This window comes from Enhydra lutris, unplaced genomic scaffold (genome assembly GCF_002288905.1).
Source record: "Enhydra lutris kenyoni isolate GAN:26980312 unplaced genomic scaffold, ASM228890v2 scaffoldscaffold25, whole genome shotgun sequence".
Lineage (NCBI taxonomy): Eukaryota > Metazoa > Chordata > Mammalia > Carnivora > Mustelidae > Enhydra > Enhydra lutris.
The window spans coordinates 24,262,172-24,328,044 of record NW_019154109.1 but is presented as its reverse complement, the minus strand read 5'-3'; the positions used below and the strand labels follow the sequence as shown (position 1 = coordinate 24,328,044).

The window sequence follows — 65,873 nt, the reverse complement described above, 5'->3', positions numbered from 1 at the left end:
CTAACGAACACTTTTTTTTTTCCAGCCTGGCTCCCTCTGGTTTCTTCGGGAACACTTTCCAAAAACATACAAGGCATTTGCTCTGTTTGCTTCTATCTAGTCCGTGGGTTGGGAGCCTTACCCAGAGGTCTTTTCCAGACAGAGTCCGTAACCTGCTTCGTGACTGGCTTCCTTGCCCCTAAGCTCCTCTTCCTCAGTTTACCAGCACCTGCCGTGGAACCGCCTGAAACAACTGGGCAAGACTGGGATGAGATCTTTGTTGGCCTGAGATGTCTTCATGAGAGGCCCCGGAGACAAGGTGGACAATTCTTGTCTCTTGCTATTTATGCTCTTGAAGCAGTTGGCTCTTCAATATCTCCAGGGTCCCCAGTTCTGGACTCTTCGTTCTCTTTTTCTGCTTCAAAACCAGCAGCCTGACCTGAGCTCCTTTCTTGCTAGTAATACCTAGCTAAAAACAGCAAGAGGCAGCCACCTCATACCTTCTGGCTCATTCCAAACACCTACTGTAGATGTACTGCCCACAGTAGGAACTGGATCTGCCTATCAAGTCCCCACAAAAATGGGTCTACCAACGTTTTACCTAAGCAACTGCGGATACTCCAGCTTTTCAGCTGGTGATATCACTTCCTAACCTTTTGCTAGGCATCTACTAAACCAATGCCTGTGTTTTCCATGTGTATCTTATTTTTTAAAGATTTATTTATTTTAGGGGAACCTGGGTGGCTCAGTAGATTAAGCATCTGCCTTCAGCTCAGGTCGTAATCCCAGGGTCCTGGGATCGAGTCCCACATTGGGCTCCTTGCTCAGCAGGGAGTCTGCTTCTCCCTCTGCCTGCCGCTCCCTCTGCTTATACTCCTTCTCTCTCTGATAAATAAATAAGTAAATCTTTTTAAAATAAATTTATTATTTTAGAGAGAGAGAGTGCATGAGAGCCTGGGCAGGTGGAAAGGAAAAAGGGAGAGGGAGAATCCTTGAGCAGACTCCCCGCTGAGCACCCCAAAGCAGGGCTTGATCCCAGTGATGTGGGAAACAAAGACAGATGAAAAATTACTAAATTTCCTTACTACCTATAGCCCATTGACAAGTCCTTGAAACGGACAATGTGACATTCCTCTAGGGACTCAACTGCCTTGATGTTGACACTTTGCTAAGGGCAAAAGGCCGTCTTAGCTCTGACCACCCCCCCACTCCAGGATCCCGGAAGTCTACTTTAACACACAAAAATTCCTTTGGAAATTTCCTTTATCTCTAGATAAGTGTTGGCAATCATCCCCCAAGCATGTGGTCCACCGATATACATCTGAAGGGTCTCATGATGAAGGTTTTATTAGATGGTAATAAATGACCTTTTCCCAACAATAGCTAGCCCCCTCGAGGTCTTGGAAACCTTGCTTCCAAAATTCTTTAGAGACTTACATTATCCCTAACCCCTTCCCAACTTGAAAGTATATAATGAGCCACTTCTCATTACCCCATTGCTGCTCTTTCTGCCCACGGGTCCTGTCCCTGTGCTTTAATAAAGTCACCTCTTTGTACCAAAGATGTCTCAAGAGTTCTTTCTTGCCATCCACTTCAAACCTTAACATTCTTTCCTACATCACCAGGACCCTGAGATCATGACCTGAGCTGAAACCAAGAGCTGACTGCTTAAACGACTGAGCCAGCCAGGCAACCTTTAGGTGTTTTTTTTTTTTTTTAAGACCTTATTTATTTATTTGAGAGAGAGAGAGAGAGAGAGCTGAGAGAGAGATCACAAGCAGGTGGTAGAAGTAGAGGAAGAAGCAGACTTCCCACCAAGCAGAGAGCCCAGTGTGATGCGAGGCTCGATCCCAGGACCCTGGGATCACGACCTGAGCTGAAGGCAGATACTCAACCAACTGAGCCCCCCAGGCACCCTAGGTGTTCATTTTAAATAGCATTCCACTTCAAGGTACCAATTTCTGTATTAGGGTATGTTAAACTAGTTTATTAAACAAATCCAAAATGCAATAACTTGAAAACAGTAGAAATTTATTTACAACCTGCCTAATAGTCCAGGGACATCTAGTTTAGAATGTTCAAGAGCTGTGTGGCCAGGATGGGGAGGAGGGAGCTCTGCTGCACAGAATTACTGAAGGACCCAGGATGCCATCACCAACACATGGCTTCCAAGGATGTTCCCTGTTTCACCCTGCCAGTCATCCAGAAAAGAAAAAGAGCAAGAAGGTGTAATGGGTCGGGCATCAAAGTGGCTCATATCACTTCTCTTCCCACCCCAGTGGGGAGAAATTAGTTGCATGGCCATACCCAAGTGCAACTCATAGTTCGTTAACTAGTTAGTTAGCAGAGTATGCATTTGGGGAGACAGCTGGCCATCTCCACCACAGAGGTTCTGTTAGGCAGGGTTTCCTGGAGAAACAGAACCAATAGGATACATTATAGAGACAGAGTGAGAGGGAGAGATGGAGAGAGAGGTTAAGGAATTGGCTTACACGGTTCTGGGGCCTGGCAAGTCTCAAGTCCGTAGGTAAGTAAGAATTGACGTGCAGTCCTGAGTCCAAATTCTGCAGGGCAGCAAGCTGGAAACTCAGACAGAGTTTCGATGTTGCGCTCTTGAGGAAAATTCCTCCTGATTTGGGAAACTTCAGTCCACTTTTAAGGCCTTCACCTGCTTGGATGAAGTTCCATTCCCATATCAGGGAAGATCTTCGGCTTTACTCAAAGTCTACTAATCATAAACGTTTATCACATCTAAAAAGTACCTGCACGGCAACTTCTAGAATGGTGTTTGGCCCAACACCTGGGCATCGCAGCCTAGCCAAGCTGACACATGATTTACCCCATTGCAGGGCGCCTGGGTGGCTCAGTCGTTTAAGCATCTGCCTTTGGCTCAGGTCATGATCCCAGAGTCCTGGGGTGGAGTCTGGCGTAGGGCTCCCTGCTTGGCCAGGAGTCTGCTTCTCCCTCCACCCCCTCCCCACTTCTTGCAATCTTTCTCTCTCTCTCTCTCAAACAAAAAACAAACAAACAAATAAATAATCAAATAAACAAATAAATAAATAATCTTTTAAAAAAATACACAATCACAGATACCCACGTGTGAGCAGTGGTTATTTTGGAACATGTATTATCAGACATATTTATGTAATTATATTACATAATTGTGTAATTTATATTTCTGTCATGAAGAAGTCAGGCATTTAGTTAAAGTGGCTTTCTGTGGTAAAACTGAGGATGTAGCAAGGTCTCAAGGAAGAACAGGGGCAGCCGAGGACCCAGCAGAGAGAATTGCGCAGGAGAGGGAAGGTGACAGGGAGGAGGAAGGGCGAGCTGGATGGAGACATGCAACAAGAGGAAAGACACTGAGGTGACCAGCAAGGTGAGGGGGACCCTCCTGGGTCCACTGCTCTATTTTTCCTTAAAGATTTATTTATTTGAGAGAAAGAGAAAGAGCGAGCGTGTGCATGCACGCACAAGTGGGGGAGGGGCAGAGAGCGGGAGAAGGAGAGAGAGCATCTCAAGCAGATTCCCCACTGAATGCAGAGCCCGATTTTGGGGTGAGGGGGGGCTCTACCCTGGGCTTGACACTGAGATCACGATCTGAGCCTAAATCAAAAGTTGGATGTTTAACTGACTGAGTCACCCAGGTGCCCCTTTCTCTCCTATTTTTAAGGTTGGTTGCCATGTTGAGGGAGGAACAAACCTTTTTTTATTCTTTTCATTGTGGGTTTTTTTGTTTTGTTTTGTTTTGTTTTGTTTTATGGAAAAGTCTTAGAAGCCGGCGTAACAGGAGGAGGGCCTAGGAATGGAAAATGTTAACACACCTGCCACGCATCTATGAGGTCTGTATCTTAGGATTAACCATAGGGAGCCTCCCATTGGCCCCATCACACCCATTCTAGAATCCTCTCAGGGTGTGTGGTCCATTCTCCCTGCCGGCCTTGCCAAGCACAGCGGACAGGTGGCTCCAAGAACAAAGCCCGTCGTGCGCCACCGAGCAGGCAGAGCCAGTTACGGTCACTAGGTGGCGCACGCACACAAGCGGCAGGTTGAGCGGGCCCCGCGGGAAAGTTGGAAAACTCTTAGCAAACCCACGCAACAAAGAAGGAATTCAAGACTGTGAGTCACAGATTCAAGCAGCTATGGCATTTTTGAAATTGTGACCACCAATGTGCTTTATCCCGTACCCCCCGAAACTTGAGGCTGGGTGGATACTGGGCGTGATAGAAATCTCCCTGCACCAGGTGGCAGCAGAGAGCGAGAACCAGAATAAGGGAGGGGGCCGGTCCGAGCAGGGACCTACCTTGAGCGGCCTCTCTAAATCGTCGTACCGCTTTAGTGACCTGGGCCAAAGCCGTTTTTCCCTTTTCCCAGGGTAGCAGAGCCCTGACTTTATTGCAGCGTCTAACTCCCCTCATATAATTAGGACAAATCATGAGTAGACTGAGCCCACCAGGGTTCTTACTCCCCTTGGCCTGGATGGGTTTGCGGTTGGACATGTGACACGGACCCAGCCAGTGAGCACTGGAGAGGCCGGGCATCTCCTAGGGGAGAAACCGAGGGACAGGGACAAGCACACTCCACGCTGAGCGCAGAGCCCGATGCGGGGCTTGATCCCATCACCCTCAGACCATAAAAAATAATAATAATAATAATTTCTGTTCTTTAAGCCACTCAGTTTGTGGTACTTTGTTACAGCAGCTGGAGCAAACTAATCCAGGGAGGGAGCCAATGGAGAGTTTGGAGCGGAAGAGTTAACACACTCTGGCTTTTTACAGGAATCACACATTGTTGTTACTCACAAAAAGAGTGGAAGCAAATGGGCCAGTCAGGTTGCTAATGCAATAAGCCAGCTGGGAGGGGACTGTAGACCGCCGTGGGCGGAATGAGAAAGGCAAAGCTGAGCGGATACCCTGATGGGTCGGGTGTGGGGAGTGTGCGTGGGAAAAACCAAGGCTGCCCACAGGTTAACGTTTTTTATTTCGTTGTCAGCTCGAGGAGCCTCCCTTTCTCCTGGGTATTCTTGTTATTTTGTGTTGACATCTCTATTTTCCCTTTCAATGATAATGTCCTCAGGATTCGGTCTTCTTCCTCCACGATCTCTAGATTCTCTCATAGAATCACAGCCAAAACTGTGACTTCAACGTTCACTGGTGTTTGATGACTCCCAAATACAGAAGTCCATCTTTGATTTCCCTTCTGAGTGCTGGATGCTGGAAACATGTAGCCAGACTCCGTGAGGCATTCCCACCTCGTTATCCCACAAGCTTCTTTCATTCATTTTTGTCTAAATGGACTCATAATGGGGCGCTGTCATTTAAGCGTCTGCCTTCAGCTCTGGTCATGATCCCGGGGTCCGGGGATCCATCCCCGTGTCGGGCTCCCTGTTCAGCCGGGAGTCTGCTTCTCCCTCTTCCTCTGCCCCTTCCCCCTTCCCTGTTCATGCTTTCTCTTTCAAATAATTTTTAAAAATCTTTAAAATAAAAAATAAATGGACTCATTATGTACCCCAGAGCGTGTCCCTCCTCCTCTATTCCCTTCAGTGTACCCAAGAAGTTCAAATGTGGCTTCAGCTTTAGGCAGTTAGATCTAGAGGCTCAAATAATGTTGTCAATGTCCCCTCTGCCCCAACCACACACACACACACCTCTGCTCTACTACTTCATGTTTATGGGATTCATTCTCTGGTTCTCTACCTTCATCAGAAAGAATGCTGAATGGTTCAAACCTAAGTACTTACAGCTTGTGATCCAAAAGGATGAGAGGACTTCTCTTTCCTTTGACCCACACATTTATTATTATTATTTTTTTAGGATTTTATTTATGTGTCGCAGAGAGAGAGCACAAGTAGGGGAGGCAGCAGCCAAAGGGAGAAGCAGGGTCCCCAGTGAGCAGAAGCCTGACACAGGACTCAATCCCAGGACCCTAGGATCATGACCTGAGCTGAAGGCAGACACTTAACCGACTGAGCCACCCCGGCGTCCTCTCTTTGATCCACATATCAAACATTAGAGTAGTTCTCAATTGCTTTCGTTTGGCCCGTACGTCCAGTCTGGAGCCCGGTCACTGGGGCCAGGAGGGTAGAGTGCTCTAACTGGTTAGCCTTGGTTCTGTGCCCATCTTCAAGGGACAGTAGGGACAGTGTGACTGACACGACGTACCACATGGAGTAGGGAGGCACGGCTCCCTAGAGGAAACCATGATCAGAAGAAGGAACACTAGACAGTTCCTCATATACTCCAGTCACACTGTTATACTCAGTGATTCACGGGGATTTCTTAAAACAATTTTTGTGACTGTATGTCCACTTGTCTGACAATTTGACATCCACTTCCCTCACCAGACTGGAACTCACTGGAACTCTGTTTTTGGTGACCACAGTATCCCGGGCACACAGTAGTGCTTAGTAAGTATGTGACGAATGGTTGGCTTCCTAGCCGGTCCGAAGGCTTGCCTTCTCTAATCTGTGTCCACCCTGCCACCAGAGTGATCTTAAAATGTGCATCTGATTACGCCGGTTCTCTGCTTGTGAAGACTGGCTTCTTGGGCATGTCAAACTGTATCCCTTACCTGATCATGGAGAGGCCACACGGCTTGTCATTTCTCCCTAATGATAAAGTCATCCTCAACGACCTCCTGTTTCCTGCCTGCTTCCTTTTTTGAACATTATTCCACGTGATTCTTTCTGTCTCCGATGCTTTTCTTGCAGCTTCTTCTCTGCTAACTTCAGAATTCCACGCTTGGACCCCCAGAAAGCCATTCTTGGATCCGTTAGACATCCTCCTCTCTGCTCCTAGAGCACAGGGTTCCTCTCTACTTAGCAAACTCTGTTGATTTACTCAAATACTGCCCCATCTACACTCTATGCTCCTTAAAGGCAAGGGTTTTTGCTAATTTTTGCTGACCAGTACCCAAAATCCTCGCCAGAGACAATCAATGGTTCCTTTCTCTCTGTGCAGCTACTTCCATCGCGATATGCATTACAATCATGAGTGCTGCTCATCCTTCTAGAGGATTCTCCGTGTGTTAATCTCTGCACGTGACTGGGTGCTGCTGAGCTGCTCTGACCTAAAAGGTCAATTACAGAGTAGAATCACATGCACAAAAATATTTTATATACTTTAGACACGTAACTTAAAACATACAAATATATACCCTATAACTTTTGATGTAGGGCCAAGGCCTTCTCCTTGAGTATGGGCCTATTGTTTGGAGTCCCACTAGTTTAGTTTGGGGTGTTTTGTGGGGTTTTGGTTTTGTTTTGATCATGCATGACTGGCTCATTTACTCCAAAGAATTATCTTTATTTTGAAAGAAAATTATCTTTATTTTGTTTTCCATGCATACTTTTTAGCAGTAATACAAAAGAACCAAACATTTGCAACTCAGGGTTTTTAAAAATTTTAAGAACTCAGAACTTGAAATGACAAAAATCCAACGTTTTATGGTGGATGCTTTCCAAAGATAAAATGTTTTAAAATCAAACGTATCGCCTCTGATGTCCAGTTTTGGTTTCCTTAATGTGGGATATGAACTGAAACCCTAAGAAAGGATAGAAGGGCTGAATCTTCCTAAATTGTTATTACTTTTTCAGTCTCTGTTATTTCACCCACAAATAAGTCAGAGCAATTATGTTTAGCAACTTGCTTTTATTGAGTCATTCCAAACCATTTTCATAGATGCAATTCTTTTTGCATTCCTGTTTAATGAATTTGCAGATCTCGTCAATTTGTGTGACTAAAATTAACAAAACAAATAACGTTCCACAGTTCCCAGGTGGGGGCTCAAGTGCATAAGCATGGCTAAGAGCATCTGACATGCTGTGTGCACCAGTCAGCATTCGCAGAACAGAGAGGATGCGGGGAAGACTTGCATAAGAGGAGGTTGGATAAGGGAGCTTTGACTAGAGTATAGTAACCCCATTTTCCAGATGAGGCAGTTGAGGCTTAGAAAGTTAAGACACTTGCCCATTTTTAATAAGTGATTCATATATGAAAAACACAAACAGAGACACAGAGAGGGGAAAGAACCGGCCGTCTAACGGTCAAAGCAAACTTATGAGAGGATGCTTGAGCAGCGTCTAGAAGGGAATAGGAGAACATTCTAGGCAGAGAAAACAAGGGTAATGATGTCCAAAAAGACTGTGAAAATATATTCTCAAGATAAATTCTGCTTGACTAGAGCCTAGGTTTATCGGGGTGAGAGCGGGGACCAGAGATCCAGACTGGAATGGACTAGAGATCCGGACTGGGATGGACTAGAGATCCGGACCGGGATGGACTAGAGATCCAGACTGGTGCCAAACAGCTTACTCAGACGCTCCTGGGAGCCACTGGACCACTTTCCTTGGCGAAGCAACACAGCTGGACTTACAGTTGAGAAAGAATTCTCATGACAGGATGGGCGACGGGCCAGAGTAAGGGAGACAGCCTGGGAGGCTGCTGCAGGGGAACTCAGGGGACAGTGACAAGGACCTGAGCCCAGTGACGTCCACACATGGTGTTCTCTCCCCATCGACAAGTGCAGGCAAGAATAAACAGGATACGATCAGCAAAACCCAAACTGAGGGAACCTGGGTAAACAGCTCAGTTTCTTCAATAAATAAATTGCAAGGGGGAAAATGAGAGAGTGGGGAGCTAAAATGTGAGTGGGCTCCAAACCCGACAGCATTAGCATCACCTTGCATTCGTCAGAAGTGCAAATTACTAAGCTTTACTAAGCTCTACCCCAGACTTAGAATCAGAAACTCTGTTTTAATAAGCCTTGTGGGGAATTCCGACATGCTCTAGTTTGAAAACTGCTACAGCGGACTGAAGACATTTACAATGCTTATCAGCCTATCGTAATATAGTTATCTTATTTGAGTCTTCACTCAAAAAAGATTGCAACAAATTTTGACATCTTTAGACAATTATCCATTTTTTAGGTATATAAGTAAGGTTAGATTATACACACACATATTTAAAAGCACTGTAATATTTATGCATAAAAGATGGGATGCCTAGGATTTGCTTCAAAATACTATAGGAAGCAGGCAGGGGCAGACATGAGATTGGTCATGAGTTAATAATCATTGAATAATGGGTATCTCAGTGTTCTTTGTACTTTTTAAGACTTTTTGAGATTTTTTTCCATTCTAAAAAGTTTAAAACCTCCAGGGTAAAAGTAAATTAGAAGACTGTAACTTAAGCAGAATTAATGCAAAAAAAGAAAGTATACTGGAAAAAAAACCTACTACATAATAGTATGTGGCAAAATGATTTTGATTTGGATGTAGGGGAATTCTGTATGCTCGCCAACCTAATGGTGTCGCTTAAGTTCCTGACCCCCCAGAGGATGACTTAACGTGGGAGACGAGGGACCCCAGTCTGCTCAGGCATATGGGTACTTACAGCCATTTGCTTTCCAATTTCCAAACTGACTTGGATTTTGGAATGCTGTCTGTGAATAAATCCAGGCTTACCTGCATTTTTTGGGAAAGTTTTCTGCTTTAGCGTGTTATGAGTGCAACCTGAGTAGGCTAATACATGGCATTGAAAATGCTTGATTTTGTTTCCCTCAAACTAGAAAAGGGACAATTATCCTCTGCATTGGCCCAGTAGCCATTTCATACATTTTGAGAGACGTTCAGAGGCTCTTCTGGCCTGAAAGGTCATCTCCAATGATTCCGTGATGGTCTGGATCTAGTCATCCAAATGACTAGTCTTGAAAATTTTTTAGGGCAAGTAATTAAAAAAAACTAATTGTGAGGTTGCATAGCCCTTAATATATCCTTTGATTTACATTCTTAGGATCTGGTAGCTTTATTCTTTTGTAATACATCTACTTGTGTTCTTTTAGAAATAGGGTGAAGAGATGTTACTCTCCTTCCTTTTTACTCTCCGTCTATGGAAATACACTTTATGAAAACCTGGTCCATAAGAAATTTAATTAGAAAGCCCTATAATCAAAACCTAAGGGGGTAAGTGGTAGGATGGACCAGACAGTCTCACTTTACAAAGGCATTGGCAGAATTCTTTTCAGTGTGGTTCCTTCTCTTTTTATGCTTTATAGAGATTCCATCATTTTTGTCATCGTTATCATGACCATCATTTTGCCTGGAATAGTCAATGACGTGGGGAAAACACAATTAGAAATCATCGCCGTCTATTATCACACAACCTTTCTGACCAAACTGACCTAGAGACGAAGATTCCTGTTCCGTTTCGTCTGCTTTTGTTGAGCGTTTGCTGTGTCCACTGGTGTGACGGCTTGAAGGACACAAGAACAACTAACCCCCACCCCCCACCTTCAGGGCTCCTGCACTCTCTAGCCGAAGGGATAAGAGCCAAGGGAAGGGAAATCACCGCCTGCCTATGGCGAGGCACTGGAGCCCAGGACACGTAACTCTAGATGGCTTCGCTCCAAATCCTGACTCTGCCCCTCACTAGCTAAGTGATGGTGAACAAGTTACTTAACCTCTCTTACCTCAGTTTCTTCATCTGTCAGATGGAGGTAAGAACCTTATGGGGTTTTCTTGAAATAACTCTTAGCTAGATAATCCATAAAACACTTAAATGTACCCATATATTTTATTAATTTCTATGTTGGCCATGTTTCTTATGTCCCACACCTTCCTCCTGGTAGTCTTTTCTGTCCTCCTGAAAGAAATACATACATACATATGTATTTCTTTTTTCAGTATGAGCTCTATGCCCAACATGGGGCTTGAACTCATGACCTCAAGATCGAGAGCTGCATGCTCTACTGATTGAACAAGTCAGGTGCCCCGGAAATACATCCTTTAATAATTCAATTATCTTTGATTTTGTAGCTCTGAAAATACTGCCTCCCAGTTTTGCCCCCCATGTTATGGCTTAGCCGTACATAAAATTCTAGGCTGGTAATTATCTTCCTCAGCTTTGAAGGTATTATCCCACGGTCTTCTGGATTTTATGCCATCGACAAGTTTGCTAGCAGCCTAACAGTTGTTACTTCACAAATAACATGTCTTCTCTCACGGGGGAATACATGCATCTAAGCAGACTATGATAAATGAATGTGTTTGTGCTAGAGTCATCGCTGCACACGAGATTTCCAATTTCAGGGATTAGGCAGGGGAAGATCATGATAGAAGCATCCTCTCATCCTTTACAAAGGAGCATGGCAGGAGCATGGCCACTGGGACCAAAAGGAAGCCCTTCGAGACGGTCTACCTCCAGCTACACCCTTGCCTCCGGGGGGATGAAGAATGCCTTGCCCAGAAACCCGTAGGTCACACGAGGGTAAAAAGGGATGCCAAGGACCCTCAGTTTTATACTCCCATGAGTTACTTTTCTTTCCTCTTGTGCTTCCCACTTCCTATAATAGGACAACTCTATATTTTGAGCTTATAAGATAAGTATGATAAAATAGTACATTTAAAACTTTTAGTTTAGCCCTTCCTGGCCAATGTTTATGTTCAGATTACTAAAAACACGTATCTAGGAATGTGGTACAGAACAGATCTCACCTTGCAGATGAAATAGCTAAAATTTTGGCCTCTTTATTGATCTTGAGTACTATATTTGGCTTGGAAACGATGTACAACAAATAGTTCCAATTAAGATACCACAAACTAAGTTTTTCTTCCAGATCTCTAAATGCTCATGGAGGGCCAACTTCCATAGCACATAGCACACAGCACAGACTTGAGAGTAGGTCCCACAGAAAATATTCATGTAAGCCAAACAGAGAAAGATGCTATTTGTTTCTCATTACATAAATATTGCCTGAACTTATCTAACCAACAAACTTATTTTTCTAAAAGTTAATCTGTGACAGAAAGTACTATCGTACTTGCTGGGTGCCATTCTCATTTGAATCATATCCAAAAAGTCTAGAAATAACTCAGAACTAGAAAGTGGCCCAAGTGCTAAGGCTGTCTATGGCTCTTGCTACAAAATAGTTGCCAATCTAATCTGAATGTTTAAAAAGAATGACAGGAATTACAGGGTTCTTCATTTCAAGAGAACTTCCCAGAAGGAGGGGGTGGACCAAGAAATCCACCTGCCTGCTTGGTGGCAGCTCGTGAAGGGGCAAGGCCAAGAATCTTCTGGATGTTCTGTGAAGAAAACAGAATTAAAACTGGGTTTTAATATGAGATAGAGAGAAGACTGTTTCACATAGATCCCATAGGAACAGAAGGCATATAAGTTAAAAGTACCACTATGACCTAAAAAAGGACAATTACTACTACCATGTTATTTTTTAACAGTTTTTTAAAAAAGACTTTTATTTATTTGTCGGATGGAGAGAGAAAGCTTAGGGAGCAGCAGGCAGAGGGCGATGCGGGCTCCCTGCTGAGCAGAGAGCCCGATGTGGGACTCGATCCCAAGACCCTGGGATCATGACCTGAGCAGAAGGCAAATGCTTAACCAAATGAGCCACCCAGGCTTTATGGTGTCACTTTTTAAAAAGACCTACAACATGATGGAGATCACAGGGCAGTAAGAGCCCTCTCACCTAACGGGACCTTGGTCCACAACCAAAGACACTGATTTTTTCAAGTGGAGAATCATTAAAAGAGGTAATCTTTTATTTAAACACGAAGCATATATTCATTAGCTGTTTCTTACAGCAAGTCCTTTTCTTTCAGTACGGATCATCAGCTGGATTTGGTCATTACTGCACCACCTAAAGCTGAAACTGAAATGCTCACTTTCAGTTTTTTCTGAGTGCTAAGGGCTTAGGTTCCTGCACAGCAATCTGAGTCCAGAATCCTCCTAGATTTCTAGCACCTCCCCTCATCTTTTCACTTGTCTCATTATATCCAATTCAGCAGTTTTTTTTTAATTCACTTCATTAAAGTAGTTCTCATAAAAATCACTTTATATTTTTATTTTATTATTTTTATTTTATTACTTACTGTAACATTAAATTAAATGACATAAATATAACAACATGTAAAACCAGCATAAACAGTTTTAGGATAAACAGAGGCTCTTGAAAAGCAAAGACTCACTCACCTGGTAGGAACAGACAGGTGTGGGCGTACAAGAGAGCAAACCACAAGTGGAGAGTGTGATGCAGGCACTGAACCCTATGCCTTTTTAAAGGAGGAAGTGAGAGGGTTTGTGAATGTGGAGAGCTTCAGTTAAAGGTCAGGTGTTAAGATTTTTTTTTTTGAAGATTTTATTTATTTGTTTGACAGAGAGAGAGAGGGTGGAAAGAGATCACACGTTGGCAGAGAGGCAGGCAGACAGAGAGAGGAGAAGCAGGCTCGCCGCCGAGCAGAGAGCCCGATATGGGGCTCGATCCCAGGACCCTGGGATCATGACCCGAGCCAAAGGCAGAGGCCTAATCCACTGAGCCACCCAGGTGCCCCAGGTGTTAAGATTTTGTACAGCGTTCATTAGAGGGAAAAACCTTAAGGATCATCTACTTCCTCTTGCTCGATTCTTTCATTTTGTTTTGAGGAATTCCAATGAGAACTTGGAAGAGTGTGATGGTCTGTCCAAAATTACAAAGTTTAAATGAAGAGCAAAGTTAGAATTAAAACCCATGTGTCTGGCTTCAGGATCAGATGGATTCTCTTACACAGCAGGAGCTGAAGCTCTGGTCTTCAGAACACACTGCATCCCCATGGAGAGCAGGTGGGCGCGCGCACATTCATGCCGTAGTCACCGAGTACCGAGTACCCGCGGCACGTAATGCGCCATGACAATACCCACATCCAGCCCTTTCTGAAGTGCATACAATCCCCCGATCCTTCATCCTCAGAAATGAGGAGTGCTACTGACTTGAGTGTTTCCATTTCTGACACAGCACACCGTCAGAATACGACAGAATATGGAAATACGCAGACACAACTTTAAGAACTCATTCAAATTATATTTGTCACAAAATACTTCATTCATTCGTTTACGCATCAGTCCACACACTCACAAGACTGCAGCTTGTGCTCTGCTTTTTTTTTTATAATTGACATATAATGTATTATTTGTTTCAGGGGCACAAGTCTGTGATTCAACAGTCTTATATAATACCCAGTGCTCATTATAACACATACTCCCCAATGTCCATCACCCAGCTACCCCATCCCCCAAACCCCTTGTGGTTTACTTTAAAAAGAAATCTGGGAAGAAGCTAAGGAAAAAAAAAATCATTAGATCAGGCTGCTTCTCCTTAGCAAAGCTGGAGAATGTACTACTTTTGTAATAAAAATAACTCCTTCATCCCTACTTCTAAAAAGGTGCACAAAACAATAAGAACAAATGATATACTGTCACTAATTTCCAATTTATTTTATTTAATCAGTAAGTGTTTACTGACCACTTACAATATATGCAGCATTAAGCAAGGCATTACAGGAAATTACTTTAAAGATAAAATTGGAAAAAATAAGACATTACAGAATCAGCTGCTGATAAACACATCCGTCTAGTTAACAAACAATAATACAGTCTAGACAAAACATACTAGACATTCTTGATCAGTTATTCCGTAGAGACAGGGGCTAATTAAGTGAGTCCTTACCATTTTAGAGATAAAAACTAGGATGAAGCCCCTGGTGCCCTTTAAATTACATGTTTACTATAATTTAAAGACCACAACTCAAAGGAAAATAGGAAATACATTGGAGGGTAGTCTGCTGACAGTCTCATTTATGAAATAAAAACATCTAAATGACTACTGGACGCAAGTCCACTGCTGCAGATGGGAAGAACTCGAACAACAAAAATGTTAAACGGACGCACTTCCATGGAAAGGCTGCGGCTCCCAGCAATCCAGGCAGCTCCGTATTTTTTTTTCTTTTTTTATATTCTTTTTTAATAAATCTACTGTCCGTATTTTGTTCTCCTGCGGCTCTTAGCACAGGCTTCCCTTGGGAACACTAAGTCTGTCAATGTTCATTACTCAAGTATCTGTATTTTAATGTAAATGCTTTCTATTCACCGCATGCAATCTTATCCTTGTGAAATTCTAAACAATGTTTAAATTCCTATAGTTTCACATATGAACCCAGGTCTTTTGATGGTTTTTCTTAGATAAAATTTTCTCTGCTTCCCTGTCTGTGAAGTCTTTTTGGTGTAGGAGAGAACTGATGCTCTCAAGATGCAAAAAAGATGGGTAAAAGAAAAGAGATCACCATTCTCTCCACAGTAATAATACCATCCAACATTCCATGCACCTTAAAGTTTCCAAATAGTTCTAAGGACTGGATGCCAGGCCTCAGTTATCCTTGCTTCAGAGATGAGAAAGTTGAGACAGAGAGGTTACAAGTCAGGATGTGAACAGACATACAATTCAAAGTATAGTTTTCCTCTATTAAACCACTCTTTAAGAGATGGTTATCTTAGTAATAAAAAATAATCTTGTAGCACGCCTGGCCTATAAAAACACTGTTGTAAAGACTATATAGAAGCACAAGAATATGTTACATTGTTAGGTAATTAACGCAGGGGCGCCTGAGTGGCTCAGTCAGTGAAGCTTCTGCCTTTAGCTCAGGTCATGATCCCAGGGTCCTGGGATTGAGCCCCCACGTTGGGCTCCCTGCTCGGTGGGGAGCCTGCTCCTCCCTCTGTCCCCCACCCCGCCGTGCTCTCTGTCTCTCAAATAAATAAACGAAGTCTTTTAAAAAGTAAATGCATATAAATCAAACCCAGAGAACGTCCAGCACCCAGAGTGAACCCTAATGTAAATTGGGGACTCTGGATGACAATGAAGCGTCGCGGTAAACTCGAGGACTAGAACACGTGCAGCACCCCGGCGCTGGGGGACATCGTGGGTAAGGGGGAGACTACACACATGCCGGGGCAGCGACAAGATGGGACAGGTCCGTACCTTCTGCTCAATTTTGCGGGGAACCTAAAACTGCTCTAAAAAATAGTCTATAAAAAATGCATATAAAAACTGTAAAGATATATAAAAAATAGCAGTTCATATACCCTTTTCTCATTCCTTGCCTCCAACTTTTTGAAATATTGCTAAGTGGGATAATTTTTTTTTAATCTTTAAAAAATATTTTATTTCTTTATTTGAGAGAGAGCAAGCGAGCAAGCATGAGCAGGGCGGGTAGCAGGAGAAGAAGGAGACTCCCCACTCAGCACAGAGTCCAACTTGGAGCCCGATCCCACAACTGTGGGATCATAACCTGAGCAGATGCTTAACCAACTGAGCCACCCAGGCACCCCTAAACAGGATAATTTAAAATGAAGGCGAGGGCGCCTGGGTGGCTCAGTGGGTTAAGCCGCTGCCTTCGGCTCAGGTCATGATCTCAGGGTCCCGGGATCGAGTCCCACATCCGGCTCTCCGCTCAGTAGGGAGCCTGCTTCCCTTCCTCTCTCTCTGCCTGCCTCTTTGCCTACTTGAGATCTCTGTCAAATAAATAAATAAAATCTTTTTTAAAAAGTTAAAAAATAAAATAAAATAAAATAAAAATAAAATGAAGGCGAGGGGAGCCTGGGTGGCTCATTCCATTAAGCGTCTGCCTTCAGCTCAGGTCATAATCTCAGGGTCCTGGGATTGAGCCCCGCATTAGGATCCCTGTGAGCAGGGAGCCTGCTTCTCCCTCTCCTCCTGCTTGTGTGCGTGCACTCTCTCTCAAATAAATAAATAAAATTTTTAAAAAATAAAATAAAGGTGACTATTTCTATGGGTGCTTTCTCAAAGTGCTAGACATTGTTCTAAGTACTTCACATGCATGTTCTCATTTAATCCTCACAACAACTGAGGCAGGCTTGTTATCCCTACATGCAGATGAGGAAAAAAGTAAACTGTCAGACGGCAATTCAATAAATTCTTACTGAGCATGACACTGTAGCAGATACTGATGTAGATATTATCTCTGTTATGTCTTTCAACAACTTTATCTATTAAACTTGACCTGACTGCGTTCCCATAATCTCTTAATTCTCCTCCAATTTTTCAGGCCTTCTTAGCAAGACTTAGCTTAGAAATATGTATTTTACTAAAAGACAAAAAACTTTAATATATTATAAAGATGATATGGAAGAATACTTAACATACATGCAAAACAGAGTTAGATTTGGTAAGGCTACAGAAAAATATAAAACAATAATTTTGAATTTCTGTCCAGTCCTGTGTAATAGGGTAACAACTGAGGAGTTTATGTCAGAAGGGAAAAACAAAGGAAAAACATTTTCCCATAATCATGACTTCTATTGGCAGGAAACCCAGAAAAATACCACTACAGGATTTGCGTTCCTTCCTCTTTGCAAAGGATGAGAACCGGTGATCAAGAAAAGGAAGTTGTTGGTTGCTAACTGGATATTTTGGGAAGACCCAGGTCACTAGCCATAAACACATTCTGCTAAATGTTATTCCTTAGTCATTTAGCTAAAATAACTCAGCCATGGCAATCCTCAGTTTATTCTTTGTTAGTTTCTCTGGCACAAGCAACCAGCCTTCACTTCCAATTGATTACAATTTCTCATCAAGTTCCCATAACATCATCTTTACTACATCCATAAAGCTGTATAGAAATCCGATCACCTCAGATGGCCCCACCCAATAACCCCAGGGTTTTCACATTCTATCTAAATTAGTTGTTTTGGAGAATGATGTAGAGATGAAATATTTACTGGAACCAATGGCAGTACCCAGGGGTACCTGAAATACTGCTGGGTTGGCAATCAGAAGACTTGAGTCCCAGCACTGGCAAACCAGGCAAAGCAGCAATAAGGCAGTCTTCTCCCCTTACTGTATCTCCATTGCCCAACCCCCTGGGAAGAAGGGGGATGACTAGATCAATCACTTTCAACCCTTTAGGCCACAGAATCCTTTCTTTAAACAAAAATCTCATGAAAAAACCCACTACAGAAAACAGATAAAATACCGTTAGGGACCTGAAGTCTCCTGCTGGGCCCTTCAAGCTTCCCACCAAGCACTTTCAAGGGAGCCAAAGTCCCTGTGGCTCTAGCAGTCTAGAATGTGACTATCTTGTAACAAATTATACTGCAGATTTCAACATATATCTTGCAAAGTGGAAAGCAAAATTCTGAAAGGAACAGGAGAACATCAAATTTGCACTAGAGTAATACCACTTCCTTTGTAATGCTGATGAACATTTTCCGTCCTAGGATGTCTAAAGGCCTTGCTTATAATAAAGGTCTTTTTTTTTGAGGGGGTAGGGGGATGTCAGGTGACCAAGGAACACTCCAAATCCCCGTCTCTCACCTAACTGTCTTTCCAATGAACATCCCGAGAGCCCAGTTAGCCCTTTACCTGAGGATCCATCAAGGAGAATGTTCTGAGCATTAGTTCAGTGCACGAAGACAAGATGTATGTTTGTATGTTATACATGTATGTACGTATGTATGTATAATGAACGGTAGGATGTGGCTGGTACAGAGGGGGGTATCTAAGACTCAGAACAAAACTTAAGTCTCCCTGGTTTGAAGAACCAAAGAGCGGGATTTGGGTGACTACAGCAGCTTAAAACTGGGTAAGAAAATCCTAGAAAAACAGTTAACAGAGGAGAAGTTCAAAACTACATTTAAACTCTGCCCAAATCTCTTAAGCTATGCAAGTGTGAGCCAGCCTTCAAGCACCCCAACTGAGACTAAAATAACTGAGGTTCGGGTACTGCCTACCGCAAAGGAGACAGAGTCTAAAGTTTTGAGTGCCAAGGTAACTGCCTGCTTAACTAAAAAACTCAACACTCTTCCAAAGTATAACAGAATCCAGAGTATCTACCACCTGTCGAAACAAAGTCCAAGATACAATCCACAATAATTAGATACACCAACAAGAAACCTGACCCGTACTTAAGAAAGCCGGCAACAGAGTCCAATCTTCAGATTATCCAAATGTTAGAATCAGTAGATAAGGTTTGTTTGTATTTTAAAGCTGCTAAACAGAGGCATCTGGGTGGCTCAAACATCTGGTTAAGTGTCTGACTCTTGGTTTTGTTCAGGTCATGATCTCAGGGTCATGTGAGCAAGCCCCACATCAGGCTCTGCACTCAGCGCAGAATCTGCTTGAGATGCTCTCTCTCCCTCTGCCCCTCCCCACCCCTGCTTGAGCGCTGTCTCTAATAAATACATAAAATCTTTTTTTTAAAAAGCAGCTAAATATGCTTTATGCTTAAGGGCATAAAGTATGTTCACAATAAATTAAGAAATAGGAAATCTCAGCAAGGCAAAAAGACAGCAAAAAAAGAGTCAAACGGAAATTCTGAAACTAAAAAATAATATATCACAATTTAAAAATCATTATGTACGCTTAAGGTTAACTCAGATGAGGGATGACAGAGAAGTCAGTAAACTAAACACAGATTAACCAGAAATTATCCTATCTAAAGAGCAGAGAGGAAAAGATTTTTAATAATTGAACAGAGCTGCAGGGTCCTCTTAGACAATACTGAAAAGACAAACATGTAAGAAACTGGAATCAGAAAGGCAGAGAGAAGGAACAGGCGGGCAGGAAAAAAAAACCTCTAGCAGCATAAAAAAAAAAAAAAAGTATTACCCTAGGCACATCCAGCCAAACTGCTGAAAATCAAACTTAAAGAAAAAAAAAAAAAATCTAAAAGCAGCCAGAGAAAAGTGACACATCATCTACAGGGATATAGAGATATAAAGGACTTCTCATCAGAAACAATGGAGGCCAGAAGGTAGTGGAAAGGCATTTTAAAATGCTGAAAGGATTAAAACAAACAAATGAGAAAAACCCAGTTAACCCAGAATTCCTTATCCAGTGAAAATATCCTTTAGGAATAAAGATAAAAATACTTTTTTAAATATTTTATTTATTTATTTGACAGACAGAGATCACAAGTAGGCAGAGAGGCAGGCAGAGAGAGAGAGAGGAGGAAGCAGGCTCCCCGCCGAGCAGAGAGCCCGATGTGGGGCTCGATCCCAGGACCCTGGGATCATGACCTGAGCCGAAGGCAGAGAGGCTTTAACCAACTGAGCCACCCAGGTGCCCCAAGATAAAAATATTTTAGATAAATGAAGATCAAGGGTACTTGGCACCAGCAGACTTACACTATGAGAAAGAGAGAGAAAGAGACAAAGGCATCACCCGTCGCTGCACCGGGAGGGGCTGACACTAAGCAGCGGCACGCTCAGCTCCTGTTACACTCCAAGCATTCTGCACTCCGGAGTCTTCTATCCACTACACACTTTCAGGCCTCCCTGCTTTTACTCACACCACTCCCAATGCCAAGAATGCTCCGATAAAGAGTGCCTGGCGGGGGCTCAGTCGGTCTGTCTTCAGCTCAGGTCAGGATCTCAGGGTCCTGGGATGAGCCCTACATCGGGCTCCCTGCTTGGCGGGGAGCCTGCTTCTCCTCTCCCTCTGCCTGTCCCTCTGTCTGCCACTCTGCCTACTTGTGCTCTATCAAATAAATACATAAAATCTTTAAAAAAAAAAAAAGATGCTCTGATTGGAAAAGCCCTACTCATCCTGTAACTAAAATGGCCCCTTTGTAGAGAAACTTAGCTTCATCCCTTAGCCATTTTGCTTCCAAAGAATGCTTTTTTCCCCCTCTGATGCCATTTTGTACACACACACACACACACACACACACACACACCAAAAGGCATCAATCATACTCTCCTATTACATACGGGTCTGTTTTTCCACACAGATTCTGAGTTTTACAAAGGCAGAAACCATTGCTTTTTACCCTCTATCCTCAGCATCAAAGAAGAACTTGTGGCCCTGTATTAAGACTGAATCAATCTTCAGCAATGACAGGCAATATTCTAAATAAAGCCTTGAACTCATGCACTGAAACAGTTCACAAAGAGATCAGGTTAAGGTAATGCCCAATCATCTGTTCTTCTCACTTACTAGGTAAGCTCTCATTTTTCTGAACCGCCCGCATTCTCTGACTGACGTGAGGTTAAGTACTGAAAATGAAAACACTCTGCTTGTAGACGAGCTGTACTGACATTAATGAACTGAGCTCTGAGTCTTGAATGAAGTGGCATATGTAATGATGAGGAACAGGAGACGGCAGGCACTTGGGTCTTTTTACTTTGACGGCTTTAAGATATACTGACGTGACATGATGAGACCTGCTTTTATACACACATAGGGCGTATCAAAATTCTTTGCCCTAAGAAACCCAAGAGTGAAAAAAATAAAATCTACTTATTTTTATCACTCTCCTGGGCACATACACCTGTTGAAAGAGACAATGACGAATTCTCACTGATACTTTCGCAGATATAGTCATACATACATAAAGTTGCATGTTAAGATACGGGTGACAAAAGAAAGAAAATAAAACTCTTTCTTCCATTCTTCCTCAGAACCACTAATCCTGCTTTCAAAGACAGAGAATTCCATTCATAAGTTTTACAGTTGTATAAATTCATTAGACAAGGCCAGTTTCCCCTTAGCTGTTTACCAGGTAAGTTTGCTTGGGTTTTTCCTGAGATTAGAGTACTTTTTATAGAGGAGACTGCCATTTACACAATCTATTGCTAGCTCATAAGAAGAAGAAAATTTAAAAAGCAGGTACTTTAATTTTGGGAATTAAGGAAATTTCCTTCTGTTCTTGAATTCCGTCACTAGCCGGGACTGACTTAACACCCCAGCTGGAAGCTGGCAGACCTACCATTTCCGCTGCTGCAAATTCACACAAAAGAAACAGTTGTGGTGTGAAGGTCAAGGCAGCTAATCATTTAATCACTAAGCATTAAGGAATCTTAAAAAAGGAAAAAGATAAAATGAGAAAAGGTAATTAGATTTATTTTCAGTTAGTTACATATCACCCTGATTCAAGCTATAAAAAGCAACTTTGGGGCTCCTGGGTAGTTCAGTGGGTTAAAGCCTCTGCCTTCAGCTCAGGTCATGATCTCAGAGTCCGATTGAGCCCCGCATCGGGCTCTCTGCTCAGCAGGGAGCCTTCTTCCACCCCTCTCTCTCTCTGTCTGCCTCTCTGCCTACTTGTGAGCTCTGTCAAATAAATAAATAAAATCTTAAAAAAAAAAAGAGCAACTTATCCTATCTTGGGCTGGGGAATAAATATTAAATGTTTAAAATACCCCAAAGGAGGGGGCACTAATTGATCCATTAAAAAATGTGACCCTAAGAACTGCTAACATTCTGTATCATTGTCTTCTGATTATCGTAACATGGTAAGGTTATCCACCAACCTCTTTTTACCTTTGTGAAAACTGAGACTCACAGAGACTCCAAGAGGTTGACATTCCCAAGGACACTCGGCCAATAAAGTGGCAACAAGATTCAAACACTGATGTTTTACTTCCAAACACTGTATCTCCTCAACCTTCCAATGCATTCTTCCTCTCTCCCCATCACTTTGAAGTTTCTGAAGTGTCTTAAAATCTATTTCATCATCAGCTTAGCATTACTTTTGCTTTCCCTTGAAACCTCTTAAGGCAGTAGTGAATTATTTAATAAAATCCTAGCATGGGAAAAAATATGTACTAGATGAAAACCAGATTCATATCTACCTATGTGAACTAGTAACACATCATAAAATCGTTAGTTTAGATCCAAAGTTCAATCTTTGTTTCCTCTGCTTCTACTCTGAATGACTAATAGAAGTAATTTTAAATGTATTTGTATACCCTCATATTTGATAACAATTTTGTAGGTGAAGCTATAGGTAGAAAAATTAAGCTTTTAATCTCAAAAGAAACAAAAGTTTCATGAGGGTAAGGCCCATAATTATGTCAATTTTGTTTAAAACTGTATACTAAGCACCCAGCACAGAGCCTGACACGATATATCTGTGCTCAATTTTGTTGAGTGAATAAATGAACAAAAATCTATCAAGGAATTATTACTAATGTGATAATGATCTCTTAAGGATAGGGTAAGATGACTGAAGCAGAGAGATGCCCTTAAATCAACCTTATATTATGCCCCCATCATAATAAAGGGAGCATTATTGTCACGAAGGGAATAGAGCTGGTTGGTTTAATTACACTATCACTCACATTTAGTAAACGAAGTGGATTCTGGTTAACCCTGTAGAGATGTTATTAACTGACATATGTAAATATAGTCATAATCTTTCACAAATAAAAAACTTTAAAAACATAAATTCAGGAAACCCAGTGGTCAAAGTAATCACTTCAGCAATTAAACTGTTAACACTTTCAAGGCACAAATAACAAATGTTTCTCACTCTCCTAGACACTATACTCTCATTTACTACTATCAGAAGGCTTCCCTGTTAAAACAAGCAAGGCCATCCCCAAAGCTAGAGGTAACTTGCATAAAATACTCATGGTTTTTACATGTTTAGCATAAAAATTAACCCTGAGCAAATGAAATTATGGTTTTACTCACTGAGTGAATGAAATTATGGTTTTACTGACTGAAAGGAAAACATGAAAAATTACCCTTTAATACATGGTCTCAAGCTGGTGGAGAATTGAAGGCTTAGGATGAACAGTGCTGGGTAAAACGATGCAGTAGCTGTGAATGTCAGCTGGCAAAGCCTCAAAAAATTCAACATAAAATCACAGCACGACCCAGCAATTCCACTTCTGGGTCCGTACCCAGAAGTGTAAGCAGGAACTCAGACAGACGTTGATACACCATGTTCACAGCAGCCCCACTCACGACGGGCGAAAGGTGGAAGCCACCCAGCACCCACCGACAGATATGTGGACAAACAAGATGGGATATATACACAAAGAGATATTTGGCCTCAGAAAAGGGAGGAAATTCTGACACGTGCTACAACGTGGATGAACCTTGAAAACGTGCTAGTCATAAAAGGACACGTATTATATGATTCTACTTCTGTGAAATCAGATCCACAAGTCCGAGTGGTCCAATGCGCAGAGACAGAAAGCGGAATGGCGGCTGCCAGGAACTGAGGGGTGGGGGTCATGGAGAGTCGCTCTAGGATTTTCAGTGTAGGAAGATGAAAACCTTTAAAGATGGACGGCGGGGATGGCTGTACAGCAATGTAAATCTACTTTGTGTCATAGAACTGGCCTACTGAAAATGGCTAAATAGTGAATTTTATGTCTATTTTAACACAACAGATGAGAAAGATTAACAGCACTGCAATGACCGAATACAGGAAACGTGAAAGTAGCGTCTGGACATCAGACAGGACTAGGTGGGGAATTCTGCAGAATTCGACTGCCACAGGCAGTCACACTGGCAAGTCTAACCCCCAGAGACCCCCCAGGCATGACATCTAGACGTCTGGCCTACTCCTCCACATTCTTTTGCTCTAAGGGTTCAGGTCACACTGCCTAGCCCACCCTATGACACCAGCACATTTCGAATGATCTCTTACTACAGAAGCTATGAAGAAAGGAGGAGTGCCTCCACTCAAACACTTGTCACCGGGACTAAAAGACCTTCCCATTTCAAAGGTGAATTTAGGTAGGGACTCCAAACACAAACTACCGGGTTGCTGGCAGGGCTGTGCCGTATCATGTGCACACCAGATTCAAGACCAGTCATTCACCTCACTGCATTCTTTTGACCCTCTGGCTTCTGCGTCTTCGAAAAAAAGAAGTAGGCAAACTATGATCTCAAATGAATCCATGTTTTTATGTTTTCCTTCCTAAAAATCTGACAAAGCAGAAGAGACCACAGAAGCAATACGGTATACTAGTATGAACTCCAAATGGACTGGCTCATCATTTAAAGGCAAAGAATGAAACTGAAAAGTACTAATAGAAAACATGGATGAATTTCCTTGTAACTTTGGGGTACAGAAGAACTTTCTAACCATAATTTAAATCCCAGGGGCACGCGGGTGGCTCAATTGTTAAGTGTCTCCCTTCAGCTCAGGTCATGATGCCAGGGTCCTGGGATCAAGCCCCACGCTGGGCTCCCTGCTTGGCGGGAAGCCTGCTTCTCCCTCTCCCGCTTGCCCTTGTGTTCCCTCTCTTGCTGTGTTTCTCTCTGTCAAATAAATAAATTAAAATCGTAAATAAATAAATAAATTCCAAAAGCCATAAAAGACAAATCTGACTGGAAAAAAACTCCAGTAAATAAAATTGTGTGTGGCAAAAGCCACCATTAAGTACAAATGAAACACAAATGACAAACTGGAAAATCATATGCAACTTACAGCACCCAGAGAAAGCTAACCTCCCACCTAAGAGCTTGAAATTCAAAAAAGACCAACAACCCAATAGAGAAATAGGCAAAAGGCATACACAGTCTCTTGCCACCAAAGAAAGAAAAGAGTTTATGAACAGCTCTGAGACAAACAGGGATGCTCAATCCAAAATGCAAATTAAAGCCACAATGAGGCAGCGATTCTTATCAGATGGGTAAAAACTCAAAAGAAATTTCTGTGGCAAGGTTGGCAGAAACATGCATTTTCATATCTTGCTCTTGGGAATAAAAAACGGTATAGCCCCAGTATGCCAAGTTTATAAATTTATATTTTGGTGTAGCATCTACCATTCGTTTGACATACACTTTTCAGGTACATACTACGTACTATACATAGGTACATAGGTACTTTAAGGTATACATAGACAATTAAGAAATCATTACTTTGAAAGAGCTGGAGAGGAAAGGAGAAAATATAGATAAAAATAACAAGTAGACAAAACCAGATAAAAACTCCAATAATATAATGAGGAATATGACCTATCATTATGGAAACTTGAGTCATTCTATATTGGTTTCCCCATCACTCACTCTACTTTACATCTCCAAACAAGCAAACAAAAACCGCCAATTCATTATGTTCCTTTAAAACTACTTTATGCCAGGGGCTGCCTGGGTGGCTCAGTGGGTTAAAGCTTCTGCCTTCGGCTCAGGTCATGATCCCAGGGTCCTGGGATTGAGCCCCGCATTGGGCTCTCTGCTCAGCAGGGAGCCTGCTTCCCCTCCTCTCTCTCTGCCTGCCTCTCTGCCTACTTGTGATCTCTGTCAAATAAATAAATAAAATCTTAAAAAAAAAAAAAACTACTTTATGCCAAGTATATATGTGAAACCAAGTGGCCTACTTTTTTGCCTAAGAATGGCTTCATTGGGGAAATCATAGTACGTCTATAATCTGAATTTCTGAAAGCCTCCTATTTTATGGCTGCTCATTTCACAGGCACCTTCACAATTACCACGTAACCTAAGACCCTAAAAACTAAACAAAACAAAACAAAAAAGCCCATGGAAATAGCCAATGAACAAGCATTTTAATTCAAAGAGAGAAGCATAATTTTCATAGTAACATTTCAAATGCTAAGGTATGTCAGACTGGATAGAAGTTCACAATCCTCTAGTACGTATGCTAACAATTAGTGACGAACAGGTACAGAAAGAATATGCAACTGATAAAATAAAAATGATAAAAGTAGGTCACTTCGGTGATTTTTCTAAGACTTTTAATATGTTAAAATACCTTGTTTAAAATTGGGGTAACAGGGGCGCCTGGGTGGCTCAGTGGGTTAACCCTCTGCCTTTGGCTCAGGTCATGATCTCAGGGTCCTGGGATCGAGCCCTGCATTGGGCTCTCTGCTCAGCAGGGAGCCTGCTTCCTCCTCTCTCTCTGCCTCTCTGCCTACTTGTGATCTCTGTCAAATAAATAAATAAAATCTTAAAAAAATAATAAAATTGGAGTAACAAATTAACCGCGCAAGAGGAGTACTGACACTCAGAACGTGGCAACAAGTTGGGACTCGCCACTGATCTTGGGGAAGAGAACTGCACACCAAAAGAAATCTTTCAAATACAACACTTTTATATTAGCTACGCACTCCTATAGCTCTTCCATATTTTTCTCTTATTAGTATCAGTGCATGGAATGGGATAAGGAGAAGTAAAAATTATGAGTATGCAACCTTCCTGACTCAAAACACATTGACTCAGTGTGTGTCGGGGGTGGGGGGTTGCTGCTCCTTTCCTCCCTTTCTCTATACTCAATAAGCAATTATTTTATTAAGCTGTGCCAATCTAGGATCTACTGTTCCTATTTTAACTTTATAGCACAAATTGTACGCTGTGGTTCTCAGGGGTTAGCATATCATGCTAGTCCACTGCCTGTTTTTATAAATAAAGGTTTAGTGGAATACAGTCATACTCATTTACACATTGTCTATGGCTGCTTTCATAGTATAATGACAGAGCTGAGTAGTTACAACAGTCTTTGCCTGAAGCTTCAGGGATTAGCAAACTATGGCTGGCCCCTGGCCTAGTTTTGTAAATAGTTTTGCCTGGAACACAGCCACACTCGTTCATTTACATGCTGTCTAGGACTGTTCTCATACTACAATGGCAGAGTTGAATAGTTACAACAGAGTGTATGACCTGAAAAGGAAATACACAAATATTTACTATCCAGACCTTAACAAAAAATTTGCTGACCACCATGGTAAATGAGCATAGCATTCCTGATAAAATTAACTACTAAACAAACACTTCACCAGACTCTCTGAAATAAGAGAAAGGAATTTAAGGACCAGCTTGAGCTGAATTTCCTCAACGATCATTCTTTTTTTTTTTTTTTTAAAGATTTTTATTTATTTATTTGGCAGACAGAGATCACAAGTAGGCAGAGAGGCAGGCAGAGAGAGAGAGAGAGAAGAGGAAGCAGGCTCCATGCTGAACAGAGAGCCCCATGCGGGGCTCGATCCCAGGACTCTGAGATCATGACCTGAGCCGAAGGCAGCAGCTTAACCCACTGAGCCACCCAGGCGCCCCTAAAGTCCTATTTCAAAAACTACTTCATTCTCTGAACCTTTCTGCCTGAATCTTCCCCCACTAATCAAATGTAAGGTGTCTCTCTGGGCTCTTCCAACCATCTATACTTCTGTCTTGGCTCTTACTGTTTTTCGTTATAAATGTCTGATAATCATGGTGGCCAAATGCAAATTCTGTGACATAACCTTGAGTATCTCAGCTGTGAATAACCTAAAATCATCAAATTATTACATTTATTTGTGTTCCTGAGGTGACAAAAGGCACTGGAGTCTAATGCAGAAGAAATGATACTGGGTTGCCTGGGGTGGCTCAGTTGGCCATGTGTCTGTCTTTGGCTCAGGTCATGATCTCAGGGTCCTGGGATCGGGCCCCACGTCAGACTCTCTGCTGAGCACAGAGTCTGGTTCTCTCTCTAATTCTCCTCTGTGCTCTCCCTCCCTCCTTCTCTCTCAAATAAAATCTTAAAAAAAAAAAAAAGATAAAGAAAGAAAAGAAAAGGAAAAAAAGAAATGATACTGAGAAGCCCAAACCCACTCTTCACTTTGTATCTTTAGATGATTGTGACAAAGAAGGAACCTAAGAGCTCTAAAGATGGGATATGAAAACCGTGTTTGGTTTTATGGCTACTCCCCATCCCAGAGGATCGGTAATCTCTACCTACACACACCTGAGACAGCTTTAGAGGGGCGCCTGGGTGGCTCAGTGGGTTAAGCATCTGCCTTGGGCTTAGATTTGTGATCCCAGAGTCCTGGGACTGGCCCCGAGTAGGGCTCTCTGCTCAGCGGCGAGAGTGCTTCTCCCTCTCTCTCAGCCTGCTGTTCTGCCTACTTGGGCTCTCTCTCTGTCAAATAAATGAATATAATCTTTAAAATAAGTAAATAAAATAAATAAAATAAAACAGCTTTAGAGGATCCATTGGGATTCTAAAACATTTCTAGTGTTAAACAAGTAAAGGCTAATATAGATGTGAGAGCAAGGAGGAATGTATGTATTTAGGACTGGATATCATCACTCACCTGTCGAATTGACATGGTACAGAGAATATACAGAAAGATGAAGGAACAGTCTGTGGTGTCATCCCCCAGGAGGTTTCGATGAGACAGTCCTTGGATATAGGAAAGGGGGGTGAAAGGGAGCTTTGCCACCACCCTACCATCAAATCTAAAAAGGAAAAAACAAAGAATTGTTATTTTTGGAAGACTGACAAGCTTCTTAGTTCCAGGGAAGAATCTGAGACAGAAATAGAACTCTAAGTCCCTTGATCTCTAAAAAACAAAGAATGATATTTTAAAAAGAGACCTAAAGAACAAGGATGTAAGGAAGGGCCTAGATTTTTCCATCAATCTTTTTCTAAACTAATGAGTCTTAACTTTTTCAGTATCAGAAGCCCTGAACACAATGAAAAATTGAGATCCCTACATTGTTTAAAGGTTATAGCTATCACTATTTACTGCTTTAGAAATTAAAACTGAGGAATGTTAAAAAATAGTTACTAAATCATTTAAAAGGTAGCAATAAATTCATTATATATTAACACAAATATTTTTATGAAAAATAACTATCTTTTCTAAAACAAAGTAAAAAGAAAGGCTTTTTTTTTTTCTTTTGGCAAATATCTTTAATGTTTTGTTTAATAGAATACTGCTGGGTTCTCAGAGCTGCTTTAGTATTCAGGCTGTTGCAATGATACACATCAGGAAGCCCTGAACCCTCTGGAAAATTCCACCGTACACTAAGAAGAGAGTAAGAATAAAGAAAGAAAATAACATCTTAGAATTATTCTGGCAGTAATATTCATCTCAAGGACTTCCCAAGAGTCTCAAAGAGCTCTAGGAATCCCCAGACCATACTTTGAGAATCACTGTTATGGACCATGACACCAGTAAGATTTTAAACACCCTCTTTTCCAAGACTCCTATTACACACCTTAAACAGGCTAAACATTTCTGAATAGAAATTCATGGAGTATATAGTGGAGAATGAAAAAAGTCGATTCTTAAAATTCATACACGATAATCTCAGATAACTTTTAACATACTATTAGTGTTTAAAAGTACTCTTTTTTACTTTTTCTAAAATAGAAAAGAGAACTGTTTCTAAAAGAGAAAAGCTTGGGGCGCCTGGGTGGCTCAGTGGATTAAAGCCTCTGCCTTCAGCTCAGGTCATGATCCCAGGGTCCTGGGATGGAGCCCCACATCGGGCTCTCTGCTCAGCGGGGAGCCTGCTTCCTCCTCTCTCTCTGCCTACCTCTGCCTACTTGTGATCTCTGTCAAATAAATAAATAAAATCTTAAGAAAAAAAATAAAAGAGAAAAGCTTAGAAAAAAGCTATAAGAAAATGCATATCAGCACTTATATTGAGGTGTTGGGGATATTACTTCTTTTATACTTTTCTCTTAGTAAGTAGTATAATCAGTCAATAATGAAAATTATAAAAATTAATGTGATTAAGGATAGTGATACTTAATAATATTATAGAAATGTATGACTGCATCAGCTAAATTGTCCAAATAGAGTCTTTAATTCCTGTTAAAACAGCTAGAAAATTCCCTCAGAAAAATACCTGGGCACCTGCCTGGCTCAGTGGAGTGTGTGACTTGATCTCAGGGTTGTGAGTTTGAGGTCCACTTTGGGTATGGAGCCTACTTAAATAAAAACTTAAGAATATATATTTTTAAAAAAGAAGAAAAAAACCCACTTTGGATTTAGAATGTTTCTACAGAGAGAGGGGGAAAAAAGAAGTAGCAATACCATCTTTGTCTTTGGGGAAAAAAAATCTCTAAATATCCAGATCAACTACTGTGGTTCTTTTTTTTTTTTTTTTTCTTTTGAAGATTTTATTTATTTATTTGAGAGAGAGAGAGCACAAGAAGGGGAGGATCAGAGGGAGAAGCAGACTCCCTGCTGAGCAGAGAGCCTGCCGTGGGATTCAACCCAAGGACTCCAGGATCATGACCAGAGCAGAAGTCAGTCACTTAACTAACTCAGCCACCCAGGCATCCCAACTGCTGTGGTTCTAAAGAACTTCTTAGACAACTGTGCTGCAAAGAATATAGAAGAGAATGAATGGGAGTATCTTCTCCTGAAAAAATTATTACTTTTGTTTTGGTTTTGTGAAATTAGTAGAAGAGAATGACAGTGATTACTTCAAGCAGATCTTTAAATACTTTTGTCATATATAAGTAAAATCAATTTGTGATTGAGCCTTTTCCTGTGTAAATATATACTAGAAAGGCAGTTGGAAGTAGTAAGTGGACAGTCATACATATAGAAGATGTCAAGAGAAGATTCATACATAGACCCAGGAGAATGTTAGTTAGCCATAAAAAGGATGGAAATCCTGCCATTTGCAACAACAGGAATGAACCTTGAGAGTATTATGCTAAGTGAAAGAAGTCAGAGAGACCGACGAATAGTATGATACCACTTCCGTGTAGAATCAAAAAAAACTGAACTCATGGAAACAAAGTTAGATTCACAGTTGGCAGGGGTTGGGGATGGGAGAAATAGGAAGATGCTGGTCAAAGGATACAGACCTCCAGTTACAAGATGGATAAGTTCTGGGCATCAAATGTACAGCCTGGTGATTATAATCAACAATATTGTATTATAGACTTAAATTTGCTAAGACAGTACATCTTAAATGTTCTCACCACCATACCACAACAAAATAAAAACTGTGAGATAAAACTTACTGTAGTAATCATTTCACAATGTATATGTCTATCAAATCATTACATGTACACGATATGTGTATACAAATATACACAATGTTATATGTCATATGTCAATTAGATTGTAATAAAGCTGGAAAAAAAGGAAAACCATTGATATCCTGTAAGTTATTCGTGAATGTGAAAGTACCTACCATGCATGAGCCTTAAGCCAGCCATAGACAAAAGGAAAAAAAAACTTCCAAGAACTCTTACTTTTAATGAATTAATTTTTTCAGGATACTTAAAGCTTGTCATAGGAACAGCTAACTGAAATGGTGTCTAGCCTAATAAAGAAGAGTTGGGGAACGAAGGGGAAAGGAGCAAAAAGAGAGACAGCTTATAGATATTATTATACCTAGACAGGCTATTTCTTTCAGTGCACTTACTCTCTGGTTCCAGAGGGCAGAACTACTGCTCATGAGTAGAAGTACAAGAAGGCATATTTTAGCTCAGTAAGAGAAATTACTTTCAAACCCTAAAAACTACTCAATAAAAGTATATTATCTCAGAAACCCTCAGGCTATTGTTGGCAATAATTAAACAGAGGATGGAAAATTATCTGCTAGAGGTATTACTGAAGAGAGATTGTATTGGGACAGAAGTTATGTGTTAAATGACTTCAGATCTCTTCTAATTCTAAGATGGTAATGTTTCATTTCAGCTTTATGGAAATGATCCAGGATGAAAAGCCAAAAAGAAATAAACAGCTAAAAGCAGTGCTTCCTACTGCTTCTTTGGAAATCTGGAAATTCAAGATCTTTGCATCTAACCTCAGGCTTTTTTCTTAAAAGCTTCCAGTTGTCAACAAATTAAAAGGTATATTAGAGATAGTGTATTCCATTCTACAGTAAACAGATGATCCAGGAGAAACTCTGAGAAATTACATTAAAAATTGAATAATATAATCAAAATATGTACTAGACTTCTCATTGCATATGCCAGCTTATAAAAAACAGAGATGGGGCACCTGGGTGGCTCAGTGGGTTAAAGCCTCTGCCTTCAGCTCAGGTTATGATCTCAGGGTCCTGGGATTGAGCCCCGCATCGGGCTCTCTGCTCAGCGGGGAGCCTGCTTCCCTTCCTTTCTCTCTGCCTCTCTGCCTACTTGTGATCTCTGTCAAATAAATTAATAAAAATCTTAAAAAAATTTTTTTTTTTTAAAAACAGAGATATAGCCTGTAACTTTTAGGTGCTCACAGTCTTTTGGTGTGCACACAACAATAATACTTTTACAACAATGAAAACTTCTAGTGTGCACACAATAATAATATATATTTTTAAATGCATAGGGCACAAAGACCAGAACAAAAACATGAATTACAGCCGAGCAGTTGTGCTCCTTGGTATCTATCCAAAGGAGTGAAAAACTTACGTGCACACAAGAACCTGCACCCGGGTGTTCACAGCAGCTTCACTGATAATCGCCAAAACTTGGAAGTAAATTAGTTATCAATGGATAAACTGGTGCATCCAGACAATGAAATATTATTCAGTGCTACAACGAAATGGGCTATTGGCCATGAAGACATGGAGGGACTTTAAATGGATATTACTAAGTGAAAGAGGCAAATCTGAAAAGGCTATACGCTTGCATGAGTCAAACTATATGACCGTCTGAAAAAGGCAAAACTCTGGAGTCAGTTAAAAGATCAGTGGCTACAGAGTTGGGGTGGGAGAGAAAGGGATGAATTGGCGGAGCTGACGAGTTTTAAGGCAGTTCACCTCTCTGTATGATACCATAATGGTGGCTACATGCCATTATACATTTGTCCAAACTCACTGAATGTACACCAAGAGGGACCCCTAATGTAAGCAGTGGACTCCGGGTGGTTGGGTGCCAGCCCAGGCTCACCAGCTCGAACAAGTGTACCACTCCCTCGAGGGAAGTTGCTAGTGGGGAAGGTCATGCATGGGGTGGAGGGTAGATGGGAAATGTCTGTACTTTCCTCTCAATTTTTCTGTAAACCTAAAACTGCTCTAAAAAGATAAAGTCTTATAAAAAAATCAAACAGCACTTGAATAAATAGTAAAACACTTACATGAACCTCTACACCAGTATTGCAAAACAAAACAAGTAAAAAGCTACTGTTGCCAGTGTTCTGAATAAGAAAGCTGACAAAAAGAAAATATACTGAAGAACAAAGAGCAAAGAACAGTCTTCCTTATTGCCAATAGAAGCCTTCTACAAGAAGCTTGAATATAATGAAGTTTTTCATAACATTTTCCTCCTGAAGATACTGTATTTGACTTCTTTGAGCTCCATGGCTTTGAGAAAAGGCATCTGATATTTTATCTTGTACTGATGAACTCCATAAATAGTCAGGCATTTCAATATTAGTCTACGGCCTAAAAGTGTAATCAACAAATAGTTGCTGAATAATCATTATACAGTATATGCTTTTCAGATATGGGCCTTGACTCAAGAGCATTAAGCGTGGAAAAATAAAATGGAAATACACAGGACATTGTGGACCACAGGAGAGACTGCTGTTCAGTGCTAGATGGTCCACACGTGACGATGCTATGAAAATTCTGCAGAGAAAGCCCATGGGGCCTCTGCTGACAATGGAAGTGCTTTGTCCCCCACATGTTCTTATATATGGCTTTGAAAACCTCAGTCCTCTAGAAATGTCACAATTATCAAAGCAGCAATACAACTATTATATTCATTTGGTCCCCATTTTTATTAGACTATCTTTAGTATTTCATTATTAAGTTATTACTCTCTTCTGGTGGGTTTGTTTTTTTTTTTTTAATTTTTTTTATTTATTTGACAGAGAGAATGAGACCACAAGCTGGGAGACAGACAGGGAGAAGCAGGCTCAGTGTGGGGCTGGATCCTAGGATCTTGGGATCATCACCTGAGCTGAACGCAGCTGCTCAACTGACCGAGCCACTCAGGTGCCCCTCTTCTGGTTCTTCTAATTCAACTTAGAACTAGAGAGGGGGTTGCCTGGGTGGCTCAGTCAGTTAAACGGCTGCCTTCAGCTCAGGTCATGATCACGGGGTCCGGGGATCGAGTCCCATATTGGGCTCCCTGCTCAGCGGAGAGTCTGCTTCTCCCTCTCCCTCTGTCTGCTGCTCTGCCTACTTGTGCTCTCTGTCAAATAAATAAATAAAAATTAAAAAAAAAAAAAAAAAAAAGAACTAGAGAGGAGAAGAAGGTGGCAGGGAAGAAAGGACGGAGGGGAAATTCTGGAAAGAATGAGACCAAGTTATTTGTCTGATCATGTGATTATCTACCTAGAAAATTAGAGAACCAAACTAAAACATACCAGACCCTATTAGAGTTCAGCAAGACGGTCAGTTGCAGAATAAAGTAACAAAAATTGGTAACCTACTTTTATACCAGTAGTAATGAGTTAGAAGATATAAAATGCATGAGCGACTTACTTGGAAAGAAACTACAAAAGCACATAAAACGGACTTAGCAGAAACGCAATGTTTCTAGATAGGAATATTTAAAATTATAAAGGTGTCTAATACTTCAAAACTAACATATAAATTAAATAACATCTGAGTCAAAACTCAAATGGGATTATCCTAAAGGGAAGCTGATACACGAGTGATTCTAAAATTCACATGAAAGAATGTGTATCTCAGGAACAGTGAACAGTGCAGTCAGAACACAATAGTTTGTAAACAGTAAAAAGAAATAAAGTTGGAACAGGCTGGGGTCAAAGCATGGTGACGCCAGGTTGAAGTCCAGACTCAAGTCAGGAGTCTGAGTGGCACGATGCTATGAAAGGACTTTAGAGTCAGAGACACGAGTTATACTCCGGCTCAACGTTTACTAGCTTCGCAACCTTGGGCAAGTTAAATAACTTGGGAGTCTCATATTCTCATCAGTAAAACAAAGACTGTAATACTCATCTCGGAAGGCTGTTAAGATTACAAGGGCAACACACATAAAGGCCAACAGTGGCCAACACACAGCTACTATTCCATCAGGAGCAGATGCGGTTATTAGACAATTGGTACGTGTTTTGGGGATGGTCACCTTAATGCTGCAGTGACAGGAGGCCCCTGAGGATGGAGAGGAGCCGGGAAGCTACCGGCATGCCCGAGGTCAAGGGGTAATAGCAGAGAGGAAAGGCAATGGGCTGAAACTCTGCTAAGAGCTGGTGTAGCATGGATGAAGAGGAGAGGGAGGAGGGAAGGAGAGAGGGATGGATGGGCAGACGGATGGATGACTCGAAAGACACGGAGAGGCAGAATAAACAGGAACTGTTCACTGACGGAACCGAGGACTGACAATGTTAGAGATAACTCGGTGTCCAGCACTGAATCTGGGACGGGGTGGAAACACGAGAAATGTGGGCTGAAAGGAAGAGAAGGAGGGAAGCAAGAAAGCTTTCAGTTCCAGCTGACCAGAAATGGGACCCACTGAAAGACACACAAGTATCAGGAAGAGCTATGCTTTGGCAGAGAACATGACAGGTTCCAAGTGAGTCTCAAAAATAATGTAGAGAGAAACAAGCCTCTCTGAGGCCCAGGGACAGGCTGGTCTGAAGCCCAAGGGAGCAGCAAATACAGCTGAGGTGGGTGGGGAGTTCTCATTATAAAACTTCTCTCTCTCTCTAAAACTTCTCTCTATAATGGCTCTTCAACAAGTTACAATGACCCCCACATAAAAAACAACAGTAACTTTTTAACTAGTAAATCAATATTTCTTATAGAGATGTCTATTCTACTTGAAGGGAACAAGCAGCGTGAGGGCTCAGGCTGCACAATTTTCTTTTATCTCCCACAGTGTGAGGCACAAAAAAACGGCGTGCAGCTTTTTGACCCGAATAAATATTAAAAATAGTTGAAACCTATAAATATTCATGTAGTATACTCACAGACACTTGAAAACTGGAGGGAGAAAAATCAAAGGCAGGCAAATGAAAATGATTACTGACTCAAAGAAGAAAGAAACATAAGAAATACATTATAATACTTTGTAGTTACGTGATTCTATGATTATAATCAAATATATTAGCTTCATTTAGTAACTGAACCAACTATGGATTCAAATCAAAACTGTATACCAAGTTCTAGTTTTAACCACAGAAAAGAATGAAAGAACTGGAAAATTCTTCTAAAAAGGTAATCTAACAAATTCTTCCTACTGTAAATAACGAACATAAGCCAAACTGATTATTTCCATGTTTCACAACTTAGTTTACAAGTCAAGACTTCTCCCGACTTAAGCCTTATGCCAACACTCTCATCATTAAAGAGATATAGTCTTTGAAAATTAGATTTACAGTACTACCCTGTCAACAGGATGCACACAATTGTGAATTATTTTTTCCAAACACTGTTGATAGGTTAATACTGAGACAAACACTCTGAGTATTTATTGCTGATATTAGCCTGTCTTATTACAAGACTCTAAGCTATCCCAGGCTATTAAAATAAACTATGACCTAAGAGTCAGCAGAAGACGTTTTCATCTGGGCCGAAGCCTTTATTTGTTGGTGCAAGACCCTTGATTTTGGTAACTGGATTGAAGTTATCTAAGAAAATGTCCATGTTCTCAGGAAATATACACTTTAGTAGTTATGGGGGCTCCTGACTGGCTGTCGGTTAAGCATTTGCCTTCAGTTCACATCATGATCCCAGAGCCTTGGGATTGAGCCCTGCATTGGGCTCCCTGCCAGCACAGAGTGTTTCCCCTCTCCCTCTGCCAATCTCTCTGCTTATGCTCTCTGTCAAATTAATGAATAAAGGGGCACCTGGGTGGCTCAGTGGGTTAAAGCCTCTGCCTTCAGCTTAGGTCATGATCCCAGGGTCCTGGGATCGAGCCCCACATCGGGCTCTCTGCTCAGCAGGGAGCCTGCTTCCTCCTCTCTCTCTCTCTGCCTGCCTCTCTGTCTACTTGTGATCTCTGTCTGTCAAATAAATAAATAAAATCTTTAAAAAAAATTAATGAATAAAATCTTTCTTAAAAAATTTAGTAGGGGGGCGCCTGGGTGGCTCAGTGGGTTAAGCCTCTGCCTTCGGCTCAGGTCATGATCTCAGGGTCCTGGGATCGAGCCCCGCATCAGGCTCTCTGCTCAGCAGGGAGCCTGCTTCCCTTCCCCTCTCTCTGCCTGCCTCTCCGCCTACTTGCCTACTTGTAATCTCTGTCTGTCAAATAAATAAATAAATAAATAAATAAATAAATAAATAATTTAGTGGTTCTGAATAAAGGGGCATGAACCCATAACATAATCTTGAATAATACATACGTAATGTATGTGTGAATGACTACATAGATGATATGGAAGAGAGGGAAAAAGAAAGAAAATGAAGCAAAATAAAACAATTGTCAATAGGGATAATGAATATATTATTTTTGTAATCTTTCTATAAATTTGAAGTATCAAAATAAAATATTACCAAAAAAGCTGGAGCAGCTGGGTGGTTCAGTCACTTAAGCATCTGCCTTCTGCTTAGGTCAAGATCCCAGGGTCCTGGGATCAAGTCTCCCTGCTGAGCAGGGAACCTGTTTCTCCCTCTCCTTCTGTCCCCTGCTTGTGCTTGCTCTCTCTCTCTAGTGCCCCCCCCAAATAAAGAAAATCTTTAAAAAAAAGTTAATTGCTCATAAACACACACACATATAGAACAACAGTTAGGTAAAACCATATTATTAAAGGATACTCACATGGAATTGAACATTCCCATTAGGGCAGTAAAACAAAAGCCAATTGCAAACATGGATTTCATTCGGACCTGTAAAGAGACCAGCACATTGTCATTTCACACTACTAAGGCACACCCCAAAATTCTGGTTTCACATCACATTGCACTCCATAGCAATAAGCTGCTTATTGGCTAACCCACCCTCCACCTCCTTCTCCTTGTCCCCTTCTGATGAATAGTATTGGGTGGCCATGTGACCCAGTTCTGGTACCAGTACCGAACGAACAGGACTTTAAAGGGACAACGTTGGCCAGTATCCCTTTAGGCCTTTGGCCCATTCTTCTTGCCTGGAATGAAGAACATGATGCCTGAAGATAAAGGATAAAGTACCATCAAATAACCAAACAACCATAATCTAAGAATGGCCAACCTAAGTCCTTAATAACATTACTGAGCTGTTACACCAACCCAGGACTACCAAACCCTGGCCTTCTTGAACAAGTAAAAAAAAAAATCTTTATCTGTTTAAGTCATTGTTATAGTTAGGTATTCTGTTATTTGCAGCTAACTTCTTACTTAATTACAAATGTGGTAAAAGTATAAATAAATAAAAGATCATATTGATGTAAGAGTAACAATCATTATCTCTGGGTGACAGGTTTTTTTTTTTTAAGATTTTTTTTATTATTAATTTTTTATACGATTTTATTTTTAAGTAATTTCAACACCCTATGTGGGGCTCGAACTCATGACCCTAAGATCAAGAGTCTCATGCTCTTCTGACTGAGCTAACTTGAGCTCCTGGATGACAGGTTTATCAGCAATTTTTCCTCTCTTCTTTCTATAGTTTCCAAATTTGGTCTTATAAACACTTAATAAGTAGGTCAACAGAAAAGCTATTTTCAAAAAGATGCACTTCTAAATTACAGCCTTACTCAATAAGAATTGCAAGAAACAGAAGCTAATATAGCAAAGGTCTCTTAGAAAGCAAAGACAACTGTTGCACAGTTTAGATGTCCTGTGATAAACGTACAGAAATTAAATAGAAAAAATTAGTCAAGCCATATAATTAGCCTACCCATGCCTTAGAAAAACTCTTGAACAAACTCTACTCTTTATAAATGATGACTAATGGGTAATAAAATCATTTCTCTTTACACTTTACGGTATGCCTGACACACAGAACAAAAGGCCTCTTGAAGAACAAAGGCAACAATAAAGGCCATCTTTTTTTTTTTTTTTAAAGATTTTATTTATTTATTTGACAGACCGAGATCACAAGCAGGCAGAGAGGCAGGCAGAGAGAGAGAGGAGGAAGCAGGCTCCCTGCAAAGCAGAGAGCCCAACTCGGGGCTTGATCCCAGGACCCTGAGATCATGACCTGAGCTGAAGGCAGAGGCTTAACCCACTGAGCCACCCAGGTGCCCCAATAAAGGCCATCTATGATGCTCCAGCTCAGAGGCTGGCGTGACACAGGTTACCTGAAAACCAAAGATTCGGCAATGACACGAGAGTAAAAGAAAACAGACTACTCCATTCGAAACATAAGGGCTAAGCTAAGCAAAAACTGTGTGAAAGGGACAAATTATGACCCCCGAGACAGCCTGAAACGGCTTCTCTCATTACTGAAATGAAGTTTAAGCCCAGGAGCATATTTTCACTTCCACCTGGCCCAGGAACACCCACGACATTAGTGGGTGAATTTCTGAAAAGGTAAGTACAGTGTATTTAATGCAAATCAGAGTCTTATTCTATAAAACTTGTTGTGGTTTACCACAATATTACACTTCAGACTCTTACCATAGACAGGTCTCTGTTGTTATTTTTCAGTTTCTCTTCCTGCCTCTCTGAAAAGAATTAACAAACTGATTAATATACACAACGCTGAGCACAAGGCAGATGTTAAACTGTCACTGACTAGTGACTATAAAAGCACTTCGTCTCAGGATCACTTAGTAATAACATCAGCTAAATACCTGTGGTATTGTATACTTTATATTAGCAGAAAATTCAAATGCAGCAGAGCACCAAAATATTTTTATTTAAATAAATAAAAATCTTTAAAGATTAATCAAAAATTACCTCAGGTATTAAGTGTCTTAACTATACATTAAGATACACTTTTATACTATACTGATGGAAAGTGTAAACATAATGATTGTAATTAGGCTTCAAATATGAGTTATTTATCTCTCATGTTTTTCCCCCCCTTTCAGTTACTTCAAGAGAGCAGAGTCTAAAAGTAAAAGCCAATCAAGACAAATTTAAAATTCAGGTTCTTTCATATTACAGACTAATTACTCTAAAAATAAGCATAGTTTTTTAGTTAAGTGAATTAGAAAGCTAGAAAATTTCACGTATATTTTAAGAAAGTTGTTATATACACGCAACCCAAAATGCTTAACAAAGTCTCAACTGTACATCAATGCCATTATTTGCTGAATTCCATCAACGCAGGGATTTCATTGTTTACAGAAAGAAACTGAGGTCCCGCGAAGGGGAAGTGACTTGGTAGAGAACCTGTGAGCATTCCGTGGCGAAGCCAGGACAAGACTCCCAAGTTTCCCAACTCCCAAGCCAGTAATCTCTAGGCACCCTCTGCTGCTGCTCTCTTTGATCATGATTACCATCACCAGGATTAATTACTTCAACAAACACTGATTACCTACCACATTCCAGGCACTTTTCTGAGCACTGGGGATACACAAATGAACAAAAAACACAAAAATCCCCACCCTCACAGGAAGATTACAAAGTAAAAATATAATATCCTCTAAAACAAAAATATCTACCATTAGAATAAACGGGTGTGAGGACGAGTAAATGTGGGCAGGCACAGGAAAGGAGGAGCAAAGAGGCCGACAGGAGGGCCGGCTTGCAGGGTGGCCTGCAGTTTCCGAACAGCACAGAGCGGGATGAAGACATGATCCCTCGCCCTGAATGGCTCCTGTCCAGTTTGTTCTCCAGGGAAGGGAAGGATATGGGCAGGAGAGAGTGGGATCCTGGAGATAAATGGAACAAAATGAAGAAAAATGAATGGAGCTAAGGTCTATCTTGGTGGGGGGGAGCTCCTTTGCTATCTGGGCAGTCCTCTTACAATGTAACAAGATGTTTTTAAATTGGGAGTTGAGGGCTGGGGTATAAGATGATGAGAAGGTAAACAGGCATAGAACAACTAGAGAGGGAAGGGACTACCACTACAAAATAAAAAGGTATAGGAGATCACCTATGCTAGAGGCCTTGGCATATCCCCGACTCCCTCCTTTCTCATCCAAACACCACATCCTATTAATTATACCTCGTAAGTATTTTTTGAAGAAGTATTTATTTGAGAAAGAGAGAGAGAGAAGGGAGTGTGCACGCTCCGGGGAGTTGGAGGGGGAGGGGAGGGGAAGGGAGAGGCGATTTCAAGCAGACTCCCTGCTGAGCAGGGAGCCTGATATGGGGCCTGATCCTAGATCAAAGATCATGACCTGAGCCAAAACCAAGAGTTGAACACTTAACTAACTGAGCCCCCCAGACACCCCACATACCTCATAAATACTTATGAAACCCTCCCCCTCCTCATTACCATGTCCTTGGGATTTCTAAACACTTTACCTGTGTTGCTTCAAGTCTCCAAGCATCTCACTGCCTCCAAACTTGCTCCCTCAAATTCATCTTCCACGAAGCTGCCCGTCAGATCTACCTAAGATGTAAAACTGACCAAAATTACGATACTCCCCAGCTTAAAATTCTGGCATGGCCTTTCCCCCCCACAAGCTCATGTTCCAGTGTCACCGGCAAGTCTGAGGTCTATCCCTGCAGCCTCATTTCCAATCCCTCACATGAACTGTACTGCAGAGGTTCCTGCAACACCAAACAAATGTAAGCTGCTCTCGATGTGAAACTTTTCTCTAGATCCAGTGCCTTTGTCTAGGAAGTCCTTTCTACTTGGGTGACCAACTGTCCCAGTTTTCCCAGGATTGTTCCAGTGTTAGCTCTAAAAACCACACATCCCAAGAAACTCCTCAGTTTCGACCAATTGGGATTTCTACCTAGAATGTTTTATTCTGTCCCTAGCCAAGCCCTTCCTGGTTAGCTAGTACTCAACTTTTAAGTCTCGGCTCTCTGTCACCTCCTTTTTAAAAATCTTGACTCCTTAGTCAATAATGTTCTACAGAATTTTCTTTTCCTTTTTTAGATTTTATTGATTTGAGAGAGAGCACAAGCAGGGGAAGCAGCAGAGGGAGAGGGAGAAGCAGGCTCCCCACTGAGCAAGAAGCCTGATGTGGGGCTCAATTCCAGGACCCTGGGATCACGACCGGAGCCAAAGGCAGATGCTTAACTGACTGAGCCACCCAGGCACCCCTATAGAGTTTTCTATAATTATGAAGATATTCTCTATCTGTGCTGGCAATAAAGTACTCACTAATTACATGTGGCTCCTGAGCAAATAAAATATGGCCATTGTGACTGAGGAACTAAAATTTTTACTTCATTTAACTTTAATTAATTTAAAAAGCCAAATATAGGGCACCTGGGTGGCTCAGTGGGTTAAGCCACTGCCTTCGGCTCAGGTCATGATCCCAGGTCCTGGGTTCAAGCCCCACATCGGGCTTTCTGCTCAGCAGGGAGCCTGCTTCCTCCTCTCTCTCTGCCTGCCTCTCTGCCTACTTGTGATTTCTCTCTGTCAAATAAATAAATAAAATCTTTAAAAAAAAAAAAAAAGCCAAATATAGCTAATGACTGCTTTACTGAACACTAGATTAGCAGTCCCTTCTTTATGCTTCCAGAATATTCCATGCATATCTTTATCATTATACTGAGTTTGTACATTCTCTTGTAATGATCTGTTTATTTACCCATCAGCCCAACCAGATGGCAGGTTCCTGGAGAACAAGGAATCCTGTGCCTTCTTCATCTCTGTAACCTCAGTAGCTGGCATGTACTTCGTTGCTCAATATTGTGGTATGTGCTCAATATTATTTCATGAATGATTCAGCAACATAATAAAACCTGATATGAAGATACAGCATACCAAAAATCCTTTTCTAGGGAAAGGAGTCCTTTTTGGGGGGTCGGGGTGAAGGGGTAGCCCTTTATGATGAAGCTGATAGCCCAAACAGATAGAAAAAGCACAAAGAGCCTAAAAGCTGAGAGCAAACTGAGGTGACATAGTTTTACTGAAGCTAAGTCCACAGAGAAACAATAACCATTAAGGTTATTGTTACCAGGTTAGACAATGTGTATACGACTTAATAATACATCCACACAGGATTACACTACACAATAACACCATTAAGGTTCTTGAAAAGTCTTCAATTCAAATTGTTACTAAATACCTACCATATACAAAGTAGTTTTAGTCGGTTTCAAATAATTAAAAAAGAGGTTTATAGTCCCTTGGTTTTGGAGGAGGTGACAGATACAAGTATCTTCGATGTTTGCTTTCACACCTACCTATCTCTGATAAATCCGGGGCACGGCACTATCAGCTACACAGGATTGAGTCAGATGGGGTAGCAGAAGCCGGTAAGACTAGTTCTTAGCACAGGGATTTCACTCATGGACAATTAACAGCTGATTATGTCTGAGGCTACCTGAAAGGTCTAGGTTATATACTCTAGTGACTCCACTTTTCACTAGGGGCCATTTCCGACAGAAGAGAACAAAAAGATAGTATATAAAAAGGTAAAGTTGATTTTTAAAAAGATGCCTCTGTAGAGAAAAGGGACAAAAAGAAGAAACAGAATAAAGAAACAACAAACTAAACAAATATATATATATGTGTATATATATTTAAGATTTTTATTTATTTATTTTGAGAGAGAGAGAGAGACAGAGTGAGAGAGAGCATGAGAGGGGAGGTCAGAGGGAGAAGCAGACTCCCCATGGAGCTGGGAGCCCAATGTGGGACTTGATCCCAGGATTCTGGGACCATGACCTGAGCCGAAGGCAGCTGCTTAACCAACTGAGCCACCCAGGTGCCCCCTAAACAAATATATTTAACAGGGAAACATCATACATGCAAAATTTCATCTGAAATGAACCTGATCCGTTTGTGGGTAGAAAATGCTAAGATGCCTCAAGAAGCATAAACATAAAAACAAAGACGTTAAATTCAAATGTCCAGGACAAAAACAAAAGAAAAACAATTATTCCTAAGAATAAAATTTTTATGTTCCATTTTGGGTTAGATAAATTTACAAAGACTAGCCTGTCAACACAGTCACGTAATACATGGTTTATATGAAGGGCACCTGGGTGGCTCAACTGTTAAGCTTCTGCCTTTGGCTCAGGTCATGATCCCAGGGTCCTAGGATCGAGCCCCATATTGGGCTCTCTGCTCAGCGGGAAGCCTGCTTCTCCCTCTCCAACTCCCCCTGCTTGTGTTCCCTCTCTCGTTGTCTCTCTCTCTGTGTCAAATAAATAAATAAAATCTCTGAAAAAAAAAAGGGGGGGGCTGTATTTCTTGTAGTAGTTATGGGAATCAACTAGTAGCAATGATAGCATCTATTCTGACCACAGAATGAACAGACAGTAAGCCAATCTATTATACATTTTTATTTGACAACATTAGGCTGTGTGCAACAAGATAACATAATTTAAGAAAGGAACACTTCCTCATTTACCTTAGTCAATAACCAGTGTCTTTTCTGTCAAAGAATGGAAATCAATACAGGAGGCAACCGGTTGGATTTGACCATTTTTAAATAATAGAGAAGGTCAAAATAGCAGGTGCCACTCTATAGATGAAAAGAATTAGATATCCCATGGGAGTTCTACATTCTGAGTTGTCTTGAATGAAAACCAATTAATAATATAACCTTGAAATTTCTCATAGATTTGGTAATGGAGAGGAAGCAAAATTTAAACTAAATGCCTGAGGCAGTCTTCTTTTATGGAAAATCCAAACAGGATAAAGGCCTAGAGTGAATATATAAATTCAGGGCCCAAAATAAATTAAATTTCAAAAATTTCCTCCTGTATCTCCAGGTCACGAAGAAAAGAGATATCCACCCCAACTCAGTCAAGCTTCTGAATCCCTGCCCTCTCTTCCCCAGCCATCTGTGAGTCTCGGCCTCCTACCAGAGTCCTTGTTGAGGGTCAGCCTTTCAAAGATTCCCATCACCCCCACCCTGCACTACCGACCTAGCAGGCAGCCAATCCCTGTGCCTTCTCATGACCCACAGTGTAAAGAGACGAGCTGAGCCAACCAGATTCCTTCTCTCAGAAATTTAAACCAGAAAATCTTGGAATAGTAAATCAATTAACTGTGGGAGCAGAAACAGAAAAATTATAATATAGCACTGGCTCTCAAACTTCAGTTTGTCTAAGAAAATCTGGGAAGCCTGTTAAAAACAGCAGACTCCTGGGTCCCACATCCAGAGATCCTGACTCAGTAGTCTGGGAGGAAGACGCAGAGCCCTTTACTTGTAACAGTACTGACGCAGGGGGTCTACAGAGCACACTGTAAGACTGATAGAGGCAGAACCCTAGGACACAAGCCAAAGTTAGGTGTAGGCACAGCCTAAATGCCAGAAAAACACTACAGAGCAAGTGGGAGAAGCTGAACAACAGAAAGAGATTGAAGGACATATCAATAGTGCAGCTCGGGGGCGCCTGGGGAGCTCAGCTGGTCAAGCAAAGCTCAGGTCATGATCTCAGGCTTGTGAGACTGAACCCCACATCAGACTCCATGCTAGGCGTAAAGACTGCTTATGAGTCTCTCCCTCTCCCTCTGCCCCTCCAGCACCTCCCCCCATCTCTAAAAAATAACAATAGTGCAGCCTTAAAAACACTGGAGCCCACTGTCTCACTTCATCTCAGGGCTTGCTCTGCCTACCAGATGGGCTTTAACACAGTTCCTGCCTTCCTGTAACCGATTACTTCAGTGTTTTCTGAGTTTGGGATCCCATACGTTCGGAAAATAAATCCCCCAATACTTGAGGTATTGGGGGATTTATTATCTATTTAGACAAAAGAACTAAATAAAATTCATTTATCAAAAGTAAATTTGTTTCCCTTCTGTGGGAAATGTAGGGGAAGAGGGAAATGTAAAACGGCCAAAACATCTACACCTGAAATTAAGAATGGGAAACCTAGGGGAGCCTGCGTGGCTCAGTCAGTTACATGCTGCATCCGTCGCCCTGCTCAGTGGGGAACCTGCTTATCCCTCTCCCTCTGCCCTTCCCTCCCCATGCTGTCTCTCATATTCTCTCTCTTTCAGATAAAAATAGATAAAATCCTTAAAAAAAAAAAAAAAAAAAAAGAATGGGAACCTAAGGGGGCCCTGGTGGCTCAGTCAGTTAAGCGTCTTACTTGATGTCAGCTCAGATCATGAGCTCAGGGTCCTGAGATCGAGCCCCACAATGACAAGGTCTGTGCTCAGCAGGGAGCCTGCCTGAGATTCTCTCTCTTCCTCTCCCTCTGCCCCTCCCCGGAGCATGCACACCCCCTCTCTCTCAAATAATAAATGTAACTTTAAAAAAACTGGTGAGGGACTCCTGGGTGGCTCAGTTGGTTAAGCAGCTGCCTTCGGCTCGGGTCATGATCCTAGCGTCCTGGGATCGCGTCCCACATCGGGCTCCTTGCTCAGCGGGGAGCCTGCTTCTCCCTCTGCCTCTGCCTGCCTTTCTGTCGGCCTGTGCTTGCTCTCTCTCCCTCTCTCTCTGACAAATAAATAAAATCTTTAAAAAAACTGGTGAGGGGCTGCCTGGGTGGCTCAGTGGGTTGAGCCTCTGCCTTCAGCTCAGGTCCTGATCTCAGGGTTCTGGGATCGAGTCCCACATTGGGCTCTCTGCTAGGCGGGGAGCCTGCCTCCTCCTCTCTCTCTCTCTTTCTCTACTTGTGATCTCTCTCTGTGTCAAATAAATAAAATCTTAAAAAAAAAAAAAAAACTGGTGAACCTAAGATCTTTAGTTCAAATGTAAGACATTTCAGCTTTTTCAGAGAGGCAGGCTTAATCTCAGAGTAAAATTTACACATCTAGAGCATGGATAGATTGTCTTTTAAACAACTTCGCATGAACATTACACCTTGTTAACTCCTGATAAGACGCTGATAACCAACACTTCACAGGTGTTATTTCTCTTCTGATACTTTTTGGTGAGCAAAAAGTTCAAGGTTGCATTCCATGCTAAAGTTAATTTACATTTTAGACAGTTTGTGTGTCAACTTAAGGGCAGAGAGCAATCTGCCTTCCATTTTTGTATCTTTCCTATCCTTTACAGCAAAGCTACTTGATAGAATGGTTCTATGTTCAATGTCTTCACTTCCTCACCCTGCATTCTCTCCTCATCTAGACAACTGGCTTCTGTCCCCCATCACGCCACTGAAATCATTCTTGCTACATCACTAACAATAACTTTCATTTCCATTTGCCTCTTAGACATTTAACACCTTAGATCCTCTCTGTCCCCTGAAGCTCTCCCCTCAGCTACGATGGCAAACCCTCTCTGACTTCTCTGGCAATACTTCTGCAGGGTTCCACTTCTGCTCCCTCTGTTTCCTCAAGACTCTCTCCATCCTCAGCCCTTTCCTTTTCTTACTTTATATGGTTTCCTCTGTGTGTGAACTCAATTACTACTTAAAAGTATATGATTCTAATATCTGTTTATAGCCTTTATCCCTCTGCTAGCTCCAAAACCACATATCCAACTGTGTACCAAATATTTCCACCTACTGTCACACAGGCATTTCAAATTCAACACGTTCAAACCTGAAATTATCCTCTCTTTTCCTCCCCATCCCAATGTGCTACTCCTCCAATATTTCCAAATCAGACATATGGACTTCTTTGTAGACTCATCCTTCTCTGCACATGCCACATCGAAAGAGTCATCAAGTCCTGTTACTCCTACTTCTCTAGATCGGTTGAATCCATACCTTCTATTCCATTACCACTGCCTCTACTTAAGTTCAGATTCTTGCGATTTTTGCATCTGAGATTTTTAAAAAGCCTCATGACCTCCTGCCTCCAGAATGATCCCTTCTCCCATTTATCTCCAAACTACTGTCAGAGTTGTCTTCCTTAAAATCCGATGTCAATCTCTGTTTAAATCCTTTAATGGATATGGAAAGATGGAAAGTCTTCTGGATACAAGTTAAACTCATTACCTTAGTTTAATTTATAAAGATCTTTAGGAACAACAGACTCAACTTATTTCTCTAGCCTCATCTGTCTATACTTTATACATCCCTTCTTTCATCTGTTACACTAAACTATTTATAGCTTCAGGAATATACCTTACTATTTGATCCCTCTAGAGTTTGGAGATGGCTATCCTTCTGCCTAGGATGTACAGGGCTTAAAACTGGATGTTAAAGTTACAAATGACCAGGGCCAAACCCCTTCTCTACCACTAACTTCATCCCATCTACCACTGAATGACTGACCGAGGGAAAATAACTTAACTCAAGCTTCATGCTTCTCATCTATAAAATGAAGTAACACTCTTCACTACTACATACAATTGACTGTTAAGAGAATCTTAAAACATATAAAGTGTTTACCTCAGTATGTTGCATATGATAAGTGCTCAATAAATTCTGAACGCTACTTTATTTGTATTTTTATTTAAGTTATTCACATTACAGCTTCAAGATTCAATAAAAACATTATCTCTCTCTTTTTTTAAAGATTTTATTTATTTATTTGACAGATAGAGATCACAAGTATGCAGAGAGGTAGGCAGAAACAGAGAGGAGGAAGCAGGCTCCCTGCTGAGCAGAAAGCCCGATGTAGGGCTCGATCCCAGGACCCTGAGATCATGACCTAAGCCGAAGGCAGAGGCTTAACCCACTGAGCCACCCAGGTGCCCCGAAAACGTTATCTCTTCAAGAAAACCTAATCCCCTAGTTTTGTTTAGATATCCTTTCTCTTTACTTTTTTAAAACTCAGAATATATCTCTACAAACAACCTTACCATACTGCACTGGTCTGTCTTCCCCTCTCTAGCCAGACTTCCTAAGAGAACTGTTTCTACCTTGTTTCTCTATGATCCACCAGAGCCACTGACACAGAGAAAACATATAGTAGCATCCTGCCACAGAACTAAATGAGCAGGCCATTTAGAAAACATGCGAAACACTAAATTCAAAAGTTTTGTTCAGAACAGGATAGTGGCATAGTCCAGTCTGGTAGAATTCTTTCCTAGGATTTAATGGCAGTGACCTACGCAGAGACATAGTTTCTGAATAAAACACACAGTTTCACATTTTTTTTTTCCTAATTTAGAGTCAGGAAGCATCACAAAGTACAAATATAAATCATATCTAATCATTTATAAATTGTCTTTTTGGAACAGAATTACATTCTGTAATTAAGCTCTAAATTACACTGAAAAACCAAAAACATGTCATTACTTTTCAGACCAGATAAAAATTACTCAGCAGTAAATTTCCTACCCCCTGGAGCATTTCCATCACCAGTCAATTCTCAGTTAGGAAGCCATGGCAACAACACAAGTAACTCAGACTTAACTGGAAATAATCAACACAGATATGAAAAAAAAAAAAAAAAAAAACTTTTACAAATTATGCCAAGAACCCTTGGCCAAATTCAAAAGCCACAAATGTCAGCATTATTCTACAAAAACTAAAATTTCAAAAGCTAAGAGGAAACAGTAGCAACTGCTTGATTTTACCCTGAAAATGGACAAGAGAAAATCAAGTTTGATAATGTATGCAAGTGCTCTCTGTAAATCACAAAATTATACAAACACGAGTCACCACTGTTAATAACTTTATTATATTTTCATCACTAAGAATTTCTTTTTCCAATTTTAAATTTTCCAAATTTCCTAAACTTATTTTTTCTACATTTTGTGTATACCAATAATTCATCTTACCTATTTTCTTTTTTTGTTGTCGACCAGCTGACTCTGTTATTGTTTCCTTCTTCTTTTCCACTGTAAACAACAGAGTAACACAGTAAAAATTAATTATGTATTATACTAAAGAAATACAGGCTGCTTTATCACAGTTGAACCAACGAAAGCAGCTCACAAGAAAGTTGCACACTGCCTTTGATTATGGTTATGAGCAAGTTAACTGATCTGCTCCCACACCTGCTGACAGGAGAAGGCAGACACAACAATCTAAGACCAAGACAACAATACTGGAAGCATCATCAACCAAACACTCATACAGGATTGCATAAGGACACAATAATAATAACTAATGGAACATAATAAAAATGAAAATGGCTTTCAGACCATCAGCTGAGGGTGATTGCCATAGGTTGAGTCTAAGTATGATTTTCAAATTCTGTTCTCTCAGGTAACCATGGTTAATTATAGGACCAGTCTCATATTCACTATAAAAGGTAGGAATTCATTTATTCAGTTATTGGTTCCTAAGTAATCAGCACTGTTCTAGATAGATGAAAACATAAACATGATTCTTGCCCTCTAAAGAGTATGTAGTGAGGGCAATTAATTGCATAACAATTGTAATACTGAAAACTGGCAAGACAGACATATGCATTAGGGAAGGGAGATCAACAGAGTCAAAAAGCTAAAACCGGGGCACCTGACTGGCTCAGTCAGCAGAGCATGCGACTCTTGATCTCGGGATTGTGAGTCTGAGCCCCACGGAGGGCAGAGAGATTACTTAAACAGACAGAAAAAGCTAAGACCAACTTCTTTGTATGCATGTCAATTAATATGATGATAGAGTAAAAATAACCTTTTAAAGAGAAATAATTAATATATTTATATTTTACATTTACTATCTTTGACCTATATACCTATCATAGTCCACCTATGAATGGACCAAGAACAGGAATATCAAAAATTACCTTTACTTAGTTTATTTACTTTCTTTGTTCCATATAGTATCTTAGCATACTTCATTTACCAGCAAACAGTACAGCACATGTGTTATTTCTAAAACTTGCATTAAAGAGAATTGGCAGGTAAGACTTTTTCTCTTGGTACATTAATTACGCTACCTGCATTCTAAAATTGGTATCACTACTTTAACAAAGATGTAAAATTCGATTTGATTCCAATATTGCAAGTGAAACAGTAAAGTGCTGACTAGAATAAGTGTGTGTGTGTGTTTGTGGTTTCAATATATGCACTCGTGTCTAAGTACATGTATTCTTTTATGTAAATGAAAAGATAAAGCATGACATATATCTATGGGGAAGAAAGAGATTTAGAGTGAAACTACTAGTATGAGATCATAAAAGGAAATTAAGTCAAATTCTACAAGATGTTACCAAAATAACATTTTATTTTTTTTTAAGATTTTATTTATTTGACAGAGAGAGAGATCACATATAGACAGAGAGACAGGCAGAGAGAGAAAGAGAAGCAGGCTCCCCGCTGAGCAGAGAGCCTGATGCGGGGCTCGATCCCAGGACCCCAAGACCATGACCCGAGCCGAAGGCAGAGGCTTAACCCACTGAGCTACCCAGGCACCCCCAAAATAACATTTTAAAAAACGAAATGGACAGAGATGCTTGGGTGGCTCAGCCAGTTAAGGGTCTGCCTTTGGCTCAGGTCATGATCCCAGGGTCCTGGGATCGAGTCACCACATAGGGCCTTATTGCTCAGCAGGGAGCCTGCTTCTCCCTCTGTTTGCCACTCTCCCTGCTTGTGCTCTCTCCCTCTGCTTGTGCTCTCTCCCTCTCTGACAAATAAATAAATAAAATAAAATAAATAAAAATAAAAAACAAAATGGACAGAAAACATTGAATGTTTTACTCTTTATCATCACTATTAGCCAAAGAAACAAAAAATATTTCTTTCCCTCCCCAGAAGGACCCCAACGTAACTACTTAGCACTTACCCATAAATGCATAAAAAGCAAAAAGGCTAGAGAACAGAAACGTAAGATGGTACTGCGAATATTAACCTGGTCTTCTAGGGGACTGGGCTGAGGCTAGATCACTCTGCTCTAAGGAGCCATCTATGGATAAAGCAGGGCCCAGAGCAGAAGATCTGACCCTTCTGAAAGACTAAATAAGCTTTTGAGAGCTAAAGAATGAGCAGGAGTTTGCTAGACCAAAAGAGAAAGGAAAGTTATTCTAGTTAGAGAGAAGAGCAGATAATGCCTGGAGCCACAGCAGGAATAAGGAAGACTAGCCCAGAGGATGGGAAAAGGGCCCGAGCGGCTAGAGAATAGAGAGCAAGGGATAACGGGATACAGGATGTAGTTGCAGGGGAAGAGAAGACGCACCCAACCACACTGGACCTTGCAAGCCCCACCTTTCTCCTAAAAGCAATGGGGAAAAACACAGTATTTTGAGAAGGGCAAGTAACATGATAAGATCTGTGTCTTGAAAAATTACTTGGGATGCACTGTAGAGAAGAAATCTGAGTGGCTGCAGGGAGACCAATGAGGAGGCTACTGCAGCCTCACAGGAAACATGACAGTTTAGACTAGGTGGTGACAGCAGAACTGGAGGGATGTGGAGAGATCGCAAACTTCCCCAGAGGAGAACAGTAACAAGGCTTGATGGTGGACTGCACACACAGGGTGAGAGAAGAAAGTATTCAAATCAGCAAATATTTATTAAGCTTTTACTGTGTGCCAGTCACTGTTCTAGGTGCAAAGGCTATATCAGAACAACAACAAAAACGCTCTCCTAGCGGGGGGAGATAAACAATAACAGTAACACAATACACAAATAGATCCTGTAATATATTAGAAAGTGACAAAAGCCATGGGGTGGGGAGGGGGGAATAGAGCAGGGTCCAGGAGACCAGGAGCAGCAGCGGTGGAGATGAGCAGGCTGCAGTTTTAAAAAGGGTGGCCAAGGGGCACCTGAGTGGCTCAGTGGGTTAAAGCCTCTGCCTTCGGCTCGGGTCGTGATCCCAGGGTCCTGGGATCGAGCCCCGTGTCGGGCTCTCTGCTCAGCAGGGAGCCTGCTTCCCCATCTCTCTTTCTGCCTGCTCTCTGCCTAATTGTGATCTCTGTCAGATAAATAAATAAAATCTTTAAAAAAATAAATAAATAAAAAAATAAAAAGGGTGGCCAAGTTAAGACTCACGGAAGTAAACTTTGAACAAAGATTTGAAGAAGATATGAGGGTTAACTAAGCAGATATCACAGAGAACATTCCAGGCAGAGGGAACAGAGAGTAGAAGACTCTGAGCACTGGAGTGTGGCTGAGGCACAGCGAGGAACTGGAGGGTCAGTGTGGCTGAAGCCGAGTGTGTAAGAGGGGAAGAGTGTCAGAGCAGTAACGGGGGAGGCTCCGCAGGCCGCTGAAAGGACTTCGGCTGTTCTTGAGTAAAACTGGGACACCATCACAGGGTTATGAGCAGGAATGGGACATGATCTAACAGGCTCTAAAAAGGATTATTCTGGATGCCTGGGTGGCTCAGTTATTGGAGTATCTGACTCTGGATATCAGCTCAGGTCTTGATCTCAGGGTCCTGAGTTCAAGTTCTGCACTGGGTTCCACACTGGGTGTGGAACCTACTTTAAAAAAAAAAAAAAAAGAATTATTCTGGCTGTTATCTTGGGAGCAGACTATAGGGAAACAAGAACAGTTATTGGAGGTTGCTGCAATAATTCATGCAAAGGATGGAGGTAATTATCAAAGGAAATAATGGAAAATGGTCAGACTCTGGATATGTCTGAAGGTAGCCCAAAAGTATTAGATGCAGGGTGTGACAGAAGACTTAAAGATAATGGCACAAGGATTATGATTATGACCTAAGCAAGTAGAGAGATAGACTTGCCATTGACCAAGATCCTGAAAAGTACAAATGAAGCAGTCTTTTTTTTTTTTTTTAAGATTTTATTTATTTAGTTGATAGAATGAGAGATTACAAGTAGGAAGAGAGAGAGGAGGAAGCAGGCTCCCTGCTGAGCAAAGAGCCTGACGCGGGGCTCAATCCCAGGAACCTGAGACCAGGACCTGAGCCGAAGGCAGAGACTTAACCCACTGAGCCACCCAGGCACCCCCAAATGAAGCAGTCTTAAGTGAGGATAAAGTATTCAATTTGGACATGCTGGGTTTGAAATGTATATTCAACATTACAGTATAACTGACAAATTGATACATGAATCTTTATTTGAGCATAGTTGACACACAATGTTAATTTCAGGAGTACAATATAGTGTTTCAACTCCTCTACACATTATGCTATGCTCACCACAAGTGTAGCTACCATCGCTCACTATACAATGTTATTACCAGGATATATGGATCTTGCATTAAGGAGAGAGTGTTAGGGATATAAATTTGGGAGCCACTGCCAAATAGAGTACATGACTGAATTCACTAAGAGAGTGAGCGTAGGGGGATAAAAACAAATTTGGGGTGCCCAACAAGAGGTTGAGAAGAGGAACCAACAAGGAAACAGCAAAAGGATGATGGGCAAGGGGCGTCTGGGTTGCTCAGTCAGTTTACAGTCTGACTCTTGATTTTGGCTCAGGTCAGAGCAGAGGGATCAAGACCCACCTCAGGCCTTACGCTGGGCATGGAGTCTGCTTAAGATTCTTTCTCGTGCTCCCTCTGCCTTTCCCCAACCCCCTCACTTTCTCTTAAAAAAAAAAAAAAAAAAAAAAAAAGACCTGCAAGGTAAGAGTAAAACCAAGAGAGTGTGGCATCCTGAAAGCCAAGTGAGAAAGTGTATCAGGGTTTCTGGCTTGCACTGTGAGAAGCATGGAGGTACTATTTGTCAGGTAGAGAAATACCGGAGGAGGATCATGTTTGTGAAGGTGAAGATAACGAGCTTGGATTTTAATATGTTGAGGTGATTTATCCACACGTGGGGCTTCCACGGCCCCTCACAACTGAGTGGGATCTCTTCTTTGGAACCACCACAGCACATAACCAGTACTTCTCGTGTCCCTTGCTCCACTACCATTTGTATCATGCATTTTGCATAAAATTATCCAACACTGCATATAACTCTACGTAATGTCGATTCAAATCCGATTCATCTCTATTCCTACAAAGTTTTTGCATCAGTTGGTGCTCTTATTTATACAACTAATCACAAACGGTCGCTATGTGGATCAAGTGAGATACTATAAGCAAGAAAACTTTGAACCTTTACAAAGACATAAAGACATGTCACAAAATACAGAAAGTCAGAGGAATTTTAATATACAAAAGTTATATTTAATCTTTATAAGACAGAAAAGAACACTGAAAGCCACATCGAGCCTAGGAAGAACCATTCACATTATACCTCCAGCAGCCCCCTCAGCTGTGTCCTGTGGAGTTCCTGCTTCACTCGAAACCACAAACTGTTCCTGTTCTTAACTTTTTTTTTTTTAAGATTTTATTTATTTATTTGACAGAGAGAGATCACAAGTAGGCAGAGAGGCAGGCAGAGAGCGAGGAAGGGAAGCAGGCTCCCTGCTGAGCAGAGAGCCCGATGCGGGACTCGATCCCAGGACCCTGAGATCATGACCTGAGCCGAAGGCAGAGGCTTAACCCACTGAGCCACCCAGGCGCCCCCTGTTCTTAACCTTTTATTCAAACTCTCCTTCAGTCGCCTCACACAGAAATTTGCCTCATCCCTGAAGACACCGGTCACCTGGATACTAACCATAATGACCTGTTGTTCTCCAAACACATCTTCTCACTACGATTTCCATATTTTTGCACATATCCTATTTTCTTCACCTGGAATTCCTACCCCCAGCTCATTCTCTACCCAAATTCTAACTATCCAAGAAGGACCACCAGGCCATCTGCATCACAAACACTTCCACGGCCCCTCACAACTGAATGGGATCTCTTCTTTAGAACCACCACAGCACATAACTAGTACTACTCGTGTCCCTTGCTCCACTACCATTTGTATTATGCATTTTGCATAAAATTATCCAACACTGCATATAACTCTACATATCCGATTGAATTCCCATAAAGTTTTTGCATCAGTTGGTGCTAAAACATTTACTGTAAACATGCATTCAATGAACCTGATGTGTTGAAACTGTATCTGAAGGATGTTGCCATACTCACGTTTTTTACTCTGTTTTTCCACCTCCGCTTTCAGTCTCTTGTACTTGTCCGTCCTGTAAACCAGGACCCAGGTTATACCTGAAACATCAAAAGCAGCATGCTAATAGAAAAATGTCTGTAAAGGTCACAGCAAACTTACTGGTGGTGATGGCTAGGTAAGGAGGGATTTCAACTTTTTGCTTTATATTCACCAGCAGTTAACTTTTTCCCAAATGTTAAGACAACGGACTCTTCAACCAAAATAACGGAGACCTGATAGGAAGGTGTCTCCACAAATACGCAAGCGAAATCGACCCCAAACCGAATTCCACGGTGCCCCCCACCCGCTCCTGCTCCCGAGCGCCCCCCGGCTCAACCCCAAGCAAGCAAGGCTCGCGACCACTCCCTCGGTGGCGCGAGGGTCCCCAGGCCCAGGATCCTTCCCGTGGGGGCTGATCAAACGTCAGAGAAGCAGCCGCTCTCACCCTCGGCGAGGAGAGCCGTGCACACGGAAATGAAAACGATGAGCAGTGTGTCCGCGAACATGGTGCTCATCTCGCACTTTCCTCTCTGCACTCCCACCCGCCAGGGGGGAAGCGCTCGAGAGCCTGCAAAAATTAAACGACAACGACTTCCCTGGATTTCTGGGCCACCGAGCAACACTCTCGGACAGACTAGAGTCACACTTCCGCTTCCGGGGCACAGCGCCGGAGGGGCTACTTCCGGAGAGAAGCGTGGCCCCGCGAATCTGGCGAGAACCCCTCGGGCCTGGGGGCTGGGGCTCAGACCGAATCTCGCGAGAGCTGGGACAGGCGCTTCCGCGACGGAACTGGGATGACGGGACATCGCCTGGTGGCGCTTGCTGTGGAGGTTGCTGGGCGCTCTCATCTCGGCCGGAATCCACTTGGGTGCACTCGGCTGCGCTTCTGCTTCACCCCTACCTCTGAAACCGTTTAGGTAGTTTACTGAACGCCTCCGTCAGAGGCAAGGCCACGGATTTGGCCTGGGGACGCCGTAATCAGTCGTGGCGGCGGGCTCCAAGGAACTCCCGCCCTAGCGAAGGAGAGAAACTTGTACATATCGTGTGGTTAGGGTTTTAATAGCGGTATGGCCAGAGCGAAGCGGTCACCCAGTTGACGCGGTGGTCGGAGAAAGCTGTTGAAGAAGTCGAAGCAGTGCTTAGAGTAATAGGAGTGCTTGGCGGGGGCGGCGCGCAGAGGCACGTGGGTGCTGGAGAATACGCGGTGTGTAGCGGGGCGGTGACTGATGTGTCTGGAGGACGGGTCATGAACTCAAATGCCTCCAGTGATTGCGTGTAAATGATCTTAGGCAGGCTGGACAGAAGGAAACGGTGGGAGGTACTAGCGTAGTAAGGGAGCGATGATTTTATTCGAAAGTAGCAGGTGGTACGCGTATCCAGGCAGTTTCCCTGGGAGAAGGAGCACCCAGTTTTCGTGATCTTCCCATTTTCCAGGAAAATTCAAAAATCCTGTTTTTATGTGAAAGAATTGATAAATGCTGGTAACTCATTCAAGTTTTTAAATGCCGCATAGGTTAAAGGAAATGTCTTAGAAGCTTGGTTTCAGCCTGTGTAGAGGTTTTCAGCTTTTTAGGCTGATTGTGTTTGTGTGGGTGTATTTGTGTTTATGAAAATCTGGAAGCTGGCCAAGTGTCTTCCCTTGACTTGTACTTTCTATCATTGGTTCTTTTCTCTTAAACTCCAGTGTACTTGGAGTTCTTTTATAACGCTTCTGTGTGTGTGTGTGTGTGTTTTACAAGGCCTTTTAGTTCTATGTGCATTTTTTGTCTCTAAGACTTAGCAGCAGAGAGCCTGTCTCTCTTTTCTTTTCTTTTTTTTTTTTTTAAGATTTTATTTATTTATTTGTCAGAGAGAGAGCGCCGGCACGCAGAGTGGCAGGCAGAGGCAGAGAGAGAAGCAGGTTCCCCGCTGAGCAAGGAGCCCGATGCGGGACTTGATCCCAGGATCCTGGGATCATGACCTGAGTCTAATGCAGTGGCTTAACTGCCTGAGCCACCCAGGCGCCCCAGCCTGTGTCTTTTTAATAGTGAATTTATTCTGGGGCACCTGGGTGGCTCAGTGGGTTAAGCCTCTGCCTTCGGCTCAGGTCATGATCTCAGGGTCCTGGGATTGAGCCCTATAACGGGCTCTCTGCTCAACAGGGAGCCTGCTTCCCCCCTCTCGCTCTGCCTGCCTCTCTGCCTACTCGTGATCTCTCTCTCTGTCAAATAAATAAATAAAATCTTTTTTTTTTAAAGATTTTTTATTTATTTGACAGAGATCACGAGTAGGCAGAGAGGCAGGCAGAGAGAGAGGAGGAAGCAGGCTCCCTGCTGAGCAGAAAGCCTGATGCGGGGCTCCATCCCAGGACCCTGAGATCATGACCTGAGCTGAAAGCAAAGGCTTAACCCACTGAGCCACTCAGGTGCCCCATAAATAAAATCTTTTTAAAAAATTAGTGAATTTCTTCTGTGTGTCAGCCACAGTGGTAGATACTGTAATGTCAAAGAGGGTGACTAAAATACTATTTCTGACTTTCAAGGTTCTCCTTGGATGTTATACATTACATAATAAGGTATAATCAGGGTATTCCTAAAATGTTATGGGAGCATTAGATGAAGGCAAAATTGGTTCTTGGAGGAGTTGGGGAAGGCTTCACATTTGAGCTAGATCATAATATGACTAAAAAGTTACGATAGGGTAGGTTTTTATCACTCATGGTAAATATTGAAGCACAAAAAGAGCATGTGTGTCTTTTTTTTTTTGTTTAATTGAAGTACAGTTGACAACACAATGTTACATTAGTTTCTGGTGCACAAGGTATGATTCCACAACTCTGTTAAACTATACTCACCACAAATGTAGCTACCATCTGTCAAGAAGAGCATGACCTTTGAAATCAGACCTGGTTTTCAATTCTAGCTTTGCCACTTAATTGATTTCTGTCCTTAAGCATCTTATTTAGTCCTTAAGCCTGAGTTTCCTTATTTGCAAAAATGGTAATAATAAAACAGCTGCATAAAACTTACAGAGATTAAATGAGAAAGGGTATAGTATACAGTATTTAAAGCCGTGCCTGATACAGTTGATCAAATCCAACATGCTGTTGGTTGAAAGATGAAACAGTATTTTATATACTACTAGGAAAGAAAAACAACTAGTTAAACCATGACACACCATTGATTGTAAGATGCATCCTATTGAGAAGTGTTTAAATTTGGGGGGAAAAGTATCACAATCAACAAAATACAGTAATAAGAGGTACTTTAATTATTCCTATGTGAAAGTATACTACAAAACTATGGGCTGCTAGGATAACATTTCCTTCTCTTGGCAACAATATTGTGACCCTGTTCCCCTCATTGAAGAACAGTACTAGAGGCAAGTTAAGATAACATGTTTTCTACATTTACCATATTCCTTTATCATATTTCCAAGTTCTCTAAGCTTTCAGTTGTATTTATTTTTGGATTTCAAAAGTTTTCCACACGAGGACCACCATTTCTGACTTTACTGTCCATTACAAGGCTTTTGTCCTGGGACTTCCCTTTTACCCTTCTCTGGGGTAGGATTCACTATTTGATATACCCATGTCTGCCCCCTTCCGCTTTAGTTTATACTTTATGTTGTGGTACACCCTCAAGTCACTTGTGGAAGGTGAATGGGAGCTAACCCTTCAGTGTGCTTATTAGAAGTATTAGTAATAATACTATTTGTAAACAGATATATAATATTAGGCTGGGCATCGTAAAAGATAATGAGAGAAATTAAGTCCCTGCTTATAACAGGTATAAATGGTTATGGGCAACTTCTCAGCCTCACTTTAAATTTGTAGAGATAAAAGTGCCTGCCTTCCAGAGCTGCTTTGAGGTTTATGTAGAATGAGAGCAAAATTCTGAGGTCAGACTATCTATCTTCAAATCTTTGTTTCACCACTCCACTAAATGTGTAATTTAAGCAAATCCTTTCACTGCACTCTGCCTTGGTTTTTTTAAATTACATAATGGCATAATAATAATAGTGCCTAAGTCCAAAGGGTCTTTTTTTTTTTTTTTTTAATTTATTTTAGAGAGTGGGAGTGGGAGGAGGGGCAGTGGGAGAGGAGAGAACATCCCAAGCAGCCTCCTGGATGCGGAGCTGATCCCACAACCCCTAGATCACAACCCAAGCCAGAATCATGAGTCAGACACCCAACCTACTCAGCCACCCAAAGGATTTTATTTTTTTTAAAGATTATGTGAGGAAAGTGTTTAGAATAGTACCAAGTCTCACATTAAGTGTTAACTGTTATTATTATAATTAACTTATTATTATTAGTTGTATTAAACCACCCAGCTCATAATCTTTGAACAAGTTTTTTCATTCTGTCCATTTTCCCTGGATTCTTGTTCTCTTCAAAAGCTTCAGTTACCATTTGTCTACTGGTGATCCATAAAATAGTAACTGTAGCCTGTTTCTTCCCTGATTTTCATACCTGATATCTAACTGCCAAGTGGGCATTTACATTTGGAAATTCCAAACTAAACCTCTGCAGTTCTTTTTTTTTTTTTTTTTAATTTGACAGAGATCACAAGTAGGCAGAGAGGCAGGCAGAGAGAGAGGGGGAAGCAGGCTCCCTGCTGAGCAGAGAGCCCGACGTGGGGCTTGATCCCAGGACCCTGAGATCATGACCTGAGCCAAAGGCAGAGGCTTAACCCACTGAGCCACCCAGGTGCCCCCAAACCTTTGCAGTTCTTTTACTCAAACCTCAATCTTACCTTCTTATTCTCCTAATGAGTAGCACCATCATGTACATAGTCTTTCAACCTGGAAAACAGGAACTATCCTCATTAACTCCCTCTTCTTTATCCTACACATCTAATCACTGATTGTGATAAATTCTCCCTGCTTCATTTCTCTTTTTTCCCCACATCTTTCAACTCCTACTATACTTCAGCTCAGGTTACCATTGTCTTCCTTTGCATCACAGCCTTTTAACTGGTTGGTCTCCAGTTACACACCCAGCTGTCCCCTCCAAACCATTCTTTTATGTGGCCAATAGTGCTCTTTCTTGAATACAAAGATTTTCCCCACTACACTGGCAGGACTAGATAAAGACCTTCAGAAATTTGCACTGAAAAGATTATGAGGATACTTCCCAAAATATACTTTAAAATAAAAGAAATGCTAAAGTGAAATATGAGTTTATTACCTTTGGGAGTAATTATTTTTTCAAATAATTTTCACTCCATGAGTGTGTGTCCTAGCTATATGTCTAATCTGCCTTTTGGGTAATCCAGCACTGTGTTTGAGGACAGAGACAGGGTCTCGTTTACCTCTGCATCCCCAGCTTTTGGAACATGGCCTGGCACAGAGAAGCTTCCCAATATAGAGTGAATAAATGATACTGTTGGGAGAGAGAACAATAGGTTGGACAAATATCTTGGAAGATATTTCCAAGATGGAAATAATTTCTTTCATCAGTATTTTGTAATTTACTGGGGATAAATTGCAAATGGAGATTTTAGCTGGACCTTGAAGAAAAAGTGAAATTAGGATGTGGAAGAAGTAGTGATCAAAAGCATTGAATTGGGAATGAGAAAGAGGGAGGACATCATAGCTTGTGTTTAGTTGAAACAACCAATACGTGTGAAGAGGCTGTGTGTTTAGTAGAAATAGAATTGATTAAGTAAAGTGACTGGATTATATCTGTAAGAGGTACATGGTTGAACTTCAGGAGATCCATAAATCTGAAACTGTAGACAGAACTTTGTATGTGCATTTTTTCCCCTGAATTAAAGATTCATAGTTTTTACCAAATTCTCAAAGAGTTTACAAACCAATAAATGTTAAGTTGTATTATTTTTGAGAGACTATATTATTTTTGAGAGACTTATATTTGAGAGACTGAAAAATCTTAAGGTTAATGCTGTAACCAGTTAGTGTTCAAAAATTTTTGCTACAGTACTCCTTAGGAGCAGAAGGGAGGGAATGAGAGCCTGAGATGTGGAGATAGAGCCTGAAGATGGGGACTTTTAACCGTATATGTGAATTTTGTGTTAAGGGATTGGTATCAATGTTTCTAATGACCAGGGAACTCTTAATTCAGGGCTGCTCCTTTCAGTTGGCAAGAGTTGGGGCATCAAATTGAAAAGGAAAAATTAAAATTAATCTCTGTTTGCAGATGACATGATCTTATATGTAGAAAACCCTAAAGATTCCACATAAAAAAGCAACTGTTGGAAGTAGTAAGCAGGGGCACCTGGGTGGCTCAGTCGGTTGAGCATTCGACTCTTGGTTTAGGCTCAGGTTTTGATCCCAGAGTCATGAGATCAAGCCCTGCATTGGGCTCTGCGCTAAGTGCAGAGTCTACTTGGGATTTTCTCTCCCTCTGCTCCTGCCACTACTCATGCATGCGTGCTTTCTTTAAAAGAAATATCTTAAAAAAATAAAAAAAAATAAAAAGAATTAGTAAACAAATTGAGCAGAGTGGTAGAATACAAAATCCACACACAAAAATTAGTTGTTTTTCCTTAACAGTGAATAATCCAGAAAGGAAATTAAGAAAACAATTCCATTTGCAATAGCGTCAAAAACAAAATACCTACAAATAATTTGAACCAGGAAGGCAAAAGATTTGTAGACTGAAAATTACAAAATACTGATGAAAGAGATTAGAGAAGATGCAAACAAATCAAAGGCATTTTGTGTCCATGGATTAAAACACTATTTCTAATATGTCAGTACTACTCTAAACAGCCTACAGCTTCAGTGCAATCCCTGTCAAAATTCCAGTATTTTTTGCAAAAATGGAAAATCCATCCTAAAATTCCTATGGAACCTCCAAGTATCCAGAGTAGCCAAAGCAATCTCGAAGAGAAAGAATGAAGTTGGAAGTCGCGCACGTCCTCTTTTCAAAACTTAATTTCAAGCCTCGGTAATCAAAAAAGTATGGTACTGGCATAAAGACAGACATATAAACCAGTGAAATAGAATAGAGAACCCCCCAAATAAAGCCTTGCTTATATGGTCAAATGTTTTTCAACAAGGGTGCCAAGACCATTCAGTGACTAAAGGGCAGTTTTTTAAATAAATGATGTTCAGAAAACTGGACATCCACATACAAAAGAATGAAGTGAGAGCTTTATGCCATATACAGAATGGATCAGAGAACTTAAGCATAGGAGATAAAACTATAAAACTCAGAAGAAATCACAGGGGAAAAACTTAATGACGTTGGATTTGGCAATTTATTGGATATGACACCAAAAGTGTGGGCAACAGCAAAAAATAATAAATTGGACTTTATTGAAATCTAAAACTTGTGCATGAAAGGATACAATGAACAGAGTGAAAAGTCAATTTGAGGGACACCCGAATGGCTCAGTGGGTTAGTCCACTACCTTCGGCTCAGGTAATGATCCTGGGGTTCTGGGATCAAGTCCCGCATCGGGCTCTGCTTGGCGGGGACCCTGCTTCTCTCTCTGCCTCTGCCTGCTTCTGCGCTCTCTCTCTCTCATAAATAAATAAATAAAATCTTTAAAAAAAAAGGCAATTTGAGATTGGAGAAAATGTTTGAAAATCATACACTGATAGATTAAAATCCAAAATATATGAAAAACTACAACTCAACAACAGCAAAACAAGCCAAAAATGAACAAAGGACTTAAATAGACATTTCTAAAAGGAAGATCTACAAATGGCCAATAAGCACGTAAAGGGATACTCAACATCTCTAATTAGGGAAATTCAAATCAAAACTACGAGATGCCACATCAAACCCAGTAGAAAGGCAGTTATTCAAAACAAAACGAAATAATCTGTTGGCAAAGATGTAGAGGAATTAGAACACTTTCGCGTTGCTAGGGGGCACGTAAAATGGTGCAGCCACTGTGGGAAAAAGTATGGTATTTGCCCAAAATATTAAACAGAATTACCAAATGATAAGGGCACCTGGGTGGCTCAGTTGGTTGAGTGTCTAACTCTTGATTTTGGCTGAGGTCATAATCACATAAGTGATGGAGCTAGGGACTGGGAAGAGGGAAGAATGGACTTTTGTTTAATAGGTATGGAGTTTCAGTGTGGGAAGATGAAAAAGTTTTGGAGATGGATGGTGGAGGGTGATCATTGCACAAGAACGTGAATGTACTTAATACCACTGAACTGCGCCTCTAGACCTAGTTAAAATGGTGAACTTGATGTTATATGTATGTTACCATAATTTTATTTTTTAAAAGATTTGTTTATTTTATTTGAGAGAGAGACCAAAGCAGACTGCGCAGAGCATGGAGCCCAGCACAGGGCCCTATCTCACCATCCTGAGATCATGACCTGAACTGAAACCAAGAAACTGCCGCTTAGGCAACTTTGCTACCCAGGCACCCCATATGAGCACTCTTTAATATCAAGATCTGAAAACAACTCAAATGCCTATCTACACATAGAGGAATAGATGATATAACAAATAAATTAGGAATAAAAGTGTATTCAAACAGCACTACAAATGAATGTATTGCAGTTATATGCCACAACGTGCACTAATCCTAGCAATATAATATTGAGTGGAAGGTTTAAGTCCTTAAGAATTACAGGATGTGGTAGACTTTATATAAAGGTCATCATGAGTGATGCAATGGAGGATCAAAGAGGTGGATGTACATGTAAGTTCATATCTTAGTTCACAAGTTGGTGGAGATTTCATGGATTTTTTTAAAAGATTTTATTTATTTATTTGGAAAGGGAGCATGAGGAGGGAGGGTCAGAGGGAAATGCAGACTCCCCACCAAGCAGGGAGCCCGATGCGGGGCTAGATCCCCGGACTCCAGAATCCTGACCTGAGCCAAAGGCAGTTGCTTAACCAACTGAGCCAACCAACCAACTGAGCTTTCATTTTAAAATGAAAGACCGAATCAATGCTTGAGGGCCTTGAACACAATGATGAGAATGTGTCATGAACCAAAAATAATGATGAATCTAATTCTCTGCATCTGAGCTATTAAAAAAAAAAAAAATTCCTCCTATGTTCAACTCCCTATCTGTTATAAGTAAGAAGAAGAAAGTAGGGAAGGTGAGGAGTAATCTTTTAAACTACTTACAATGGGGGCACCAGAGTGGCCCAGTCACTTGAGCATCCAACTCTTGATTTTGGCTCAGGTCAAGATCTCAGAGTCATGAGACTGAGCCACCACCTCGGGCCTTAAGATTCTTTCTCTCTCTCTGCCCCCCACCCCAATTCTCTTACTTAAGGCACTCTCTCAAAAAAAATTTTTTAAATAAATAAATAATTTACTTTCAAGTAAAAATGGTACTCTAGGAAAATGTCATGCTTCTTTTGGAGCCTCAAGTACCCTGTGATTGCCACTTTTGCCTGGGGCATTTAAGCGTCTCAATTTTAGAAGATCAGTGACAGTGGAAAGTCACCCAAATATCTTGAGCTTGGATGGGAATTTTGCAAAATAAGGAGTGTTTCTGTGAAAAAAAAAAATTTAGTCTGGCAACTTTATATAGGATATATACATTCCTAAGAGAGATTGCTGTCAGAGAAACCAACTGTCAGGCCATCATCATGATGCAGATTTCAAGTAAAGGGAGACTTGAACTAAATAAGTAGTATCAGCAGAAACTGCAAAGGAGCTAAACGAAGAACTTTTTGTACAGTGAAATAGGAATTCTTAGAACTAAATAAGATGAAGCAGGGGCACCTGAGTGGCTCAGCCAGTTAACCTTTGGCTTAGGTCATGGTCTCGGGGTCCTGGGATCAAGCCCTCTGTCGGACTCCCTGCTTGGCAGAAAGTGTACTTCTCCCCTCACCCTCTCCCTCTGTGCGAGCTCGCTCTCTGTCTCTCTCAAATAAATAAAGTCTTAAAAAAAAAAAAAAAGGTGAAGTAAATAAGAATACTTCAGTAATTCTGAGGTTTCTGCCAGAAGTATTTCTAAGTTTTATGTGACCCAAAGCTTACAAAATTCTAGGTACTCCCTTTAAGAAAAACAAAAGGGGGGGGTGCCTGGGTGGCGCCTGGGTGGCTCAGTGGTTAAGTGGTCATGACTCCCACAGTACTGGGATCGAGC

General features: G+C 41.3%; 1 protein-coding gene across 2 annotated transcripts; it reads right to left on the bottom strand.

Annotated features, from left to right (window-relative positions):
* Positions 1-11,483: 11,483 nt before the first annotated feature.
* On the bottom strand, positions 11,484-56,494 carry LOC111151022 (transmembrane and coiled-coil domains 1). 2 transcript variants are annotated; one of them, XM_022508727.1, is made up of 7 exons: positions 56,293-56,494; positions 55,829-55,906; positions 49,734-49,793; positions 39,700-39,746; positions 37,922-37,989; positions 28,590-28,734; positions 11,484-12,061 (listed from the first exon to the last, which is right to left on the bottom strand). In XM_022508727.1, the coding sequence occupies exons 1-7, from the start codon at positions 56,360-56,362 to the stop codon at positions 11,963-11,965; spliced, it is 567 nt and encodes a 188-aa protein (XP_022364435.1). In that variant the 5' UTR covers positions 56,363-56,494; the 3' UTR covers positions 11,484-11,962. The 2 variants fall into 2 exon arrangements, with proteins under 2 accessions (XP_022364435.1, XP_022364436.1); XM_022508728.1 differs by lacking the exons at positions 49,734-49,793; positions 55,829-55,906; positions 56,293-56,494 and adding an exon at positions 40,692-40,881.
* Positions 56,495-65,873: the final 9,379 nt, after the last annotated feature.

What these genes read in the sequence shown, in the direction of transcription:
- LOC111151022 (XM_022508727.1), bottom strand. Translation starts at nt 56,362, where the DNA reads ATGAGCACCATGTTCGCGGACACACTGCTCATCGTTTTCATTTCCGTG. An exon ending in ATGGGAATGTTCAATTCCAT is followed by an intron (nt 28,735 to 37,921) that starts GTGAGTATCCTT and finishes TTTCCTTTTTAG; the next exon opens with ATTTGATGGTAGGGTGGTGG. An exon ending in GTACCATGTCAATTCGACAG is followed by an intron (nt 12,062 to 28,589) that starts GTGAGTGATGAT and finishes TTTTCTTCACAG; the next exon opens with AACATCCAGAAGATTCTTGG.